The sequence below is a fragment of the Lytechinus variegatus genome, chromosome 16 (genome assembly GCF_018143015.1).
Source record: "Lytechinus variegatus isolate NC3 chromosome 16, Lvar_3.0, whole genome shotgun sequence".
Classification (NCBI taxonomy): domain Eukaryota; kingdom Metazoa; phylum Echinodermata; class Echinoidea; order Temnopleuroida; family Toxopneustidae; genus Lytechinus; species Lytechinus variegatus.
The window spans coordinates 2,507,100-2,579,188 of record NC_054755.1 but is presented as its reverse complement, the minus strand read 5'-3'; the positions used below and the strand labels follow the sequence as shown (position 1 = coordinate 2,579,188).

The following is a 72,089-nucleotide window of genomic DNA, read 5'->3' as shown; positions in this document are numbered from 1 at the left end:
CCTTCTAAAATAAATGTATAAAAGGAGAAAAATGTCCCATATATTATATCTACAATTTGTTTCGTTCTAGTTTTTCCCTCTTCTTCTTTTTACAGGTCATTTGGTGATGTTGATACACGTGGTAAGTAGTACACCTGAGAGTCAAGTGTCTTATATAACATTGAATCTTAATAGTCATCAATGCAGAACTCGCCAAAGGTTTCCTATAAAGATAGTTTCGGAGAATGATACCAAATGGTAATCAGAGCCTATGACACTACCTCGATCAATTGCATGATTGCATGAACTGGTAATATTTATATATATATATATATATATATATATATATATATATATAAAGAATAATAAAATTCATTTGTATAGCGCCATCTATCCAAAAACAGTCTATACCAAGGCGCATTGTTATTATTTTATCATTTACCCCTGCTTTAGCTCGAGCTGCCTTTCAGCGCTCGTATATACAAGGAATTAATCCTGCCTGGTTCCCATTCACCTCACCTGGGTAGAGTGCAGCACATTGTGGATAAATTTCTTGCTGAATTAAGTTAAATACACCATGGCTGGAATTCGAACCCACGACCTTTTGTTTGAAAGGCGAGAGCCAGAACCAACAAACCACGATGCGCGCCCCAAAAAGGAATCTCTGATAACATAATTTTTTCCCTTGGTTCTACTGGTGATTTTATTTCCCCTTTTTTAATAACAAGATCCACCGATTCCAAGATCAACAGAGACTCACCGCAGTATTGGTAACGAAGGTGGAATCCTATACTTGGATAGTTGTGACGTCACAATGGCTATTCCGCCAGGATCATTGGAGGCTGGCTCCTGTCACGATGTATCTCTCGCTCTGATTACTGAGGATCCACCAACAATCAAAGAGGATGAGTTTCTTACAGGTCATGGTGTAGAAATAGATATCCCGAGACTGTTGCTCTACTCAGGAAATCAGCCAATAACTATAACTCTCCCCCATGCCGCATCATCCATGAAGACAAATGAAGAGTTTGCTGACATCATTTGGAAACATACTGAATCGACATCATGTAAGTCGACATTAAATCAATGTCTACGCTTGGATTTCAAAATGAAGTGTTCTTGCCAGAAGGTTTTAAAGTCATTGAATGTGAGTGGGCGGCTTCACCTGGCAGAATTGACAAACGTAAAATACATATATGTCTTTGATTTAATGTTTCAAGTGTACCTTATTGTAGGATGCTATATATTTAGCTGTTTATTCAAAGTCGCGGTGTATTTCATTTTAAGTTATATTTATTATCTGAGGGATGATGCAATCAGCTAGCAAGGTGACAGACTATTAGCATTTTGCAAATATGTACTTGAAATTGAACTTTTTGGTTGATACTTTTCTTGATGATTTTGGAGTATATGTTAAAAAAAATAAACAGATGGACGCTCCAATGTAGCAGCAGCCTCGAACTTCTGACAGGCAAAAACAAAAACAAAAAACAGCAATTTGTCATTGGCCATCACCATATTAGAAAGGATTTTCCCTAACTGAAAAAAAATCAATCAATGAAAAAAAATGATAATGAATTTTGAAAATAAAATAAAAAAAAATCACCAAAGAAAAGAGGTTGTTGTTATTGTTTTATTATCTCCGTTTTCTGAGTCTGAAAGAGAAAATTTTGCTTCCCGCTCCCCATCAGGTAGCTCGTCATGATGTCGAGATTTATGATATTTTTTTCCAATATCGTGACATTAGTTGCGATCGTCTTTGGTCACAATCATGACGGGATTTAGGCCAATCACTTATTTATTATGACGGATATAATTAGTAATCGTTGTCCCTGGTCGTAATCGTTTTAGTAGAATCAGTCAGCTGTATGTTTTAAAGAATAATTTGTTCACACAGCTCATCGCGTGAAGACATCCAATAATGAAAATACTGAATGTATCATCAAAGAAAGAGAAATGGATATCCTCATTTCTGCCGACTCTGTGATCAATGGAAGGATACAGCTATGGGTACCATTCGATATTCACCGTCACGCCACGGGGAAACTGATGGCTTGCACCCCTTTCCTTCCCGTTGATATGGTACAGGGCAATGATGTAACACTACGGATGTACATTCACGAGGACATACCTTACATTGCTGAGGTAAATACAATGTCTCGACTGCGAACTATTTCTAAAAATCACTTAATCGACATGAAATATGAAATAAATTGATGATGTTTGGCATACTTGAAGATAAGGTTCCAGAAGGCTGCGTCTCAACCTAATGGTAAGTTTTGGTTGACAAAAAGATCTCCCCGGTCCGTGATTCTTTTTTATTGGTTGCGCTACCAGCACAATAGGGCGCATGATCTAAATGATTTTTAGAAAATCGCGTCCTGTGGAGCGTTTCATGAAACGAAAAGTCAATTTTCACTGACTGACTACTGTTCCTTGCATCTGACTGACATGAGCAAATTAATCGGTAGAAATCACTATTTCATGAAACACCCCTACCCCATAAACCCTTTTGTAAATGCAATATAAAACAAGAATGGCGTCGATAATGCTGTACGTATCACCCTGTATTGGTGCTTTCGATCGACGCATCAACCCCATCAACCCCATCAACGCATCAACATGAATAATATTCGTTAGGTTTTGGAATCCACCACAATCATAAGCCCCTTACTCTTGCCATAACAGATGACACGATTCTTTCTAGTAATCCAACTTGCACTTACTATGAACAATAATTGTTTTCATTAATGAAATCATTATTACTCTCATTTTTATTATTATAATTACTATTATTTTCATTATAATTGTCATCATCATCGAAGATTATACATGTATGATTTTATCATTATTCTTATAATTATTTTTATATGGTATCATTCTATTTCTTATTGCCATTGTTATTTTTTACTGCTACCGTTGTAATCATTATTTAAAATAGAAAATAAAGGAAGAAGAGGAACAACTGTTAAACCGCCAGGTACATCCTAAAAGATGTTTTGTTCTTGCACCTGAATCAAGCGACCTACAGATAAAATACAATGGAAGAAAGATGGTAAATTACATTCAAGACTTCATTATTCATTATCTCCTTCTATTACATGAAATAATGTACATGAATTAGCAACGCTTAAAGCAATAAATCATTCATAATCTACAACTAGCCTGATATCCCGGAACACAGGTAGATGAATAGAATTTCTTTTCTTTGGACTGGAGACCTACAACTCCAAAAATATTAACAATGAAGTAATTTAAAAAGAAAATTTCAAGGATAAATAAATTTGATGTCTCCCATGATTTATTGTGTATTAGAGAGAGAAAAAAAATGGACAAGAAATTATTGGCTTTCTTTGATGTCTAATTCATTTTATGTGTTTGTTTATTTTGTTTTCATTTTTTCATTAATTTCATTCATACTCGATAGAACCTATAATGTAGCAAAATGAACTTCACACGAAATTAAATTGAAGTCATTGATTTCTATTATCTTTTTTGATTGGAGTCTATTCCAATATATTTTGAATGAATAACACTGGTTTACAAACATATCACGTTGTTTTGTAGAGTGCGTTTTGTACTAAAATATGCTCTAGATCTAAATTATATGAAAAAATGATATACCAGTTAGATTTAATTTTCGTCAATATTTACAATTTTGCCAGTTTCTTTAAACGGATCTTTTATACATGTATACTCCTTGATTTCAAAATTCCAGAGCATCTCTGCTAAAGAGCTATTCAACCAACGGGAGACTCTTGTTTCGATGCCCATTACAACTGAACCCAATACCAGAACGCAAATGATTAACATCTCAATGTCAACCAAAGATAAAGATCCAACGACGAGCATGGCGTTTATGGCGATACGAACAGGTTTATACATCTTTTTACTCCTGCGGCCAACTTACTTATTCCTTATGATTTATAGATTTATCAAACCTTAAAACAAAATCTAAAGAATTTTCATATGGCTCTTTAAAAATTAAAATGTAGTATCATATCACATTTATGATACCGGTTCCTGCATTATTTCAATTTTTTGACAAAGCAGTACATTAATGACTGTGGTATAGTTAACCACTTTTCTTTTAAAGATTTCCCTCATCTTACTTTATTTTTATGTTATAAACAAATTGACCTTGCTCACGATTTGTGTGATATTCTTTAGATTTCTCTACTGACATGCAATCAACACTTGATGAGATAATCACCGCTTCAGACACTGAGAGCAGGTAATAAAATGAAAAACAATTGATAGATGTAGACATTTTAGCACTTCATTTTAAAAAATGTACTAACATGACTGGAAATGAATGAAAAAATATTTAATGCGAAGAAAAGTTAGCATGCAAATTGAAATCGATATCCAGGAACGTACTCAGTAATAACAACTGTTTATACAACCGTGAAACCCACTGTATCTATGATCAGGAAAGAATAAAATAATGTAGACGATTGGTACATTTTATGTGTAGTTGATCAGAAAAATCGATATCAGTGAACATCTGAACTTATTTGATCTTTACTTCAAACTTATATTTTTTAGGAAGAGGGGATTTATAGGCGGATCCAGGGGGCGCCCCCCATTGGCAGGGGAAAAACGAGTGAAAAAAGGGAAAGCCAAAAAGTGTTACCAATAACTTTGACAATCCAATGTACATGTATCATACCATGCTGTTCCTAAATAAAAAGCTTGTCATAACAGTTGGCACACATAATTAATATAAAGCGAAGATGCCTATCATTTTTGGCCGGGGGGCGGGGTCTTAGGGTTAGGTTTACAAAATATATTCAGATTACTCTATAATTGTATTCCCAACATGTCCTACTGGACAATACTTTAGGTTGTGCAGAGTCACGCTGCTACGTGATATTATTGTCATCAATTTGGTACCCACAGGCAAATTGTGGGCAGGGTCATTGTTGCCATGATAATTGTATTCATTTGTCAAATTATATATATATCGCACTGATGGCTGATACGGTGGGTTCGGGGGATACATGACTGTGATCGGCCTCGCGTCCCGCCGAGCATATCTAGTTATACAAGTATATTTATGTTGATTTATAAGAATAAGCTTAGAGGTAACTAATTAGGACTACCCATTCAAGGAAACAAACAAAAATCAACCTCGAGCGGGCGATCGGGGAAAATGTGGGTGAAAAAATCTGCCCCCCCCCCCCATTGGCGAAGGCTGGATCCGGCTGTGGGTTGTTAACCAGTTTTGTGATAAACAACTCAAAGTGGGAGAGTAACTGAATCTGAATCAGGTTATACCAATTGCAAGTGCAAAGAGAATTTGTCGTCAATGTTAAAAGCATAAACTTGGGATTGTCTTTTTATAGATATCTGGATTATTCGAAGCATTTAAATTGCAGGTGAAAAGGTCTACAGGCAAGTACTAGTCGTTCTTAGCGCTAACAGAACACCAATAGGCCTTTCACATCTCTCATATTGTGATGTAAAAAGTTGATACAATATTGGGTATCCTTCGACATCACCGATTGTATCTGTTAGTTCCAACAATGTTTCTTTGCAGAAGGAATAGAGAAATGACAGTCCCAATCTACAATAATATTCTCCATGTGTATCTTTTTTCAACGCAGAGAACAGGACACCGGGATTGAGGATGTCATCACGAAGGAAATGAACACAGATAAGTACTATCATCTAGGAATAGCACTTGGTCTGTCCTACGAAACACTTGACAGCATCCAAGCAAATATCAGAGGACACAAAGTAGAAGCTAGGGTTTATACATCAAACCAACGAGCTGCTATTATCATGATCCGCTACTGGAAACACTTACAGCATTCTGACTCCCAAGCAGATGATCATCTGAGAGAGGTGTGGTCATCTGTGACCAATTCACGAAAGCCCGACGTTCCTGTTAAGCAAGCTAGCAGCTTAGGTTTGCCATTTTGTATGAACGCCGTATCGCTTTATAGTTTAAAATGCAATATCTACTCATTAAAGGGTTTGAAGTACCAAAAAAATAATGTGATAATATAAATGACTCGCGTAGTGAAGGGACACTTTGACTATTATTTTAATCGACATGGAAAAAATATCAAAATAAAAAACATGAAAAGAGAGAATATAGTGTTATAGATTAAAATTCTAAGAATTAAGAACCTAATGTTGTGGAATCATCTCCCATTTTCTATTTGCTATACTACGAAACATAAATCATTTAAACACTGCCTTAAGCCCTTTATGTTGGAAACCTATTACGCGTGTTGCTAGATTTTAAAAAGATGCTGAAATAAATTGTAGACACGATAAGGATACGCTATCTTTTTTGTATAGACGAAGCAATTGGTTCTACTACGGAAGAGAACTCTGTAGACAAGTCATGCGGCGCAAGACCTGTTCGGACAGAAAGTTTCTATGACATTGGGACAAAGGTGAGTAAAATATTTGCGGGTGTTTGAAACAGATTCATCAAAGTCAAATACTTGTGATGTACAGTGTATATGATGTTCCACACTTGAAAGCAAAATAGGGTTTTAACTCATTGACGAGCTGTTAGTGGCCGGATAAGTGTATATATGAGATAATAGCTACTTTGACACTACAGCCCTAAACAGTCTGCTAGTATATGACTTGGACAATCCGCAGAAGACAAGCACCGCTACAAGCCTGGTTACCTTTTTCGAAGAGACTAGAGAGATGCATTTACCCTTGCAGGTGAAATGGTACTCCGTTATTTAGTCCAATGCCTAGATGGCATAATTTCCACTTCGTCTACTAATTATTTTCCACTTTGTAAAACTATAAATTTGGTTCATAGACAGTTTATATAATCATATAGACAAAGTCGTGTACGACCAAGAGGGTATCAACCGAAATAGGTATAGCCTTGTTAAAAAAATGTACATGTATAGCTAGTAGACGAGCATGGATGTAGACGAACTATGATGAGACCATGTTGGATGAACAATAGGAAAGTTGGTGCAGTCAGTCAAAGTGCCAGTTTTCTTCTATATGTTATCTGATTAAAAAAAAGCACACCACCGACAGGTGTACATCCGAGACCACACCACTCGTAGAAGAACACATACACTCTGTACAATGTGATTTAATTGACTGATTTTATCTGGCAAGTCACCACAACATATACAGAAGCATTTTAAAACAAAAGTAAGATGATTCACGAAAACTTGAAAGTATTTTTTTCCAGTGGGGTTCTCGACAGGTATAGAATTATAATAAAAGGTAAAATCATAGTATTTAGACAATGAAAAAAAAATCAGAACTATCAAGATACAGACATGGATTTCTGAAGAAAAATATTTTTTAAAAGAAAAGGAAAGAGAAGAAGAAGAAGGAGGAAAGAGGAGAAGAAGAAGTACACACATCGCCCACGCGCAGACATCTTTAACATATTGATCGTAGGACACCCACTGCCAACATGTTTGTTCTTAGACAGATCGTTCACATCTTCATTAGATTAGATCAATTGTCAAAGAGCGCACACACACCGAGAACATGTTAACATCTTCATTAGATCGACCACTCGTAGAAGAACGCACACATACCGCCCACATGTTAACATCTTCATTAGATCGACCACTCGTAGAAGAACACACACACCGCCCACAAGTTCACATCTTCATTAGATCGACCACTCGTAGAAGAACACACACGCACCGCCCACAAGTTTACATCTTCATTAGATCGACCACTCGTAGAAGAACGCACACACACACCGCCCACATGTTCACATCTTCATTTACTCCTTTACACTCAGCTACACTGATCATCGACAGGCACCTTTTCATTTATAAACGCACATCGCCTCGAACCTACAGTCGCTAATGGACACACCTCACTCCCGTATGCACGAACAACAGTTATGTAGATGGAATAGACACCCACTCGCACACTCACCTACTTTCTCTCTCCTCCCATTACGTTAACTAGCAATGTTACTGAATATCTGTCTGTGTTTACTTCAATTATGGTTCACGTTTGGAAAATGTATCCTTAAAATGAAAGAAGTTCTTGCAGTAGAGTCTCGAGAACACCTGTAATCTCACAGGAAAGTGGTATTGGTGTATGGAATCTTACAAATTTCCTTAAATAAAACACCATTTTCCCCTTTTTAAACAGACCTGTTCTGCTACATTTCAGAAAAATATTCCTGTTTTATGAATTTACAGAATGATTCTGTTATTGCTTTCGGCAAGATCTTTTCTGTAAAATCACGGTTTTTTAACAGTGTTCTGTACAATTTTTTGTACTGTTGAGACTGATTTTATATTTAAATGCCTGTAACAATCTAAAAAGTACTGATTTATTGTTATTATTACTTAACATTTATATGGGAAATATAGTGACAGATTTTATGTCATCTTTCTTTCTCAAGATCCCTTCTGTCCCGAGCATCCTTGAAACAAGAGGTCCTTGGGAGGAGAGATTTCAATTTCAACGAAGTAGAACTCCAAGTATCCGAAGTGACTCATCAAGCAGGTCAGAAGCGCGAAATCAAGATTTTCTTAATGTTTATTTTTACCTTTTCACATGTTAAGCGCAAATGATTTTAATCAGATAGCACTGAGTAAATAATTCAATACGTTGAAGTAATTTAGAACAAAAATATGAATGTATGAGAAACAGTTCCATGGGGAAGGAGGTCTCTTAGGATTTACAGCAAGAAATATTTTACCGTTGTGTGCATTTTTGAAATCCTTCTCATGTAGTATCAGCACGTTGCAAGAGGACCAGGAAATGGGATTTCTAAGAACTCGTAAGTTTGTTGGTTTTGTACTATAGTCATATTATCACTTGTTAAATATCCAAAAGTTTATCCCCCACCCCCCCAAAAAAAAAAAAAAAAAATAAAAACAATGATAATGATACAAAAATAAAAACGAATACGAACATAAACTGAATATTACGAATTAGGCCAGACTTTTGTATAATGACAGTAGAATAAAAATAAAATTAAAGAATTTCTCAAAAAGCAATGCTTGTAGAATTTGGATTCCTCACATTTTAGTGCGTACGAAAAAAGGGTTGACACATTCCTGTTCAAGATCAATTGTAAATCATTTTTAAATAGGATATCTCTTTTATTATTAGAATTTCATGAGCCACAAACCAATAATGATTTAATTATTTTTTACACATTTATTTCAGCTGGTCCTTATTCCAGTATACGCAGAATGGCATCATACTCGAGTCTCATAGGTCTACGTGGCATATGGCCAAGGTATTTATTGTTCTGAACCAAAATATTTGGTTATTTAGTTTGCCTAACTTTATATAAGTGCTGTATATCCTCTCTAACATGATAGGCTTCCCTTCGGAATCAATGAATAGTAACGTATTTCACAATGACTAAATGAGGCTTGAGTGACTCACAGATTGAAAGTGAATTGACTTGGTATATTAGAGACATGTGATTTGGTCTTTAGGATTATAAATGAAAACACGATACCCTAGGGGCAAAAAATCAACTAGCACCTCTAACAATGCCACAGGAGGGCACCTTTTTAGGTGTAATATTCATCTTTCTATTCTGAACGCGGCATTAGGTCCTCTATATCTAGAACAGAGTAGAATTGTGAATGTGTGCCAGTGCGGTAGTTCAGTTGCACGTTTCTAAAGTTGAACCATCTCTTACTTCGGTTTAATCCTTGTTTATTTTTTTCCTTGTTCAGAGTTCCAAGCATTCGGAGATACCATGAACGTGATGAAGGAGAAGGTAGATATCTTTTTATATTCCATTTCAAGAGAGACGAACCTCAGATCATAGTGAAAAACAAAGGAGTTCTTACAAGTTTTGGAACTCATTGCATGCATTATTCATAGGCAATAGTTTAAATAATAATTTCTGAAAATCCCTTATATGTTTACGATGTTTGCATTAAAAATGCGAATATTCGTAACATGCCAGTGAAAATACCTGGTACCTAAAAAGTATTTAAGGACGTTGTAATTTTAATGTGCAGATTGATTGTAGGAATCATAGATTCTTTCCATAGATTTATCATCATGGCCATTTCGAAATCATTCTAATTGCTAAGTTTTAAGTGATAAAAAATTGATTCGATTAAGAGAACGAAAAGTAGAACGTCATCTAACTGGAATGTTAAGAAACATGGACTGTTTTTTTTTCAATGCTCGCTTAACGTTCCCCCTTTTTGGTTGGCGGAAAGTGTCGGTAGGCTCCTGTAGCAGAAAAGGGCATTTGAGTACCAAAGATCAAATTACAATACCTGGTTAAACTCCCTGTCTAATATTAGATTCGTCTTTGTGACGTAATTAAATCAGGGTATAGCTTTCCGGGAATTCGTATTTTTTATGTGTATTACTAATGTCACATTATCACTTGTGAAATATTTTACAGTTTAAAGATATAAATAATGACAATAATAATAATAATGATAGGGGAATCCAGCCTTGGCCATAAAATGTTGTGTTGGGAAGGAGAAAAATAAATTAAACAGAATGGTGAAAGTTTGAAAGAAATTGGACAAGAAATAAGAAAGTTATAGCTGCTTTAACATTGAGATCACTAATACTATGTAGATTTCAAATTGGCAACTCAGTAAGTAAATTATGACAAGGGGCAAGGACTACTTTCTCATAGGCCATGTACTTTACCATCAGGGATTTGTGGTTTTCTCCAAAGTACCCATTCCCCTGGGGCAGTAATCTAAATATAACCCAGGCAGTATATTGTTTTATGTCCTCATGAAAGAAAAATATAATTTGAAATAAAACTTTGGGGGAAAATTACATTATAGCCAAAATATGTATTGGAGTACATGGAGGAATAGTCCTTGCCTTACATCACTATTACATCCCATATGCGGCCAATTTGAAGTCTCCATGGGTATAGTGATTACCAATATTTACAACTTTTAAAAATTCATAAATTTCTTGTTGGTTGTCCAATATTGTTGAAACTTTCACCTATAAACTTGTCTGATTTTTCTTTTCCTTATAAAAACAATTTTTTATTTGGGTTAGATTCCCCTTGAAGATTAAGTAGTCCAAACTATTTGTATAATGACAGTATTGGCGAAATGAATTGATGATATCCCCCAAAAAGCGATGCTTGTAGGGTGTGAATTCCTCAAAGTTTACTGCCAAATAAAGATAGTTTCATCCCCACCAGCTAAAAAACAATAATAATAACGATGATAGAAAGGGCAATGCATATAGAGTGTAAATTTCTGAAACTTAACTGCGAAGGAAATAAAATTGGTTAACAAGCATTTTAAATCCCTTTTTATTGGGATATCTCTTTACTATTTCAAATTTCCAGGTGACAATTATTGTCCAAAAGTCAGTTAGAATGAGTCGAGCTGTGCTATTATTCGTTTGTTGAAGAGTTATTTTGGAGCCACGAACCAATGTCGTTCATCTAATTTTGTACATGTTTATTTCAGCTGATACTTATTCTAGTATACACAGATTGCCATCATACTCGAGTTCCAAAGTTCTACGTGGCGGAAGGTATTCATTGTTCTGATGTAATCTTTTTGGTTAAATTTAGTTGAATTTCCTTTATAAGTGATATACATGTTCTCTGATGTCACTCATTGTATATCACAGTGACTGTTATAGTTAGCTTCCTTGGAATAAATATGGATAGTTACGTATTACACATTGACAAAATGATAATAAAGGTGATCACTTACAAAGAACACCAAGAACAACAAAAATATCAACATAACATAAAAAAAGATAATTACATTGAACATAGACACATTTAACATTTATAACTAAAAAAATAAAATAACGTAAAAAAAACTATGATGGAAATACAGTCAATGAAAGCAATGCAAACATTGATACTGTGTTATATAAAATGTATTGAGTAGAAAAAATGAACATGTTTGTTTCGAATTCAAATCGATAAAAAACATACATCTATCCACATGATAAAAATATTTTTCAAAATGGAAGTAGCTTCGGCAAATAAATTCATTTGGTGAATTAAACACTTTTATTTGATTGTAATTGGTCTTTATTATGCTGCATCTGAACCAATGACAGCACATTTTACAGGGCTTTGTGGTCTGAAGCCGCCATATTTGCACATACGAAGGTCCTATACGTCCGGAATATTGTAGAATTGCATCCATTTACACTTCTGTGTGTGGGGTGCATGTGTGAGCGCATGTGGGTGTGCGTGAGGGAGAGAGCGAGAGTGTGCGGACGTTGCGCGAGTTCGTGCATATGATTTCATTGTTTCTCCTTTAAGTTATATATGATTTATGCTTGTATTAAGTTAGTGAAATAAGTCAAAATATGAAATGTAAAATATTATTTTATGTGTTTTGAAATGTTAAATTGAAATGTTACATTTTTGTTCATGGAATCAGAATTAAACAGTATGAAAAAAAAACAAAAGTGTGTGCCAGTGCAACATGACATGATGGTCGCACATTTCAAAGGGTTAAAAGATGAAATTTCTCACAATGTATTTATAGTTTTACCTTGTGTATTTTTTTCTTCCTTTTTTTCAGACATCCAGATGTTCGGATGCAACATGAACGTGATACAGAAGGTAGATATCGTTTGATATTCTATTTCCAAGATAGACGAACCTTGCTCAGATCAAAATGTAAAGCAAAGTACCTTTTCAGGGGTTCTGGTACTCATATGTAATAAGACATTATTGTAAAACCTCATGCAAGTAGAGACTTAAATGGCATTTGATAGATATTCCTTTTTCATAACTTCTTCAGGTCTTAGCACTAAAACAGAAGATACTCTGCCTCCTACGAAAGGGTACAAAATGTCTTAAAAATTGTAGCAAGCATTTATGGTATGGGCTTTCTATCTCAGTAAATACATTTTTTTAGCGAAATTAGTTTTTTTTTTCATTTTTCCATCTGACAATTTCCTCCAAAAAAGGAACGGCTAATGGTTGACTTTGAATCATAACTATGACGCAATTTATTCGTATACCTACAAGCAGGACTATTTAAGAAAAGTTAATGAATAAAAAAGGAAAGTATGGAATCATGCAATCCCAAGAGCATTCCTTTAAAATTAGATCCTTGATCGGACAGTAAGCATACAATGACAAGTAATCTTTATCAATATTCATTTCAAACACGAGGATACTCCAAGCAAGACATAGTTGAATGGATGGAATCTGGGAAAGTAAAACCAGCGGAGTCAGAACCTGACCAGTCAGCCCCAACGCCTGTAGATGACCAGAAAGGGGTAACAGAACCTGTTCATCGTATCTCGTCAATGAGCGGTCATCATGATGAAGTTCCAGTTCAAGGCTTTGACAGTCAGGTGAATGTCACTGATGATATCGGCATTATTCGGCTTGAGGAATATGGTATTGAAGTTCACGTTCCATCGGGTGAAGCTTACAGCGCAAAAGATATTACTGTGGATATTATCGATGAGGTTCCACCTGAGTTGCTCACAGTACTGAAGGAAACTGGAGCTATCATTACCGTTGGTTTGAAGATGTCACCATCTAATGCATCCTTTGAGAGACCAGTTAAAGTGACAATGCCACATTGTGGTGTGTTCCAAAAACCAGAATCTGCTCAAATCGTCACCTACTATCGCAAAAATGGTAAGGTCTGAACAATTAATTTTTTTCACTACCAAAAATTTCAAAGCAAAGTCATATATTGTTTCATTTCAAATGACATACTGGATATACTGTATGTCTACCTACAAAATCTGATGGTTCTTATTAACACCCCGTCATGATTTATGTTGTGTTGTATCTGATTTATGTGTCTTTGTATTATGTTTAAATGGAAATCAAACAAAGAATCAAATTTCATTGAACTTAATTGCAATTTGGAGTTTTTCTTTTGAGTGGTTTTTATATAGATATGAATTTAATCAATCAGTAGGCTAATCATTTTTACCGTGAGTGAAATATGTGAAACGAAATCTTTATCAAGCTTTAACATGCATTGTCATGATTATTTTAGTTAGTGATGAGAGTTGTTACTCACTCAATATCAGGCCCCTCGCCCCCGAGAACGATGTTTGTCTCGTCTGCGACTATATATGATGTGATATTTGATGTGGAGTGCCACAGAGTTGGATTTTGGGACCACTTCTGTTTTTAATTTATATCAAAGATAAAGTAAATTCTTTTCCAATTCCTTAGTTCATTTCATATGCTAATGACACCAACATTTTACTATCCCACAGAAAGTCAGATGCATTGATATATAGAATGAATTTTGAATTGAAAAATGTTTCTTCGTGGTTCAAATGTAACAAGTTATCTCTAAACATAAGTAAACTGATTTTGTTTATTTTAAGACTTCTCATAGGAATGACGATTTTCCCCAAGATATTTCAAATGCTGATGAGCCCATGATGATATGTATACGTATAAGATATATGATATGAATACTATACAAATAGCTATTTTTTGTGTAAATATCATTACAAAATGCTTCCTCTTGTATTTACCGATTTCTTTCATATTCATATCCAACACAAACCTGTCAAAATATTTACTTAGAAAATCCCAGAATACTATTAGCACATAAAACACTTGGACATCATGGGCCTGACGTATGGAATACATTGCCAGATTCACTCAAACAGTTGAAAAAAGAATTATCTCTTTAAAAGGTATTAAACCATTATTATGAATATTCACAGAGTTAAATGAACAATTGTTCTATCACTCTGTCTAAAGAACACATCATTTCAAATCAGAGGGGAAAATACCAAGAATAGAAATAAAACATACCTTGTGAGGACCAAGCGTTTGTCCACCCCCTCCCATCCCCCGCCATTATGCACCTGCACCCTTACGTTAAGATATGTATGATGAATAATTGTAATTGTTTTGAGGGGATACCTGCAACTTTCTAAGAATCGATGTGTAATAAAACATGCAATTTTGTTCATTGTTGTGCTTGTGAGTTCTATACATAGATTTTCATTATTGTATTTTCTTTGTTAATGTGTTTATGCAAAATATGTTGCAAAAATCAATAAATAAAATAATCTGGTCTTTTTTCCGACGGCGGCGTCAATATTGAAATCGTAACCTAAGGATAACTTGTTGAAATGACATCATAACTTAGAAAGTATATAGACCTTGTTCATGAGACTTAAGCAAAAGAGTGATCTAGTAATATTTTAGTTTCAAATCAAATGACCAAGGTCAAAGGTCATTTAGGGTCAATGAACGTAGACCATGCTTTAGGGATCAATATCGAAATCATAACCAAACGATTAAGTTTTTGAAATTTCATCATAACTTATAAAGTATGTAAACCTAGTGCATGAAACTTGGACATAAAGGTAATAAAGCATTATCAAACATCCTGCTTGAGTTTCAGGTCACATGGCTAAAGTCAAAGGTCATTTAGGATCAATGAACTTTTACCATGTCGGTGGTATTTTCTAAAATTATCATTGTAACTTTGAAACTTTATGGAGCTAGTTCACAAAACTTGGAATCAAACATTTTCCGGCCATGGGCCTCGCAGACGTCTCTGAAATTCGATAAAGTGTCATTCCAGTGGGCATTATCCTATCAAAAAATAAAGGCTTCTATTTTCACAGTAAGTATATTGATTAATAAATTTTGTTTATATTTTTTTCATTTATTAATTTGATTTCATCATATTTGGACGAATAGCTTCAGACAGTTTTACGGCAATCCCTTCAACCAAAAAGGGTCTGCAATGCATCGTGAGACAACGAGACCTAGATATCTACCTAAACCACTTCTCGGAATCCTGGATTGTAGCTCTCTTCAAATGGGCATTCATTGGAAAACGAGTTATTTGCACTCCTTACATTCCGGTGTCAACCCCAAAGAATAAAATGCACATCTTGCGACTGCATGTACGAGACGAAAACTTCCCAGAAGGAAAGGTAGGCCTCTTCTATTTTTCTTTTTCCTATTGCATTCATCATAATTGTTTTCCAACATGTAGTGTGCTTTTTCCATTAAAACTGTAGTTCAATTGCACTTTTCGCTTATCAAATAAATAGCATTGTACTTTCTCCTTTTTTGTCTCGCGTGAACAAAGTTCGGCAGATACCAGTGATCCGCTTTTTCCTGATCTTAGTCCGTTGGTCTGCAACAAAACTAAGAATTTGGTCTCATTTCTGCATCAGTTATGTTCATACTTAGTACGTGATCATTGGGTAGTACCTCATGAAAGCTCAAGAGAATGATAGGGTCAAACGTCATCTAGCTAGGAGTCAAAAGCTAAAAAGATATGGGATCATGCATGTTCATCCTTTTTCGATGTTTTTATTCAACTTACTCTCATTTCTATATTTCTCTACATCAATTTTGATCACACTTGCTTCAATTAGGATCATTGGATGACACAACAAGGGTTCATTTAAGGATGATGGGATCAAAGGTCATCTAGGGGTCAAAAAGTAAAGTTTTTTTTTCTTTAACTTGCTCTCATTTCTTTATTTCTGCATCAATAATGTTCATACTTGGTATGGTCCTTGGGTAGTCCCAAGTGATTCAATGAGGATTAGGAAGACAAATGTCATTTATGGGTAACAATGTCAAATAATATGAGGTCATGTACTTCCATGTTTGAAGTTTTTATGCAACTTGTTCTCATTTCATTTTTCTGCATCAATCTTGAATACAGGTGGTCTGAATGATCACAGGGTAATGCCACGTGCGGAAAGATCATCTAGTTGTCAAATGGTCTAGATTTTGTTCTCCTTATTGCTCTCATTTTTATTTTTCTGCTTCAGTTTTTTTCACATTTAGTACAAATGATAATTGGGTAATGTGTAGTTGAGGATGATGGTGTCAAAGATTATCTAGGGGCAAAATGTCAAGTTTTTGTTCAAACCTCTCTAATTTCTTTATTTCTGCATCAATCATACCCATACATGGTACATATGATCCTTGGGTAATACCACATGTGTGTTTATAAAGAAAGGAAAGAACGCAGTGTATATCAATAAAATGGGGGAAATTTTAACTACAGAAAACAAGAAGTCCTTCTGGAAACTCATAAAGAGCTTAAGACAGTGTCCCTACTGGAGTAGCCTCTCTGAACACTTCAAGAAGTATTGAAGTATTACCGTATAAACTCCGCAAGACTAGGCAAATGTCCTCAACTGCCAGTTCGAGTCTGTATTCACTCAAGAGAACTGTCACAACCTACCTACACATACAGTATAACTTCTTCTTGTCCATCCACATGTATAAAAAAAATTGTGATAACAAGCCAGAAAATTGTAGAATTCTTGAAAGAACTCAAACCACAAAAGGCACCAGGCCCAGATGGAATCCTACCATTAGTTGTAAAGGAATGTGCAGACAATTTTGCTCCAATTTTACAACAGATCTACCAAAAGTCAATAGATACTGGAGAACTTCCGGGGGAAAGGATAAGGGCAAATATCTCTCCCATATTAAAAAAGGAGGATCGCTCAAAGCAAGCAATTATAAACCTGTTTCGTTAACGTCTATTCCATGTAAACTGTAGGAACATATCTACTCAAACATTTTTTATTCACCTTGAGAAGCATGGGATACTAAATAAAGAACAACATGGTTTTCGGAAAGGACACTCTTGTGAAACCCAACTTGCTAAAACTGTCAAAGACCTGGCCAAAACTTAGAATCACCAGAGTCAAGTATAGATGTTATCATAACTGACTTCAGCAAGGCTTTTGACAATTATCGTAAGCTGAACCATTAAGACATAACAGGACCCCTTCAATATGGATTAGAAACTTCCTTACTAAACCATCTCAGTACTAGGAGGAGAAGCATCAGCCTCTGTTCCAGTAAGATCGGGCGTCCCCCAAGGTACAGTTTTAGGGCCTTTGGTAGTCTTACTGTACGTCAACGATCTTCTCAAAGATATAGTCACATGTTCGACTCTTTGCAGATGACTGTATACTTTACCGTGAGATGAAATCACAGGATAATGGGAAAGTTCTACAACAGGACATTAATACTCGGTGTAATTAGGAAGCTACATCGCAAATGAGATTTAACACCGAAGTGTCATGTCATGCACATCACTCATTAACCCCCCCCCTTTAACCACCTATGATATGAATGGGTAACGCCTAAAAGTTGTCACAAGTCACAATTACTTAGGTGTCGATATAATTAGCAATTTAACCCGGTCGGACCCTGTCAGTACTACCTTATTCAAAGCGAACAGGGTTTTAGGCATCCTTCGAAGAAACTTGTATAACTGCCCCCGAAATGTATAAAAAAAACAGCCTATAAAGTTGGAGTACTGTGCTTCTGCGTGGGACCCATACACGAAAGACCAGATCAGTAGACTAGAAGCAGTTCAACGAAGAGCCGCTAGATTCGTAGGTAAAGATCACACGAGAACCAGTACTGTTTCCCAGATGCTGAAGACACTTGAATGGAAATCTCTTGAAGATAAAAATGCTATCTCAAGACATACACTTTTATATAAATCTGTAAATCACAGTGCTTCAGTCATCGTAGGTCTATATCAAACAACTCCTCTCAAAATTCTGTCAGGACACGGAAATCATCGTCAATCTCTTTTTCCCGGCCAACAAAAAAAAAGACTGCTTCAAGTACTCTTTCCTTCCAAGGACCATGGCAGAATGGAATCTGCTACCATCATACGTAAAGCTAAATCGGTCGATGGTTTTAAGACAAGGCTACACAAAATTCAAATGTCTACCTTCAGCCGGAGGCACATCATTAATTCAAATTCATCACTAGGCATACACGCCTGCAGCAATTATATCTAGATGGAAGAGTTTGCCTGCAGTAACAGGAAGAAGGAAGAAGAAAGATGATGGGGTCGAAAGATCATCTAGGGGTCAAAAGATCACATTGCATATTTTAATGATGGCGAAATAAGGGAATACTCGTCAAGCACCTTGCTTATAATATTACTTGCATCATCATTACAAAAATTTAACGTTCGCGTAAATGTCTTCCATCCACACTACCTGTCGAAGTCACAAATAAGTGTAGGCCGATTAAATAGATACTTTAATAATAAATTTATTTGGTTTCTGTTTTTTTCTGAGCTAGCTCAGTCATATACCGAATAAAAGTTCGAATATGAATAGGAGGAAAAATTGTGGGAATTAAATTGGGGGGTAAATTTTCTTTTCTTTTATTGTTATTGATAATTTGTCTTAGATTGAGGAGGGATACAAGGCGGCTACAACTGGAAACTATTTCTTCGTAAGATGGCGCTCTGGGGGAATACACATTACTTGCCCAGAAAGCACCATGAATGGCCAAGCTGAGGTAATCTAGCGAAAGAGGTTTGAAAGTCGAATTGAACTCGATAATATCAACAAAACAACAACAATACCAATAACAATGATGATAATAATAATAATAGTAATAAATGAATAGGGTAAGTGTAGGTAATTGGAGACCGTTAAGCTCATTTGCATAATTAACATGAAGATGGAAAATGACACACACTTAAAAGGTTTTTTTCCTCTTCAGCAACTTCTACTCTATATTTGGTAACAAAATGGTGAACACAAATTAATTGATTAATAAGATAATGAGGACTAATAACGTCATCATCAAAGGTCTCTCATTACCTACATGTGTAGGTAATGAGGGACAGTTACAAATCATGTTATTTGCAAGAAAACTTTAGTAAAAATGGGACTGTCATGCTAAGTTCAAACACTTTTCTTACAGAAATACATGTAGCTAATGATTTTAACATTTTAAAACAATATGAACCAGATGTGGTTGCATTAATAAATGATGCTTTAAATCATAAATTTTCTGAAGTGCTTTAAGAATGACTTTTCTGAAGAAAAAAAAGAAAGGAAAGTAGGCCCATATTTATTATTTCTGCAGTCATTTTTTAGATTCATTACATAAAAGAAAAGATGCTTTAAATGCAATTAATGTTTTTTTTTGCTATTTTATTCCCCACAAGCACAATAAAGCCACCAGCAGGAGGTCTAGGACTTTCCTATGACACCTGCCATTCATAACAAACAGTCGCCATGTTGGTGTCCCCCATTACCTACACTCATAATTGGACTGACCAGTTCATTGTGGCCACAGTATCACCCATACACAACACACAGTGGCCGTTTTTAGTGTTTATGTGGCTAGCCCACTTACAAAACTTCCTATTGGAAGTACTTTTACCAATCACCTCTTCACTATGTGAACACGCTCCAACATTCCTTGAAAAATGAAATTTTACACCAGAGCAAAATTTTAAGATGAAAATTTCATACCTTGACCTATTTCGAAGTTTTTTGCTGCACTAAATGACTACCTGTATCGTAAACAAGCAGAGTGATCTTGCAGAAGTATTGTAGAAACTGTAAATGGCGCTATAACAACATTATAGCCAGGCGCAGGCAGGGCAGGATAGTTTCAGCTTCAGTGGTCTCCAATTACCTACGGTCTCCAATTACCTACACTTACCCTAGTTTGTATATCGCCAATCATTATGTGTCTCTATGCCCCTTCAAATCAATTAGATATTATTAACCCGGATTTATAGACTCCAGATTTTTACAACACACAAGCATTTAATTTATTAATTCCTGCCAGGTACCCATTTACCTCACTTGGGTTGAGTGCAGTAAGAATGTGGATGTGCATAACATCATATAATTAATTGAATGGTGGACTTCGGTCGTTCTTAGAATCATTCGCCGAGTTCTCTACTTCTTTGAAGGATGGATAGGACAGCCACCCCGAGAGGCTATCCTATCGGGGGGGGGGGGGGCACTCGAATTTGGAAAGGGTGGGGATATGTGGCATCATAATCTGCAGTAGCGTACCTAGGATTTTCCACAGGGGGGGGGGGTAAAACCGTCCGCCGAAAAATTTGACAAGCAAAGAAAAAGGTCTTCAATCGTACCAGAAAAAAATTTGACAAGCAAAAAAAAAGGTCTTCAAGCTCGTCGGGGGGGGGGGCAAAAAAAGTTATTCAAGCTCGTCAGGGGGAGAAAAGGTTTTCAAGCTCGTCAGGGGGGGGGCAGGGATACGTCCTTTGCATGGGTTGTGACTCGTCAAGGGGGCAGACTGCCCCCCCCCCGCGTAGGAACGCCAGTAATAATCTGAAACCATGCCCTTAGGCGCTGAAGTTATTGTGAAAACAGGGGCTTAAAAACGAGATGGCCGTCTACAAATGATTATTTGTCATGATTACCAAAGTGCTTAGAATATCTACATTTTAGGTCAGATCGAATATCAAAATTTTCATCTGGCGCGCTTCGCGCTTCCATCAATAATATGGTTTAGATAGATACTCATCCTGTTCATGGTCACAAATAGTGCTTATATAAACCCCTCAAAAAAAGTTCCGCAACTCAAGATTGAGTGCTAATAAATTTCTTAGTTTGCCATCATCATATGTAAAAGTGGTATCATTAGAAAGTATGATTATTCCTCTTTACGATCATGTGTCATTCGTATTGCTAGTGTTATCATGAAATACACAGACATGATAAATATGCAGCAATGTAAAAAATGAAATGTTGCAAAATTCGTTGCCATGTCATGTTTGAGTTCTGCATCTCAAACTGCAAGTATGAGTGCTAATAAATTTCTTAATGTGCCATCATCATGAGTAAAAGGGATATCTTTAGAAAGCATGACTATTCTTCCTTACAATCATGTGTCATTTGTTATGCTAGTGTTATCATGAAATACACAGACATGATAATACGCAGCAATATTAGACATGAAATGTTGCAAAATGTGTCGTTTGCAATAGCGAATTTCCAATTGTTTCGATGATGGACCGAGTGCATTCACTGTCACCTGCATGGTGGAAATTCTATAGAAATGGAGACTCTTGTTAGAAATCAATTCATTTTGCAACATTTCACTTCTGACTTATCTCGATGTTCAGGGTGAATGCATATTCAATGATTACATAATCACAGCAAATGGCATGTCATTGTAAAGAAGAATAATTTAACTTTCCAATGATACCAGTTTCATCTTTTATACTTCATTAACCAAAAAGATATCATCCCCCAAAACTGAGTTGCAAAACTTTTTTGAGGGGTTTAGAATGTCCAGTTTTTGGGGTCGGAATATCAAAAATTTTCCGCTCACACTTCGTGCTCGCATCGAATGATTATTTAGACGCCAATCCTATTCATGAATTGATTATCAATATTTCTCAGCATTTCCGAATTTTGGTCAGAATATCAAAATTTTCAGCTCGTGGTTTGCGCTCGCATCAATATTGTTTAAATAGATATCCATCCAGCTCATGCATACAAAATTGATCCGAATGTTCAATTTTCAGGTTTAAGAACATACCCCCCAAATATCTCTCGCTTCGCATTCACGTTATTTTTACTAATGGTTCTGACTCTCGCCCCTTCAAATCCTAGTCATGGCGTGTTTTCCTTCTGCAAAAAAATTATCCACACTGAGCTGCACTCGACCCGGGATCAGGATAGGTAAATGGGTACCGGCAGGAAGTAATTCATCAAAAAGCCATGCGCACCAGAATCGGTAGACTAGCTTAGCTGGGTAACATAGGAGTACCTTGAGCACCTAGGAACACAGCAAAAACTGTGGTGTTAACCGGTGTACATAGAGGACCACACCAGTTATTTCACACCGGGGTTAAATTGGTGGTGTTAGTTCTACACCTATAGGTGTTATTACAACACCTATGGTTGTTACATTATTTTACACTCTTTGGTGTTATGTTTAATCTCTAGGGTGTTATTTTAACACCTCAGGGTGTGGTCCTCTATTAACACCAATTGGTGTCAGTTTTAACAACACAGTTCTTACAGTGAAGGTGCGCTATACAAATCCTATATTATTTATCATTATTTCTTTGGACTTAAAAATTAAATAAATCTTCCTTAACTTGAAAGTATGAATAAAGCTTAGATGTTAATAAACCCGTTAGTCTTTAGTAAGGACTACACCTTCAAAAACAACATGAACAAAAATCAGCATTTAACTTCCGATCGGGAAAATATGGATGAAAATATCCCCCCACCTTGCTGAAAGCTAGAACTGCCCTGGTATTAAAATTACTGCTCTCGCTTACATAACTCTAGTATAGCCTTCTCTGATGAGAAATTTAACTTAACTGAAGCTTCGAAGTGCTTAAAGTTATATGCTTTCTGGTCGCATTTATTCTTTTTAAAATGTGGTATTACATCATATTCATGGATATGTTTTTTGTCTAGCATGCATAGCAGACCGAGACTAGGCGCCGCTTTTCCGACGGCGGAGACGTCAACATTGGAATCTTAACCCATAAGGTTAAGTTTTTGAAATGACATTACCTAAAAAAGTATAAAGACCTACATGTAGTTCATGACACTTGGAATTAAGTTTCAGGTCACTTGACGACGGTCAAGTCAAAGGTCATTTAGGGTTTATGAACTAGACCATAATGGGGTATCAAAAACGAATCTTAACTGAAGGTTAAATTTTTGAAATGACATCATAACTTAGCAAATATAAAGACCTAGTTCATGAAACTTGGACAAAATGGTAACCAAGTATCACTAAACATCTTTTTTTTAGTTTGCGGTCACATGACGAAAGTCAAAGGTCATTTAGAGTCAATGAACTTTTACAATCTTGGGGGTATTTGTTGAATTTCCATCGTTACTGAATGTTTATGGATCTGATTCATAAAACCGTGCGAGTTCCTGGTCACACGACCAAGGTCAAATGTAATAAACTTTATCTGTGTTGGGGAAAATTGTTTAATTGCCATCAGAACTTTGGAAGTTTATAAAATGTGGACATAGGGGTAATCAAGTATCATTGCTCATCTCGCACAAATCTTAGGTCACTTGATCAAGGTCAAATGTCATTAAGGGTCAATGAACGTCCAGAGGCGCTCCACATGTTTTATGAACACACATTAGAAGAGTAGTCTTCAATTGCCCCTTTTTTGTGATTATGAAATAAGATAAATCATCATGCATCTAAAGCACCTTTTTTGCCTGGCGGGGAGGGGGTGTGCGCTATTTTTCGAAAAGGACATCGACGCCAAATTAGGTCGGGCCCCCTGCTGCAAAATGCTCGATTATGGAAACACGCCTGCTCATGATCATGCTCATGATCAAAGTCAAATGTAATTTAGGGTCGATGAACATAATATTTTATTACGATATAAATAATGTGTTTGTGATTGATTCTATTGTTGTTTTCAAAATTCCAGCACTGCTATATTTAATCGCGTAAAGCATGCGAGAGGCGCTCCACTTTTTTATTCTGGCATTTGATTTTTGCATTTGAAGAGGATGGCAAATTGTGAATTTCCTCATTCGTATAGTTATTAGAAACACCTACGAATTCCAGATATTTTCTACATAGAATCAGTATGTTTAAATAGGTAATTGTTTTCTCTTTCATTCTAGACCATAGATGAAAGTAAGTTTACCTATTTGTCTGAGCACAAAGTGCCGTTCATTGTTGACACTCGAAACTCAGAAGATGATGACGTGATATTACAGTTCATCATAACACAGTGCACAATAGAGAAGATCGTTGTGAAAATGTACCTGCAAGGTAAAAAATATTATGTGTTTTTTATTAATCTCATCGTTTGATAGCGGATACAGTTAAAAAATGATTTTATTCTAACACTTCATGTATTTAGTTTAGTTCAGCAAATGATTTATACATTTCAAAGGATTCTAGAAAGTGAGTAATAGAGAATGATTTTTCTGAAAGCAATCTACCTGAAGAATTAATTTACTCCAAGATTATCCTTAAAGGCAATGATTGAACAATAATGAGTGACTGTCTGTTTTAAGATGTATGTCTATTCAAGGCGGTTTGATAACTTATTCTTAGTGTATCTTAATTTTATTCATTATTTTTTTCTTAATTATGATCGTTATCATATTCTTATTTTCAATATTACTTCCATTGTGATTGTACTTATTGTTGCAATACAATTCAATTATTTTCATTATCATTTTTATAACTATCATTGATGATAATGCTATTATTTATTTTTATTTTATTTTTATGTTATTATTTTCTCATCCTTTTCTCATCTGTTACCTTTATTATTATTAGCTTTCTTCTTATTGCAACGTCTCATTTTGGTCGTCTTTCGTTATTCCCTTAATGATCAATGAAAAATTCATCAAATATAATTATGATGTATGTCAACTTAATATTTTCATTTAAAAGTATTAACGCCTTTTGACTAATGGGCAATGCAATAAAAATGATCAACATTTTGGTACGTCGGACCTCTAGTTTTCTCAAGTCTTACTCCACTTTATAAACTGACCGAGCCATGGTCCTTTGAGAACAATACAGACTGTCAAAAGAATTAATCAGAGACAGAAAGTTTCATGAAGGTCTCACATATTAGGGGGTCGGACGTATATATTTTATGGCATTGCCCTAATATCAATTCCACTAGACGAGACAACTCAAGAACAAACTTTCGCCCCATCTCCGAAACCGGTCACACCCATATCACCCGGTATTCAGCCTAGTACTCCAGAAGGAGCGACCAGTGAATTTCGTAATTCGGACCAACGGTAAAATTTACTTTGTCATATATGAATTGGACAAATTTTGCATTCATTGGTTTTGGTCCCCGAACAAAATCATTCAAATATCGTTGGTTTGGGTATAGAGGAAAGTAATGTACTTATTTAACCAATATGCTCCAAGTGGAATCACTAGCAAACCTAAAATATTCATTATAATTGTTAATTGTATCCATTATCATCTGAAGTAACCACCCCCCCCCCTCCGTAAGAAGTTTTCTCATTTGCAACGGGGTCGGATTCTAGAACATGGTAAATCTATTGACAAAAAAACCCGTCAAATTACATGAACAGCTGAGAGGTCTTTGTCGAAATTGGAGAACAGGGACAGCAGATTGTTTTGAGCTTCGGAGCTGACGAAACACTGATATTATGTCGTTTGTCCATGCAGAGTCACCAATGAAACTGCTGATTTTATTCACCAATTTTATGCTAAGACTGGTTTGTCATGAAGGTCTTTTGATAATATACAGTGCGTATCAAAAAAAAAAGTTTACACTTTGAAAAAGCCCTGGGAATTTAAAAATATACAACATGTGGGTATTTTCTTCCACATACAATCCTGGGTTTGGGTCTCATCTATCCAATGAAAGTAAAAGTTTTGACAGAATGTTACACTTAAGTGAGCACTGTCCATTTTTGTAAAGCTAGCAGAAATCTGTTTGCGCAGAAATGCCAGTTTGTACGCTGTGTCACGGGGGAAATGGTGAAATCAAACTTACCCTGTGAAACATTTCTCATACATTTCCCTTGCACTTTTAGTCAATTGAAATAAAACGGATATATTCAAGCATTTTCTAAAAATTTTGCCACCCAAATTGAAATTTTAACACTTAGTATACACAACTTTTACCCTTTTTGTGCCCGCTGGATCTGAGGACATAACTGAATCTGAACCAAAGTTTATATCAGACATCTCTAGCATTTTTTCACTAAGGTTTTATCATTTAAAGTGGGTTTACATTTCATTTTTTATTTAATAATTTTTTCTCCACACTTTTCCCAAGCTTGACAATGAATAACAAAATGAAAATCAAGCCTAAGCCATTTCATGTAAATCACAGCTCAGTGTAAAGCAAATATCGTCCCGATGGTCTCGGTGTGTGGGGGAGTGGGGTGGGGCGCAACGCACTCCTCGAAGTGGTTTGGGCAAAGAAACAAGTTAAATAAGTAAAAGATATTTTCAAATCAATTTTTTCTAGCTAAATTCCATGTGTTATTCATGATTAAGGTCTACTTTTATTCGCCTAACTATTTCAAAGTTCTGCGCAAATAATTTTTCACTAACTTTTCAAAAGTAAGTGTTGCACACTCAAGCAGAAATATTTTTCGACAGTTTTATCGTCATTTGCTTAAATGGACCTGTACCAATGTTGAAATGTGGAAAAATCTTCAGGATATTACAAATGTATAATTTTACAGGATTTTTTCTAAGTGTAAACTTTTTTTTTAATTTCGCACTGTATTATTTATGTTTAGAAAGTGTCTGCGTAATTGCAAGAAACTAAAGACTACCGTACGGCGGGGTAGTAGATGCCCTTTTGAAATTGTCAAAACCACCTTGCAAATTTGCAAATTTTATCAATGATGTACGTCATGTTCTTAAATATTTTATATGTCATGCAGTTTAACTTTTTTAAACTTTACAATATCATAGAATTTTATTTGACCAGTTCCTTTCAGGAAATGATGGCCGGACGCGATGTACTAAGTGATGCCATTTTGCTCGATCTTTCGAATAGAATTAATTGCAGCATTTATCCAGTCAATGACTTTGCTGTAGATCTTGGCTTTGATGATGCCACAGCAACTTCTGCAGAGCAAATGTCAATACAGTCTATGAATTCGCAGAGGAGATACAAAATTATTCTTGACAAGTTTGTCTTGAATAATGGAAGGGGTGCTCAGAAACTCATAGATGCATTCAAAGATAAGAAAAAACAGCTCCTTGTAGACCTTATAAAAGAAGGTAAGCCTGTAAGATTTGCAACTAGAGTAAAGAAAAATCCTGTACGTTTATCCCAAACTAAAAAGCTTGATTTTCAGAGGAAATCAAAATCGTGGGTTCCCTAACAGTAACTAATACAATAATAATGATAATATTGATGCACCAATAATATAGCACCATCTATATAAATAATCTGTTATCCGGGCTTTAGCTCGAGCTGCCTTCGAGCGCTCAATGCATTTAAGGAATTAATCCTGCCGGGTACCCATTTAACTCACCTGGGTTGAGTGCAGCACATTGTTGGAAAATTTTATTATTAGAGGAATACATTCCTTGGCTTGGATTCGAACCGATGACCCTGTGACTGAAAGACAAGAGTCAGAACCACGAGACAACGACGTTCTGTTTATAGCCTCCCTTTTTCTCATAGAAATCTCTTATTCTCCTTTTTGTATAAACCATTTTTTACACGTGAAGTGAAACGCTAAACATATGCTCTGAGATGTAATGATAATATACACTATATTAATGCATTTCTAAAGCTTTGTTTAAGAGGAATGTATTCCTCTAATAATAAAATGTGAATGATACTAACATTCCAATACTAGAAAGTTGTGTTGGTGATTGAAGGGTTAGTTTTAATCGTTAAGAATTCAAATCTGGCCTTTTTCAGCCGTTCAAAGTCATATTTGACATCCAGATAATGCTATTTTGTTAGTCCATAAGGCTCTCTGAGCCCTTGTTTTACACGTGAAGTTATTGAGGATTGGAAGGCTACAGACAAAGATTATGAAACTTTCAGCATATATTCCGTGTTTTGAGAAGGGGTTATCAATACAAAAATATGAAGATATTTGATTTTGATTGGGCTTATCATCAATACAAACTTTGAAATCGGTATGTATTATTATATTTGTGGTGATAACCTTTCTTTTTAGGCTAGTCAAATTTTGCAGCCCCTGGTCCCCCTTCCTTTCGAGAGAGATTTCCGGCCTTGTATTATATTATAAAGTTATCCAATAACTCACATCTTTATTTTGTATCTTTAACACCAAACACCTTAACCACTTTGGGACATTCACATTCATATAATTCTCAGGATTCACCTAAACTAACTAGCATTAATGTATTCACGACAATGGTGCTGACGCTAACTTTGATGATTATGGTGGTTGTGAAGATGGTGATGATGATGATGATGATGATGATGGTGATAATGATGAAGATGATGGTGATGATGATGATGATGATAATTGTGATAAAAGATGGTGGTGAGGATAATGGTAATGCATTAAATGAGTACCCATTCGAAAATCTAATTGATTATCTCTAGCACCCTAAAGCAACGATCATACATGAATAGCATTTGAGGAGTTAATAATTCACTCCTGATGTAGTTATAGGCTACAATTTTAATCAGTTTGCTCTTTTTAAGCCATCCTCAGAGAATTTACGTTAAGTCCTAAAAAATATTAAGTTGAAACGTCCTTTTGTTCTTTATTTGTAGCCGTGGCAAAACAAGGTGTACAGAAAGAATCTGGAACTATCTAGGAATATGCACTTGTCGGAGATCAGAATGTACAAGAGCAGGTAAATAATATTTTTCTTGGGCTCAAAGTGTGATTTAAATGTCTGCATTATTTATTTTGTAAACCACCCCCTTCCGAAGATGGTTCATGGGATATCATGTTTTCGGGTCGGTCCTGTTTCCTTTTTTGTAATAAAGAATCGTTTAACGGATCACCTTCATTCATATGAGCCAAGTATGTATAGGAATGACAATCATCTAGATTTCGGGAAATGTACGAAACTGCTCAATCGGAGGTTAATATTAACATTCGTTCTCGTGATAATTGAAGAACTGTTTGAGGGATTAACTTCTAACATAATCATGTTAATACATTTGAGGGATGAGAATGGATGGAGAGAGAGAGAAAGATAGAGAGGAGGGCATAATCTTTATCATCTTTTATTGGGGGGAAGGGATCTTGAGCTCTGAACAACCCCGCTCCCTTAGAAAAATAAACAAATGAAATTTTCTACAAAGAACATGAAATTGTCTTCCCTAAACGAATATATTTTACATGTATTGAAATAATATAGTACCTCTTTCGCTCTAAAATGAAATCTTTTACAATTCATATAAAAAATCATTCCTCGGTCGCTACATTTTCTCGGAAATAATATCCATATCAGAATACATTAAATGTCCTATTTAAGTGCTAGTGTGGTCCCCTTCAGTCATGCGAAACAACTTTTTCTTTCAAAGTAATCTCCACTGTTAAAACCACATGTTCAAGGATGAATAAAATTTTGTACCGCAGGACAATAAGGAGAAAATAGAACATTTCAAATTTCATATAATAGAATACAAATGAAATAGTGAGTATGTAATGTAATCAGCCTTCTCTTTTGCATATTGAAATGCATATATCTGTCTTGCGAAATAAAGCGAAACTTATAGTATATTTTTGTTCATTTTGATAAAATTTTCGTCGTTATGCTTGTTGGATTTGTCATTTTATACTCCCTCACATGACGCTGGAAAAATGCGTAGGCCATGCTTCCCCTGAACGTACAAATTCCGTCTATTCAAAGCACGACTCAAGTATATATAGTTTGAGAAGAGGTGTCCGTCTTTCTTAAGTTGGAGGATCTGATTGAAAAAAATATTTGCTCAAATTTTTTGTCGACTTTTTTTCTTGTATATTTCAGCCCTTCTAGTGTTAGTAACGTGGAAGATTTGTATATCGTGAAACTAGCGAAGCTGCTTCAACCTCTGATTTTGGGGGTGATCTACACGTCGCTCTAAATATTGATTACATCATGGCAGAGATGATCAGGATGGAACATACCAACCTAGTACAGCAGTATGTAAATCTTCTGGAGAAATAGAAACTTGCATCACCGAGGACCATTAATGAATTGAATAACACCCTCATAGAAATAGATGCAGGAGGACTCGTAGATAAGTGCGCATAGACAAAGATACGTATGAAACGAAGAGAGAGGGATGTGTGTGTCGGGGTGCATGTACTATTGCATGCGGAATGTGATGACAATAATTTATGCAATAATGTGTCTATACAGGTCCCTCTGTGAAGAAAATTCTGCCTAATGGAAATACATTACATAAGCTCCAATTCCATGTGCTACCTTGAATAAATTATATTCATCTATATGAAAACTTGGTAATTGTACAAATGCTGGTTGTCACCAATTACTCGGCAGCAGAGTGACGAATATTTTGTTCTTATCCTAAAATTGAAATGACTGATTTTATTGAGGCACATTTTTACAAGAGTACTTCTTACGTATGTGTTTTCGAAATTAGCTGTTTTTTCTTTCAATGTGATAATAATACTAGATATTGATTGTGTTTGAGAAAAATTGTGCCGTTTAACGTGAAGTTTGTGTGTATCAAGTATCGACGTGAAATCTTATGAGTAAATGAAGTACAATACTTTGAAATATATCATTTGTTTCCATGACCAGTATAAACATCCGAAAAGCCTAATAGAGCTTCAAAAAATATCCCTCGAGTCATATGGAAGTATGCAGAAAACTCTATTCCTTGTCAGTGTTCAATGAAATAATGTTCTGCAAGAGTGTAATCCGGACGAAATTACTATAGGCCTTACACCTACAGTCGGTGTAAATTTAATGTACTATAATTTCGAGCAATTGCTCTCTTATGTTTGTATGACATCTTATGATTATCAACTGTGTTCGAAATAAGAGAATTCGAACAAGAAAATAACATTTTTTTCTATTTTAGCGTCCGAAGTAGCATATATTGTACAGTATTACTTCGTACTTCAGTTGACAGAAGTCTTTTTTGGGTTTTTGTCTTTATTTGTAATGAGTTGAGTACCATGATACCAAAGGCTATAGATCCAGAAACTGTCGGGCGATAACACATTTTCATGTTCTAGATGCCTTTTTTTGCGTGTGATCTTTTGCCTTCTGATAACATTCCAAGCTGCATATATTACTTAAGCAAATTACTCGACTACCCCCCCCCCCCAGCATCCCAATTAGCTTCTTCATTAGTTTAATATATTCAATTAATTCAATACTGCATTGGTCGTTCAATATTCTATATTTTTTTATGTTTATGTCTGTTATATTGTAAATACTCTTCATTAATGCACTTTGTACCTTCCGAAGAAAAGGCGCTATAAAAATTTATTCATTACTGTTGTTACTATATCGTTCCATTTTTTTTATTTATATTCATGTTTTAATATGTTTATGTGGTACTAATTTTTTGTGACTCTTTGATACAAGGCACGATACCATATATTTCAGCCACTGACTGGATCAAATTACATAAAGGAGTTTTGTGTGTGAGTGAAATTATACTAAGTCGCATTAAACCAAATGTTGCATAAATAGACAGGACTGAAGAATGCATATAGTGAAATCAAATGCTAAAACATAAAATCATATGCGGAAGGTCAGGGATGCAATTTATATAACCGTTTTCCTTCTCGTGTTCCTATTAAGCTTACCCTTGTACATGATTTAGATTTTCATCGAATATAATTGTTGCTCGTTCTTTTCACTTTTGTAAAGTAAGATGTATTCAAACCGACGTGAGACAAAATATTACACAAGCTTATTGTTCACTCTTTTCTCGTGTTCTTAATATAAGCCTTGTAACAGTTACTTTGTTCATATTTTCGCAAAAATGCGTACATTATTATGCTATAGTCTTGATGAAGATATATTATTTATATGTTATGTAAAATCTGACATCAATTTTTTGCTACAATTGTCGCAACTTTTTGCGTTAGCGTCTTATATAATCATTATGTTAGACGACAGTGAAAGTCAATCTGCATCCAGTGGTTAACTGTAGGTGTATTTTGAATATAACATTGCATACCACCCTCATACAGTGGTGCTATAAAGCTAGTGAACTCAACCAGAAAATGAACATAATAAAATTATTCAAATTCTTCCGTGTTATAGATATTTAATTGTGAAGCAATATTACACTCAATAAGCGCTCCGTTGAATTGAGTTCAAGAAAAGACTGTTGCTTTTTATCAGTTCATAATGTATGCATATTATATTCCTGATTTTCAGACTTCATATAATTATGAAGTATGAAATCATTAAGAAAAATACACCTCAATTGTTACGAGTATGCAATTCATACTTGTTGAATTGTAGATTATGTTCGAACTTGTACATGTTTTGAAATGCTGAATTTGTATTGAATTACCATTCTGTTTATATAATATTGTATTAGGTTGTGATTCACACACGCTTTAATAATGTTTGAAAGAGTTGTATATAATGATGCTACTCTTCTCTGTCTTTCATAAGTAATGAAATGAGTTTTCCTGTTTATCAGTAAGGAACTCATTTTACGTCGCCACTCCCTAGTGAGTATGAATAAAGAATATTTTTGTCCTTGCATGTATCTGCTCATGTAAATTATGTTCACTAATCTGATGTATAGTTATGTTCTTATGTATCATGAAAGTCACAGAGTTATCTGATTGTAATTTTGTATCTGTAATTCAATTGTACATATATTTAGGTAGAAATCAAGGTTTCATTGGAGAGCAAAATCCCTTCAATAATGCTGTTTGTCAGATGTTATTAGACCATTTTATTGAATATATATATATATATATAACTGTATATATGTCAACAATTTTTGTATCACACTAGAGCATTGGGCCACATAAGTCTTCTCTCTTTGTTACAGGTAGCCTTATGTATTTCATAAATATACATTTAATATAAATATATATTTTTGTTGTTTTTTCAGTTGAACGGCTGCACATAGGCCTATATTCATGAATATGTAAATACCTATTATCATGATTGAAATTGAAAGCTGGATATCCCGCTGGTCGTTATCATGTTTGCCAATGCAATTTATCAGTGACGATATTTCCATTTCCACTCATATTGTATGAATTATATATGACCTATGAAACTTGTATCCTTAATCCTATACTTGCACCGAAAATATGCTCTAATACACGCATGCCAGTTGGCCGCCTGTCCAATCATCATATAGTATAATTATTGCAGCAGAGGTAATTCGTATGCATTGGATACATGAATTATGTGAAAGATGGTATATTTATTTGACATATACATCTCAAAGCAACCGTTTTGAATTATGTTATAATATATTCATTAGTAAATTCATTTGTTAAATCCTATTACCAATATTCATTGAATCTAGATCACAATTTAGTTATTTATGTCTTATTTCAATATCGTATATTTTATCAACTATTGTATGTGTATTATCAATCATTTTTGTAAATTGTACGCAATTCAGCCGCAAGGCATAAATTAACAGAAATAATGTAAAGTGAAATCAAATGCTAAAAAATCATATTCAGGTCAGGGATTCAAATTTATTATAACCATTTTCCTTTTCGTGTTCCTATTCAGTTCGTCCTTATACATGTTTTAGATTTTTACTGAATATGATTGTTACTCGATCGTTCTTTTCACTTTGAAAAATAAGATGTTTTTAAACCGACGCGAGACAAAATGTTACACAAGTTTTTCTTTACTCTTCTATAAGCCTATCGGCTTTCATGGGCAATCCTGTCAAGGTATACACTACTGTTTATATTTTCATGTACTTGTTCACAGTTACCTGACAAATAAAATCAATCAATCAATCAACAATTTCTCATGTTTTTAACATAAGCCTTGTAACAGTTACTTTCTTCATATTATTTTGCAAAGAAAAATGAAGTGCATTATTTGATAATAATAGCTATAGTCTTGATGAATATATATAATTTATGCTTGTATAGTATTGTATGTATTTTTAAGAGCAATAAGATTTGTTATCTAAAATCTGACATCAGTTTTTGGCTACAATTATCGCACTTTTTTGCGTTAGCGTCATATATAATCATTAGACAAGTTAGACGACAGTTAAAGTCAATCTGTATCCAGTGGTTAACTGTAAGTGTATTTTGTATAAAACATTGCATACCACCCTCATGAAGTGGTGCTAAGAACATGAAGAAGCTAGTGAACTCTACCAGAAGATGAACATAATAAAATTATTCAAATTCTGCCGTGTTAGATATCTAATTGTGAAGTCGGGTGACAAAATATTACACTCAATAAAGTTTGTTCTCTGGGCTCTCCGAACTAGTGTTGTTGTCTAATGAACACTCAGCATAATGAGTGTAATTTTCTTTCTCGTGTTCCTATTCAGTTCGCCCTTAGCTATAGAAGGAAAGGGGGTTAAAGTTTACTGAGTATTTTGAATTGTTAGATTGCTATAAAATAATGCCAGGGAAATGGAAAGTTTTCTTTTTACAACAAGACTACCATCATCTTGTAAAAGAACCTGAGGATTTCCCTTCTCTTTTCTGTGAATCTGCATTTAGACAAATTCAGAATATATCGACAAAGCAATTTTATCGCACTTTTTTAAACATTAATAACTCTGAAACCTCCAAGGTGTTTACTCACTTTAATCAACTTTACAACATCGATAGGCAACAGACTTCCAAATTGTTCACTCTTCCATTACGAATCACTATTGACACCAGACTTCGAATCACACACTATAAAATTTTAAATAACTTAATACCTACAAATGAATGGCTCACAAAAATAGGAAAGAAGACCAATGCATTATGTTCTTTTTGTAATGCGACACCCGAGACATTAGATCATTTGTTTTTTGTATGCCCTAAAATAGCATCCTTTTGGAATGCGTTGCGTACGAGAGTGACTGACTTTAGTCCTAATTATTTCCTTTCACGAGAAACTGTTTTATTTGGATTACTAGAACCACTTACTCCATCCACCTTAGCATTTAATTTTCTAATTTTACTTGGTAAACAATTCATTTTGCGATGTAAATACCAAGAGACTCTCCCTAGTTTAAAACAATTTAATTATTATCTTTTATCTTATAAAGTTACCGAAGAAATTATTGCAAAAAAGAAAAACAAACTCAGTAAACACAATGTAAAATGGCAAAACATAAACAAGTATTTTTCCATTGCATAAATTGTAACCACTGTAGATTCATATTTTGTGTTATCCTTTTTTGTGACTTTGTTTTATCTTCTGTTCATGTTGTAGTGGTGCTTCCGGTCATGTTAATACATGAAAATGTCATAATTTTTTTTTTTGTTGTTGTTGCGCTATACCCCGGCGATGCCGCCAGGTCGACTCTGGACCGTTAGGTATGGCCGTACCCTCCCTTTTTCTGTTAATGGATCGTCCTGTCGGCAGCGCTGGGGTACAATTTTCTTGTAAATTAAGATTATGTTGTATGTACTTATACAATGTTCTTTTTTATTGAAGTGCAACGATATGTTTTGTATATTTTGATTATTTTTTATGACGAATAAAAACTGCAAAGATAAAAAAAAAATAATGAGTGTAATTCCTGTTTTAAAAAAACATATAATAATAAACAGTGAAATCGTTTAGAAAAATACACCTCAATTTATTTTTATGATTATGTATTTTGAATTCATACTTTTTGAAATATAGATTATGTTCGAACCTTTACATATTTTAAATGTTGAGAGAATAAAGACGAGAAAAATATTTTGCGTTGTTGGGATTTGATGACAATGCAATGGTAGATCCATCTGTGTTGATGTCAACCTAAATAAATTTCATACAACTGTGTAAAAAGAAGGTTGTAAAATGTCGGTCGTCACTTATTACTCGGCTACAGATCGACAAATAATATAAGTAAAAAATATTGTTCTTGTCCTCTAATTGAATTGGCTTGAGTTAATTTTTTGCTTGTGAGAAGTTAGTCGTCCTATTCAAACTTAGATAATGTTAGAATTTCAAACGTTGATAAATGAATAAATAATTTAACTTTCGATTTTCGAAATAACAACTATCAACATACTGACAATGAATAATGCGTTGATTACTTGTTTATATTATCAATATACACCTAGGACCCAGGCAGGTCTTTCAGAATTTGAAAGCATATCTCCTTTGTAAGCATGACAAAACATATTTCTCTTTTCAGACCAGGACAAAATGAATATACTTTGGATAAAAAGGATACTTAATTCGACTAATTATTTAACACTGATCTTCTGAAATCCTTTGATTCTTAATTTCGTCTTTCATGTGAAATTACTTAATTTTAATTTCAATAAGAATTTGATATTATTCCCACGCGTCCGAAGTTGCATGCTATTACTTCGGAATTCATTTTGCACAAAAAGTCTCTTTTTGTTTTTGTATTAAATGCAATAAATTGATCACAAGGCATAGATTCGGACAATGCCAGGAAGTTTTCGGGCCATTTTGTATATATTAAATTTCTGTTACTAAAAATCATATACTAGTAGTTGGGAATATGGCATGTTACATGAAAAAATAGATCTACTAGGCTCACACTTTGTGTATAAACGAATAATGTGTGATGTTACATTCATTTCTTAACATATTCTATGTGACAATACTCGTCATTTTATCAATTAAGATATCATTTTATTATTTCTAATCCATTTTAGGATGAGTTTTGCGGATAATTCTGATATGTGAATAGTTTAATATATATATTATGTGTGATACAATGTTGAAAATTAATGAAATCATGTATTTTTTAAAGTTTCGATTGTGATATTGAATCCCCATAGTTGTACATATGTTTAGGTATAGATAATTAATGTGTCATTGAGATGATAATTTTGCTCGACTTTACACCATATACCTGTAGGTCTGTTTTTATGAATAAATATTGCATATATGTATTTATATAGGTATGCCTACATTTTGTATCACATTAAGGTTCGTACACCTTGTTCCATGTTTGCCCAAAGTGTGTGTGTAATATATATATATCTATATCAGCCCATTATTAAGTCATATACATGTATTTATATTTTCTTTTTCATACCAGAAAACAAAATACGCTTGTCCCTTAAATCATTCACATTAAGTCGAATTTAATGGAACAAAATGTTCTTTACTTCACTTTTACATCATTCTTTTATCTTTCAACATATACATGAAAATCTTTTAATATATATAACAAAGCGTTTCAAGATCAAAGTACTTGACTTGAGATACTGAGATACACAATGTAAGAGATGTGAAGCCAGAATGAATTGAAAATGTATTTAAGGAGTGCGTTCTTTGTGGTTTAAATGTGAAAACATGAAACTTGGAGTTGAGTTGCAGAGATGAAGGTTCAATTAACTGTACATTTGTACATAATTTGTATTATCATCATAGAAGTTCATTTTTTCGAACATAGACTTTTTATCACAAGTCTGCACAAAATGATGAATTAAAGTAGACATCGTTAGTGTGTTTCATAAGCTTTTCAAAAGATAACATAGCCCAAATTGATACCATATTCACCGTATATTGAAAATAGTCAACTTGAATACTCTGTGAATGATCATTGTCCAACCCTTTATGAAATACAGACCAAGGTTGGAATATTTCATTAATATTTTTGTTTCTGTTTGAGAGTGATCAGCACATGAAGTTAAACGTCTAGCACTATGTACATCTTATATGTTATTAATTAGATGAACATTAAGTATTGGCTATGAATATGTGTTCGGATAACAACGCGCCTCGGAATAGAATATTTCTAGATAGATGGCGCTGTACAAATGCCTATTATTATTATTATTACAATGTTAAATTGTTCTTGTAAATGCTTTTCATATAACAAAGCTTACAACCGATGCTATTTTATATGTTATAAAAGTGAATGATTAATCTAAATACGCTTCTATTTTTATGCTCTGGATTGAGATTATTGGTATTTTGGTTATATATGTTTTTGCTTCATATGTAGTCCATAATGGTGTATAGGTTGGTAAATCATGTCGATTTTGTTGTAAGATCAACGGAGATGCGATCTACTATTAAAATAACATGATAAAGACTTAAATGCTAAATAGTAAATTAAACATACGCAGTAAATGGAACTTTTTTCAATGTATTCAAACAACCTTAAAATTATGCAAGGAGTCAATATTTAACACTTTTGGTATAACTACAATCAAGTAATATTTCCTGATTGTAATTGCATGATATTGCAAATAAAGCTGGAATTACACATTGTGAACATTTTTTTCACGAGAACCAATCAATGTACAGTAATATGATCAACGAACATGTTCTAATATATGAATGATTGGTTTGAAGTCAGTGAACATATACTAAATTCATATTTTTATATTCTGTATAAATTTTGCGCCGAGTTTTTACTTACATAAATATTATTGTGTGTTGAAAACATGTTTTCAATTTAGTATCTCACTGAAATAGTCTTACAAATAAAAGCTTCCATATCAATACGGCGAAGGACCAAATTCATGTATGGATTTCATAACAGTCTTCAACTTGTGTAGATTTATTTTCCACCTTTTACCTTTGTGTAGGGTTTGTTTGGTTTGTTTTGTGTTTTTCTTTTTGATCTTGTGTTTTATTGTGGGCAAATAAGTTTCTTATATTTTACTTTGTCAACTATATTTTGTCTAATTTCTTTGTGGGAGGTTATCTTGACAAACTCTACTTTGGGGTTTTTATAATTTCCCTATTTCCTCTGTTTAAATGTTGACTTATTGTATACATTGGTTTACATTTGCTCAATTATGTATTTTATGAATTTTTATATTGTGATTTTTATTTGGAAATAAATGAATTGAACTGAACTGAACAATTGCCTATTGTTGTTCTCGTATTTTGTATTTTTGCTTATAATATGTATATTTATATATGTATATAATCTTGTGAAGGAAGTCCGAGAAAACGATTTTATAAACAAAAAGTTTGATTAACTTTTTTTTGTAACACAACTAGTCATTTTGTCAATCAAGGTGTCATTTATCATAACTTCTCCATTTTGAAGGATAACTCTGAAATGTGAATATTTTAACGTATATGTTTTTATATGTGATACAATTGTTGAAAATGAATGAAATCACATGCACATTTCTGCAATTGTACATAGATTTAGATTACGTAGAGTTAGTTATAAATGAATATTGTGTACGCCTACATTTTGTATCACATTGCTTTGATTTATGCTTTTACGTCTCTTAACATAAATGTTGTTTCATATTTTCAAATCCTTGAATATATATGAATAGAATTTCAAATGAGCAGCTGGAAAGGAAAATACATCAATATCATAGAATATATGCATATGTGTGTCCACAAAAAGTGGTATTGTATGAATATTAAATGCAACACGGAAGTAAATATCTATTCTTCCAATGATGTCACGTCATATCTCGATATTCCGTCTTCATGAAAATTGTATGAACATATATCAAACTAGTGTCATTCTTCCCATATTCATTTTTACATGCTTCTCATTTTTAGGTGAAATTTTAGTTGTGATAGTTAGATGTGATATTTCAATGTTGAATCTGGTTTTTTTTTAGTACAGATTGAACAATAATTTTGTCTGTGAATGTCAATTATGCTCAATATTTAACTTTGTATTGTTTTATATGTACACTGACCAAAATTACAATCTCATGGTAAGAAGTGTCTTTGCGTACTTTTATTATGTCTGTATGCTATGTTGCCTGCCTATTGTTTATTTCTATGTAATGTATTTTCATAATCATTCGAAACTCAACAACACCTTCAGCTCCCTGTAATCTCAAGTATACATGTTAATGTGTTTGAAGAAAATTCAACCAAATAAAAATCAAATGAGCAATCGGTCAAGCACGAAACCTGCTCATGACTACGGTCTGCATTGACAAATTATCTTTGTAAAAATTAAAGAAATATTTGTCCATTTATTTTCCTGTATTTTAGAATAAGGCGTTTATATAACAAAATGTATTTTCCTGTAGTGCTATATAATTTTATATACTGTAATGTAACTGAATGCAGAAATAAATTCTCTTAAAAGAAACAAAAATGCAGTACGTGTTTGTCATGCAAAGGATTGGACCATCTTGGATGTTCAAGGGAAATTCATGATACTGTTATGTTGGGATGGGATCGGTGATTATTGGAGGGGAGCGTAATAAGGAAACTTTGCAGAAAGATTAACAGTTCAAAATCACAAAGTATTTATCATCAATATTCAGCTACAGTTCGAAGTACATGAAGATTCATAGTGCATCAGGATACGATGAATATAAAATGATTTACAAGTATCAGATTGAGATTCGAAGTGAAGTCTTGAAGTCAGTCAGTCTATCTGGATGAGTGTAGGTCTAGTATTCTATGGTTGGTATTCTATTCTCTAATAATCAAGAAGTCTTATTGATATCATTAGTTTTGGGGGTGTAACTATTAAAGGTGGGAGTGATCTAAACTTGTTCTGATTGGTCTACAGGTAACTGTCTATCAAACTTTCTCTGGTATAAGGGGTGTGGTGATGCTCTGTGAAAGTGACTGGGGCTGGAGTGTGAGTCATACTTCTTCCATGAAGTTAGCTGACGTCACTGAGGGTTGGTATTTTTATGGTCAAGGCTTAGCAGTTAAATGGTATTGGGGGTTTGGATTCTGAAATGATATTGGGAGAGTTTGTAAACAAGTGAGGGTGAATGACTGAAAGGATAACAGGAAGTTAAATACATACTACACAACAATACCTTTGTTAAACCTTTTTACTAAAGAATTATACGTATGAGATAATGCATGCAATTTTGTTATAACCAGTTCCTCTCAGAAATTCATTCAAAATCACTCAAAATCCACACTCTCATTCTGTTGAAGCATCAACTTTCCTACTCCAAGTTACCTTTACTTGTACAAAAACAGTTCTAACTTCCTGCATCAGGCTGTATTGATCAGGGGCCCATAACACAAAGCTTAGCAATGATCGTAGAACATTTTTTTCTATGATTGATTCCATTGACCACAATGAATAATCAATTGTGAAAATCAAGAGTACGATTAATCGTTAACCTTTGTGCTACCGGACCCTGGTCTCCAATTTCGTGCTAAACTAATACTATGTTCAAGCAAGACTTTTCACTATCAAAAAGTCAAATACAGCCACTTGCCAACTTTGTAACAAGGAAAATGAACATGCAGATCATTTTGTGGCCCCCTGAGTCATTTCCTCATACCAAAGATAAGAACTTGCAAAACTAAAAGGAAGATATATGCAAGAGGAAATATACCTGTATGACCCTTTTAAGAACATTGATTATTCTACATGTAAACTAGGACGCCTACAAATAGCTGTAGAAAACAAAGAAAAATACTATAATCACAGCAGAGTTTTTTATTTACAATACTGTAATTCTTATTTAATCATTTTCAGTTTAGGTCAGCCTCAACTGGTTCTGTACAAAAGAATGAGGCAATAAACATATATATATATATTTGTTGAAAAAATACAAGTAAAAAAGTATGAAGGGACATGTAATTCTCTTTAATATTGCACAAAGAATCCTGCAATACTCTTAGTTTCTCTAGTAATGGCTTGGATCAATTCGTATTTACAAAATATTAGATGATAGCAATAATAGCAAAGTTACAGGCACATATAATATGAATCGTACACAAGCCCAATTCATTCCCAAGAACCGTAAATTTGAAAATGAATTTCATTTTTTTCAAAGAACCATAAAATTGAAATTTGATTCTGATATAAAAATTCTCTCATATTTTTCAGCTCATGGAATTTCGAGTATATAAAATTCAGATTAGTGTGATGTTATCAAAATAAATTTCAGACATTCATGTAAATTATATGAAGATTTTCGACAGAACTTAAACAGATTGAGTGGCGTTCTCATAACAATGATTAACTTAACCCGAAATCAATTCAAGACCCTTTTTTCACGTTGTTTTATTAACCCCACATCACAACATCCTACCCTATGATACTCTCTGGTAATACTGCTAAACCTTGGATAAGGAAATGCTTGCCGTTCCCTCACAAGATTTGGTGACATCAAATGAATATTCGTTCACATCAAAGAATGAATAATAAGAGAACACTTTGGATTTTTATGAATTATTGGCACATTGTCTAATGTCATGAATATTGAAGGAGGAGGATGAAGTGTTGACTGTAATAACTAATAATCTTATTTGTACTAAAGTTTAACCCAGGATTGATTATTATACCATACAGTTAGACTCACATTTACTCAAAAGTGCGTATGTCAAAATTCATCTCATATATCATAGTGTTTCTTTCTTCGATAGGATTTAACTTAACCATCTGTATTGCATTCAATGCGGATATTGACCTAAAAAAAGCCTTTATCTTAAATCTTAATAACAAGTTTCATTGATCCTGAAAAAAAGTTTCATCTTTAATGCTACCTAAAGATAAAGCCTCTTATGTCAGCAAAGAAGGCAGAAAAGAATCAATAACTATCGCTTGCACAGGGTGGGTCTTCATTAACAAGATATTATAAACTTTGCCCATGTAGCTTCAAAAATTATACAGCATGTTGACTGGTGTGTTGGCTCAGTTGGTAGAGCGTCAGTCTCGCAACTGGGAGGTCGGGAGTTCAAACCCCGGCCGCGTCAGAGCAAAAGACGTTAAAAGATGGAAGTTGCTGCTACCCTGTTTGGCATTCAACAATTAAAGGGAAAGAGCCTCGTCGATCTGGCACTGCACAGCGGCTGCCAGGCCCACGATTTATTGGGCAAAGCAAATTTTCAGAGTATTTCATTTCTTGTGTATATTTCGAACAATGAAATAAAAATATGGATTTTCCTGTACATTTAATTGAGAATAGTATTATATTTTGAACCTAGAAGTGCAATTGTGATTAAATAGGGGGAGAAACATGGAAACAGAGAGAGAGAGAGAGAAATCTCTAGAGGATGATTTATATATACCAACTTCCATGACAATTCCTACGTAATGTAAGGTTCATGCCTGAACTACCAATTATTAATACACAACGCTCATACCGTTCAGAGTAAAGTTCTTACAGCAACATTGAGCAATAGCCGTTGGTAATTATGCAGAACTATCTCCCGGGGGGGGGGGGCACTTCCATTCACGAGTGGATACCATGCGCGACCATGGGGTCTCGAAAAGCACCCTAAACACGTAATTTCCATATTCTGAAAATGCACCCCTTAACAAGTATTGGCGTGTGAAACCATATACCCTTAATTAGTATTGGAAACAAAGCGATACTCTTGGCAAATGTTCCCTGAAATATTCCCTAAACAAGTACAGGAATGTTTTATTGTTACGGGTCCTTCGGTCGTCGGCTTTGCCTTATTTGGTTTAGTACGACCCCACCGTCTACCCCTCGCGCAAATAGGACTCTAAACACGTAGTGTTGGGGCAAAAAGGACATCCTTTATAAAACATTTTAATTTTGTTTTATCATCCCCTCAAATTCGACCCTAAACACGTAATTTTCCTACCGAAATAGACACCCTTTTTCATTATTTTTGTGTTTTTGACGCCCTTAATTATCACGTTACATACGTAACGTGCCCTATCGTGAAAAGGACATCCTTTTTACGTGTTTTTTGGTCGCGCATGGTATCCACTCGTCAATGTAACTGCCCCTCCCCCCCCCCCCCGGGAACTATCTATAACAATCGTCATTGTCTAACCACTTTGATGTCGCCCTTACATCCGAGTCACTCGTAGCCGTTGATAGTAATGTTCCAGTATGGTGTTGGGCACTGGGCACAGGTCATTAGTATAACTACCGCAGTTATCTGTCTCATCCCACTTTGATATTGCCCTTATTCCGATTACTGCTGTTGAAAGTAATATTCACTGAGTCATATTGAGCACCAGCTGTAGGTCATTACAAGTAACTATCGACCACCATCATCAGTGTCATACCACTTTGATACATTGTTCACAGCAGTTGATAGTAATGTTCTCCCAGTGATGTTGAGCACTAGCTGTAGGTCATTATAAATAACTATTGACCAGTGACCACCATCATCAGTGTTTGAAATCTCCCTTACATCGTTCACAGCAGTTGATAGTTTTCATAGCGGGTATGGTAACGATGTGTCATGTTGACCTTTGGCACCCGAAGATCGAGAATGGCCTGCTGGGATATCTGTTCTAGTTTGATGCTGGGCTGCTTGTTTAAGACAATCTGTATTCAAATCAATGACCAGAAGAGAAGGTATTAAAATCCTACGATCATTTTGTCAATCGAGACTGATGAAAATCAGTACAACGTACCTTACTTTTTTACTATAATATATAGTTCCAAAGGTTTATTGATCTAGAAAGAGAATGGGGTTTATTGCTCCAAAGTTTTGTTTGTTCCAAAAGAAAATAAATTTTGTTTAAGTCCAAAGAAAAAAAATTGAGGTGAACTTATTATTACCTAAGTTTTGATAGTCCGACGAATTATTTGAACCTTACTTCATTTTTGGCCTACTGAACATTTGAAATAATGAATTAATATCTCATTTTCGGATTGCCCAATTAACCTGTTTATCAAACCCATTCCATTTTCTGAATAACAAATGTTTCAATAAACGAACCTTCAGATTAATATAGGTAAGAACAAGGAGAGCCTTGAGCACCTAACAAGGGGAATATGTGCGCTATAAACATATCCTATAAAATTTTTTGTCATATTGTACCTTCAAAGTATTCAAACATCTAGAATAACAAACCTCCAGATCAACAAATCTGTAAACAAAGTTAAGCACACTTACATCCTTGGCTAACAGCTTAGCCTCCGTCCAATCCACAAACTCATATCCCTTTAGACCTCCTGACCCCTGTTGGTGACCTTTGACATCGCCAAGAAGTATGTAAGAGATTGTTGATGAGAGCTGTTCATTGACTCCCTAGGTAGATACCATGTGAGACCATGGGGTCTCGAAAAGCACCCTAAACAAGTATTTTCCATACTCTCAAAATGCACCCCTTAAAGTATTGGCGTGTGAAACCCGACCCTTAACAAGTATTGGAAACAAAACGGTACCCTTGGCAAGTATTCTCTGAAATGAACCCCTAAACAAGTACAGCGATATACGTCACGGACTTAGGTCGGCTTTATTGGGTTCAGTACGTACGACCCCACGTCCCACACCTCGCGCAGATCGGACTCTTAAACACATAGTGTTGACTGTTGGGGCAAAAAGTACATCCTTAATTCATCTTGAAAGAGACATCCTTTCTACGTGTTTTTTGGTCACGCATGGTATCAACTCGTAGATGCAAGTACCCCCCCCCCCCTGGGGCAACCTCTGTCATTGATCTTTATTACCAAACAATGAATCCTTTGACTTGATATCTATTCTAATAAATATGGGATAGCTTGAACCCAGATCAGTAGGGGTACTCCGGTGGTCTAGTGGTTATGACACTGATCTAATAATCAAGAGGTCATGGGTTCAAATTCCATCTGGTCTGCCTATGACTTATTTCATAGGCAGGCATCACAAAGCAGGTGCTTTGCTACCCTTGTATTGTTGGAGAAACCGAAATAACTTATCATTTAACTGAATAGCATTCTTTCATTATATGAGTGGTATCGGGTAAATTAGAGGGCTGGGATTGTTATCCCCCCTTCTCTTTGTTTTTAATAAAATTTCATATTGTTCAAATCTTTTTGCTACCCAAAATGTATTACAAGACCTGACTCCTAACAGAATGCGAAATTAATTTAATCGTTTTTAATTGTGAATTTATCAATTGTCAAATCTTTATTTAAAAATATATTTAAAATACATAAGGAATAGTGAATGTGTGACATGATCAACAAATGCATTTGCATAACACTTATGAATATTGTTGCAACACTTGTATTTTTTTGTAGTAATTCAAATAAAATTCACCAATTTTTGTGCTTGTTGTGTCTCTTCTTTTTAATCAAAATTATTTGAGGTCGGCTTGGTGTTTGAAAAAAAATCATGTGGTAATGAATTCCGAGTCTCTGAACGTATAAACAGATTAATTCCAAAAGTTTGTTTAACCACTGCATGATCAGTATTGTTTTTCAGCTAAGATAAAACAAAATTTCGACAATCGTACCAATGTATAGTGTATTGCCATTTCATATTTTTATTGTTTTTAGCTCTACTACCATTATACAAAAATGTTCTCTGCCGGCTAAATCAACTAGGGATATTGACACATGACAAAGTTTTTCCTAATACTCTCTTTCTTCTTCATTTTTCATCATATTTTCCATGTGTTTTTATGCATATACTGTGTATTACCATACTTGAAAAATGATGGGGGCAGTTACCCCCTCCTGCCACCCATACTTTATATTATCATACTTGAAAAATGATGGGCATGCAGCTACCCTCTCCTGCCCCCCCCCCCCCATGTGCCATGCACTTCTGGTCCAAGGATGCAAAGTGATAAATGATGGTATGTTATGGATATTGTTGAAATGAAAGACTGTGACCATGGCTTGTAGTTGTCATACAGATTTATTATACAGTATACCAATAAAGCATGCTGTATGTAGCCCATATGGCTATTTTGCATGCATTAATTTATACACGAGCCAACAATGAGATCTGCATGTGTGTTTCACCATACAAAGATAAATAGACCTCTCTCAATTTAATAGGAAGAATTTTGTCCATGGTTTAATGAACAACAAACATGTACAAATGATTAATATTGAATGATTACCCACACAATTTAAAGCTACTTTTAGAACAGTTATGATGCTAGTAAAGTTACACCATGAAATAGGCATGGTTACGCAAGTAGGATCAACTCCAGACTGACCACATCATGTATTACATATTTCTAACATAAGATTGGTCAGTTGGAGTTGGTTTCATTGCAATAGCATTTATTTTGGATGTTTCATGAAATTATTTTATAGAAGTCTGACTTTTCCAATAACTTCAACTACTTGATATAGACTGTTGAAATTTATATAGGTCTAAAAATGTTTTTCACACATTCAAACAAAGAAGATTATTTAAATGATAATAATGATGAAAATAATAATAATAATGATAACAATAATATAATAATAGTAATGATGATGATAATGATAATAATGATAATAACAATAATGATAATGATAAAAGTAATAAGTGATGATAATAATAACAATAATAAAAACCGACAATAATGAGATGGAGTGACTAGCTCACAAACTTCATTGGCACAAAATGGATTGCATCAGCACAAGACAAGCACCTTTTGGCACTTACTTGGGGAGGCCTGAATGTGCCTGATGATGATGATATGATTGAAAAGAAAAAAAAATGTGAGCGCTATTAAAGTTTTTTGCTATTTTACATTCACATTTCTGTTACGAAAGAATTTAAATTGTTTGCGATTGAAACCACAAAATTTTGAAGAACATTTCTTTGTCTATCTTCAAACAATATGATTCATTTCATGTATTTTCCTTTTTGTGTTATTTAATTTCATCTGTAAATTCCACTTTCATTTGATATAAAGGACATATACATGTTTATCTTTTATTGTCTTTGTGATATTTTTGTAATGGGGAATATATTTTGTATACTTGTTGTATAATGATGTTGGTATTTTTGTAATGATTCATTCGTTTGTACTTGGGTAATATCCATCTACGTACATGTATTGTATATCTGGTTTATTTGGTTTTGCATCAGATGTTTGTCTTTGTTTGAAAATATGTATTTTCCACTATTTTGAATATTAATTCTGAAAGAGTACATGTAATGGAATCTGAATGTAATTAGGCCTTTATAATTGTATGAACTGTCTCATTGATTTACAGATGATTGGTTTCTATTAAAATTCATAAATAAAACATAATTTGTTTTAATATTAATATCCAATGCCTGATAACCTTACAAAATATTTATATCCTACTTATTAGTCAACCTTTTTCAATACATTTTCAAAGAATGCAAAAAGGATGTCATAGAGCAGTCAGGAATTATCTGCTGGAAACTTGAGATGGCGCTATTCATATAAAAGTAGCTGATAGATTGGAAATGTTGCACGCACAAAGAGTTCCTTGATTATTGGTGTACATATACATACATTTGTGCTCAAAAGTTAATGAACCCCACCCCGGACCCCACCACAAAGCGCACTCTTTCATGTAATGTTCAGCATGCCCAGAAAAACAAACTTTATTTAATGTTTAATATTTTATCACTTGACTTCACAATTACACAGTAAACATGCTGTTTAAAATTTTTATACAACGCTGTTTACTATATGAACCTTACAGTAATTGTTGAAACAGTTTAAACAAGTGATTAAAAATCTTAAACAACAAAGTTTAATTTTCAATATCTAATCTTCAATAAATTATACATGATTGTTTAAACTGTTAAACAACTACTGTAAGGTTCATGTAGTAAACAGCGTTGTATACAATCTTATACCCCTTTCATAAACCCAATTATGCGGCTAATAGCAGCATAATTTGGTCGTAAAATTGGAGGACCAGAGTTATCCGCATTATTTTGATGCTGCTATTATCCGCACAATAGCAGCATCGGGACAAGATTTCCAAATAATGCGGATAATTTCCATGGTGCGGTCACAAGGGTATTATACCCTTTTCATAAACCCATCCCATCCTCCAATTAGCCGCCTGAGAGTAATGCGGATAATTCAATAAAAATTGCGTTCCCAAACTCCGAAAATAATCCGCACTATTTTTACGACCGCCCGTCCTGAAAAAGGCGGATAATCGTCATGACAACTGAACACGCCCCCTCCGATGCGATGGTGTTGGGAAAGGGTGACCTTGTGACCGCACCATGGAAATTATCCACATTATTTGAAATTGCGTTCATAAACTCAAAATCTTGTCCCGATGCTGCTATTACGTAGATAATAGCAGCATAACAGATAACTCTGGTCCTCCTCCGATTTTACGACCAAATTATGCTGCTATTAGCCGCATAATTGGGTTTATGAAAGGGGTATTAAAACAGTGTTTTTACTGTATAGATATATAAAACTAAAGGGTCATTTTGCCTCCGACGAAGATTCTGCTAGGATCGAAAGCTTAGGCCCCTTTTGACTCTCTAATATATAAAACTTAGCAGAATTTGAACACTTTAAATAATTATGTTCATTTTCTGGTGGGGTCCACAAACTTTTTGAACATGACTGTACATGTATATGTGTATGTATATCAATGGTACTTGGACTAAATTGTGAAAAGTATAATTTCTCCAAGGAATATTAATCATAAATAATTTTAATGTAATTGTTATTTGCTCTTCATGTTATTTTTCCTGTTCATATGCTCTGTGATTTCTTTCTTCTTCTCTATTTCAAGTACTAATATTCAAAATGTCTTGATTTTGTGATGTATCAAACTATGCTTATACATAATTTCCCAATGTCATACTGCCTGATCATTATGGTACGATTCTGATTTAGCTGGTGATTTTAATATGTGTAATTTCCATTAGATTAATTCAACATTTTATTTAAAAAATTATTTATATCTTTTATGGTATTTTAAGATCTGCTGAAAATACAGACATTTTAAAGATATAGACTGTTGATTGTGAATTGCCAATTTGTCTGCTGCCAACTTGTCCACTCAGACCATGTGGATAGTGTATTAACTGATAGTAGATTGAGTGATGAAATTGGCATAAGACAAATTCAAAATATAGGGGAGACCGGGGTTAGTTGGAACATGGGGTAAGTTGAAACATTGTGGTTTTCTTTAGAGCCTGTAAAGTGAGTTTATGCAGTGCTGCCCTCGGTTTATTGCTATTAATAATACAACATTGTTGAAGTATTATTGCAATAAATTGAGGGCAGTATTGCATAAATTTGTTTTACAGGCGGTGAAGAAAGTTGCAGTGTTTCAACTTACCCCATGTTCCAACTAACCCCGGTCTCCCCTACACAGCAAAACCTGTGGTGTTAACCGGTGTACATAGAGGACCACACCAGTTATTTTACACCGGTGTTAAATTGGTGGTGTTAGTTTTACACCTATAGGTGTTATTACAACACCTATTTTTGTTACATTTACACTCTTTGGTGTTATGTTCAATCTCTATGGTGTTATTTTAACACCTCAGGGTGTGGTCCTCTATTAACACCAATCGGTGTCAGTTTTAACAGCACAGTTTTTACAGTGTACCATTTATTGTATTCTGGGGGTTAGATGTATATTGCGTGCAGGCAAGCCAGGACCTAATGACCGAGGCAAGGATATAACTTATCACTTCTACATGTAGCTGTTGTTCTGATGTATTACTTGTAAGAGTTATAAAAAAAACTTGAATTATTATGGTTATTACTACTACAGTATTATATTCATTTCCATTCTTTGCCCACTCAAATGCATGCTTTTCATATTTGTGTGGTTGTTATAAATGAAGTCTGCCTTGTTGAATGTCTGGTTCAGTGAACTGGTGTAAATCCTGGGTTGTCATAAAAATTGCAAGCAAGTTGTTTGGGACACTGATTAAAGCTTAATCAGTGGTAGTTGTTCATGAGGGCAAAAGATTTACACTTCTTCTGGAACAACATATTACTAAATAGCACAATGTTGCAAAGGGCAACGTATTACTTGGGTTAAAGTCTGTATTCAAGGGTATGCTGAGAACAAACTAGTTATGTCTAGTCTCTTTGTGGGATTTTTAATATTTGTATGTATGTATATTGTGTAGTACAACTGTGCAAACAGTAGTCTGTTATTAAAGAAAAAACCCATTAGGGCGATTCCATGCTAGAAAAATGAGCTATTTTCACTACATTTTCCAACCTATTGTCCAAACAAAGAACTTCAATTATTTTCGTGGTTATAATAATGTAATGCTGGGCAGACATATGAAAACATGACAACCAACAAAAATATGCTCTCCATGGGTGTATTAGAGGTGAAAATGTTGCGTGTCGTGCAGGATACTTCTGAGTCCCTTATACGACACACAACATTTTCGCACTTAATTCAGCCATAATGAAATATTTTTATTTGGTAATCATTTTTTCACATGACTACCCACTATAACATTATTATTGACCAAAAATAATTTTTCATTGCTCAGGCAATCAGCTAAAGAGACTAGATATTGTTGACGAAATGTCCCGTACGACACATATGGAATCGCCCATTAGGTGATAATATACATGTACATGTATATCTTTTTTGCAGCCATTAATTAGTGCAACCATTATTTTTTTTATGTAATTTGTGTATCTTTGGGACCCATTCATTGTCACTCATCTAATTCTACCAACTCAATAAAAATCACAGATTTATTTATAGATGCGATCCCTTGTCAAAGGCCATGCTTCATGTCTTTACAGATTATTAAACAATGACAGTGATTCCAACTGTGTTTGTTTTAGGAAAAATGTAGTAAAAATGTATTTGTATTCTTAAAAAATTATTAAATTTTCAGTAAATGTTTCCATACACTATTTTTGTTACGAATTGAAATGCTCAATATCATTTGTTTTGCCTGTCGACTTAAAGGGGATATGTGCATATATGCTGAATAAAAAAAATTAAGCTACACGTAGGTAAACAGTGGAAATTTGATTAAAAAATACATGAAAAACAACAGTTGCTGATAAAAATGTGCATTTTTGTGAAATAGACCTCTCTGAGACATGTCACAATATAGTCACAAAGTGAGCAATAAAAGATTTACAAAGCCTTCATGATCTCTTTGTTGATAGAGCCATATCTTTTTGAAATATTTTTTCTACTTTTTTCACTCCTGGTCCAATTTCTTTGAAGCTTTCACCATTCTGTTCTCATTTTTTTCTATTGTAAATCACATCATTGTATCAAGTTGGGTTTTACATATTTTTTAAAATAAAATTTGATTAAAAAAAACCTTGGTACTGATGATAGTTTATGGAATCTTTTCTAAACTATTGTTTAAGATGCTTCTTTCAGATTTCTTGTAGGTGAAAACAAATTATTAGTCTCTTCCAGTTTGTATACTACTTGATATTATGATTATAATAAGATCATAGAGCTCTATGGTCAGATGTTCTGATGGGTAGGAAAGCATGAATCAATGTGGTAAGGATTAGATTTATCTTGCCTGAATTTTGCAAGCTTTTAATAATGTGAAAAGTGAAGATTATGCCATGATTTAGACCAAGTATTAGTGTCACACTTGGTTTTCTATAACAAAAACACAAATTTAGAACAGAGTTTGAAGTTCAACAGTTTATTTCCAATTGGTCCAATGCCAATTCGTCCAATTACTATCTCATATGTCTACCATCATTTCATCCATTATCCACATGGTCTAACTGCTATTACGTCCACACACTATTTTGTCTAATTATAACCAGTTGGTCCAATTTCCATTTAGTCCATACAATTTGGTCTAATTGGACTAAATGTTAATAAGGCAAAATGAATTAAAATAATGTGGATATTAGACCAACTAGTTATGTGACGAAATGGTCATAGATGAACTGGTAATTAGAAAAGTGATGATTGGACAAAATGAGTATTGGACCAAGGGCCTGTTTCATGAAGGATTTTGCCATCATGGCAACTACCATGGCAACAGAGCTCAGCAGCCAATCAAAATCAAGGTTACCATGGTTACAGTTGTAACTCTTTATGAAACAGCCCCTGATGGTAGATAGACAAAATGTTGATGGACGAAAATAGTGTGAAAATTAAATGAAGATAGACAGTGTACTGAGTGGACGAGTTGGCAATAGACAAATTGGCAATTTACCGTTCAACATACAGGCTTACGTGTGTAATGACCTCTGTATATTGATTAGAGGGATTTCTTCTTTCTTTTAAAGATATGTATTCCGTAACTGTTTGTACCATTAAAGACAACTATCCATTTCCATCTTTGTGCCTGATTGAAACCATACCAAAAAATAATATCTCTTTCAGTTTTATAAGTTTGCACCTTTTTTTTCTTGGAGTTAATGGGGTAAAATTTCTTAAGAAAATTCTTGATAAGCTTATTACGAAGCTGTTCATTGTATTTCAATCTATTGTAGTAATTCACCTAGAAATCTACATGTGTTTATATTGAAATATTATTTTGAAACGTTTCTTGGTATAATCACAGCCAGGGGAATCACAGTATATTATTATAGATTTTATTATGTTTTATTACAATCTGCTGTGTCATGATACGAGTAACTTTAAGTATTGTTTGTTTATTAATGGACCTGGCACAAAAAAAAAAGATAATCGCACACCTGTCATAAATTCTGAAAGGGTATTTACACTCAATATATATGTTTCTAACCGCATTACTATTTGGAATATGAGATGATGATAATGTGTCATTGCCTGAATTATATGACGCCCTTATAATAACAAGATATTGTAGGTTTGAAAGGGACTTTGCTTATACCAAGAAAGTTGATTTCATGACTATATACAATTTGTTTTTGTACTTTATTATTTTATTTTTACAGTGAGAATTATTCTATGAATTGTCAACTTTTATATCAGCATAGTGAATGATTGTGGACTTTTGGAAATGTTGGTATTTTCCTTTCTGTATTTCCTCAAACTTTGCATGGCTATTCATGTCCAGGAGCATTATTATGCTGGATTTGCTTAGAGTGTAATATGCTGTTTTTATTATCAAATATCAATCATGAATCATAAATAAATTTCACATGGTGATCATTGTACCATAAAAAGTATTATGACAATATCATTTATTAATGTCGGTTAAGATTATTTCATTTTATAGATGAAATCCTTAATTACTATCCTCCAACCCTGTCATAGGATTGGAGAGGGAAAGACGTATTGTACCTACAGTAATACATAATAAAAAAAAATAGTTTTAAGTAATCCAGAGTACACTGAAATTGTAAAACAACTCTCATGACAAAAACTATTTGGTGAACAGTATTTGATAAAAGCAATGGTAATTCTTTTATGACCTGAAGAATTAATATTCATCAACCCTTCATTAGCATACTTTTTCTGATTTTCAAGGTATTGAACTTCCCTTTCATTACTACTCCCTTAGACTATACAATCATTTTTCACAATATTCGATGCTTTGGTTAATATGTGTCTACCCCAAAAGACCCCCCCCCCCAAAAAAAGAAATAATAAAATGGTCTAAAGCAGCCAACCTATTGGTTACAATGTACAATAATTTGTTTTGGTCATTATGTTGACCATTCCCCACTCAGGTTCGATACATATTCACCATCATATGGTTATTTTGACCAATTATTTTGAGAGTATATCTAAAAGAGACTGTTTTTTATCATGGTGGGTAGAAATTGTATTGCCAAAATGAATTTGACCAGCTTATGATTATCTGCACAATAAATTAAGATCCCTTCTTATTTTAGATTTTTAAAAAATGTTTTACATGTTCTAATACGAACCACCAATTTACAATGAGGTTACAATGATAATAACTGTTTTAGTTTTCTTGTAACTTTCAATAAATTCATCTTATAGTAATATTCAGTTGACAGAGTTCTTGTGTTTCCATCAGTGTTTGTGCTAGCATTATTGATTGATTTCATGTGGGGGCATTGTGGTCTAGTGGTTAAGACTCTCGTCTTTCAATCTGAAGGACATGGGTTCGATTCCAATCCATGGCGTGTCTTCCTTCAGCAAGAACCTTACCTACATTAGGCTGCTCTCAACCCAGGTGAGGTAAATGGATACCAGCCCCTACCAGGATGAAGTAATTACTCAAAAAAGCTGTGCGCACTCCAACTGGTAGACTATCTTAGCCGGGGTAATATAGTTGCGCCTTGAGCACCTAGCAAAGTGGATGTGTGCGTCATACAAATCCTATGTTATTTATTTATCTATTTCCATTCAGGTAGTATTTACTATGCCCCCGCAGACGAAGTCTGGAGTTGGCATTAACAGATTAAGCGTTGCCCCTGTCTGCCTGTCCGTCCCTATGTTTCCTCGCAATTGGATCAATCGTAACTCTTTGTAAGACGGGGCCCAGATGTACCTGAACTCTGATCTGCAAGGTCTAGAAACTTACATGATGATTAACGTATGTGGTTACATCCACATTTTCACGTTCTTGAGTCTTGTACGCCACTGTGTGCTTTCATAAGCCCAAATCATAGTTATTTGAGGAAGACACGAGTGTTGGCTTCATGTTGATGTATTCTGATAATGCTGCTTTTTGTCTCTCTTGGATTTGAGGACACTTAGGAAAATGAAAACTTGACAGTGCTTAGATTGCACACAAATGTCAATAATTATCACAGATTATATATTTTCATCTTTCCTGGGGAAATTGTTGACAGGCATTTGTCACAATCATAATGAACAAGGCACTAATTGCTGATGTGTGGGAATGAGATTTTGTTTAAAACAAAATCCTTTCTTGAGGATTGTATGAGCCTACATATTTCTTTCTCATTCTTTACTTTTGCCGGAACTGATGACATTTATTAATGAACAAGGCGCTTATTGCAGCGCTAACAGAAGGAAATGTTGAGATCCATTCTTAATGATGAGGCAAAAGGTGTCATCCAGGAGGAAAGAGGGAAATGATCTAGTTGACAATACACTCCTTAAAATGGTTTTAATTGGTGTTTCGAATGAATCAACTACACTTTGCTATCAGGTATTGACTTCAAATCGTTGACCAGGATTGGGAACAAAGCTCTGTAAACAGGGGTTCTTGAGTTGACGATGAAGAAATTCGTATAAAGCAGGAAGTGACAGGTTCGACCTAGATGGGAAGACAAAATCGCTTTATTTTTTTTTATTTTTCTGAAGCAACTTCATAAATATCATTGAAAAGTAGATCAACTTTTGATTGCCATTTTCTTCCTCTAATTTAATACAATCTTTGTCAATGGTATCTAATCATGTACGTCTAAAGTCAGTCAGATCATATCTTTTTATCATAGCATGGAGGAGAAGTACAAATTATGGTATAGAGTGAAATAATGTTAACTAAACAACTCTATATTGTGGAGTTTCCCTAAACCTTATTGAGGAATAAACCACTATTCTGATCTGCCAATACCTGTATAGCGTGTCACAGTTTGGAATTATTCCTCATAAATGTATTCCCAAATCGTCATGCATTTGGCCTTCCTATACAAAAAGATATGATTTTCCAAAGTTCATCTGCTGCTAATACATGCCATTGTAATGTTTACATTTATAAGGTACGGTTGCATGTCTTTGGACTTTGGAACTTTGTCAATTTCAAACTACAGAGTGAGTCACAAAATGTTCCATAAGTTTGAATTTATCTAGTCTGAAGTACGAACATTTACGGGTCCACCCTAGAAAAATGTTGGTTTGCATGGAAAAAAAGACAAATCAAACCAGCTTTACAATGAAATGGTCAAAAAATCGGATGTAAACAGGGAAAGCTATGACATTTTAAACTTTTTCTGATATTTTTTTGCACAACTCGGGGAGAGCATATGATAGAGTTGATGATGTCCCCATTCCTTTTTATTATTTGAATAATACAATATTTCAATTTTACGGATGGATAATAAGGACCAATTTGAATAAACCACAAAATGTTAAAACAATGGTAATTCCGGGGAAGAATTAAACTTTGTTTTGACATGACAATGGAAAACAATAAAGTATTACATGTTTCATCTAATAAAATACAAGGCAGTCCCCTCATATACCAACCAACATGCGATATAATTGTTTTGTGAAATTAAATGCAACTTTTAAATGTCATATAATTATAACTGTACTATTTCTGATTTTGATGAAAATTTCATAGTTTATGCTTGTTTAGGTTTCCTCATTTTAATCAAATCATCTTTTTGTTGAGTAGACCTGTCCTTTAATCATTGATTTATTGATGTATCCTGGGTCTCCTCCCTGCACCCGTTTGGTTCCATGACATTTGCTCCGACGACAATTGCTCTGATGGAAAATCTGCACTGTAAGCCGAAAATAAAACCTATAACCTCCGAAGGTAAATACACCCTAATCCTATTCTTTTTCATAATTCGGAACCAAAAAATCTATTACAATCCTAACTCTTCCTTGTGGGATATTAAGACTGGAGCAAACGTCTTGTCGCCCCTATTTTGGCACCATTTTCATGAAGGATTTTTGCATGCATGAATCACTGTCAGATGCTCCAAAATACTGAGTGAAAAACTGGAAAAATATGAGATCATGTGCACACAGAAAGACACCTACCCATATACCCACCGGCTCACACATCACTAAGCACAAACACACACCAACATAAACCCTCCGACACCCACGCATACACACGCTTCCTGAACACTTCATAAAGCAGTGTTTACAATTCCATTTTCCCCCTTATTACATTTGTTATGTTTTTTGTTGATCAATAATGAACAACTGTCCTATTGTTAAACCTAACTTCGGCATGACTTGCCTGATTTGGAAGAAGCTACTTATGTTGAGTCCTGGAATGATGTCCATGCACACAAGTTATAATTTTTTCAAACTGTGATTTTTCACTCAGCAATTTAGTTCAATGAGATTTTACAATCTTAATATTGTCTCGCAGTAAGTCATGCATGCAAAGACTTCCATGATAATGGTACAAAAACATTTGCAGGGAGAAAAACTATATCAAGATATGGCAATAAATCAAGGATTAAATGATCAGACCTCAGTTTAAACTGATGGGACATTTTTCTGACTCACTCTGTATGCAGAATATCTCTGACGGCACTCCTCGGTTGGGAGGACATGAATACATATTTTTTTAATACTAGGGAAAAATTCATGACTTCATCAAATATTACTGCTCGCAGGAAGATTTGCTAGCCTTCGTACCTTTTTGGGCGTCAGTGAGAAGAGCAGAGCGCACGGGATTATTATAGGATCTAGATTCTGATACCACATGGAGACAATTTCTTCAAATCGGATATTCGCTTTTGGAACCCTGGACCTCGGATAGAATACTAGATATACAATATAAAATGAAAATGCATCAAGATATAATGAAAACTTATGTAGATCTCTTTTACCATTATGGACGGGAGAGTTTTTAGACCATTATGCACTCTCCGTAGAAATCGGAGATTCTTATTTTTAGCTCATAACAAAGGCGTGAATCATAATCTTTTTAGTCTTCTCGACGGACATTGCATTAGGAATACGGTACCGGTAATACATTTCATTGTGTTGAGAAGAGTACGGTGAACGCATTCGATGGAATCTGGAATCAGAAAATGTGACCGTCCTTGTTTAACATAATTACGTCTATGTATTTCGTTTGGATGATGTATAATACAAGTACCATTGGGAACAGAGAGGGGTTTATTTTCTAGTGTTATTTGAACATTCTCCTCGGAAGACAGAAGGCATTTACTGACCCTGAACCATATCTTACAAGGAACAGACATCTTTTAAATACAACGATCACCGATATTTGTGAACTCAGACCTTCTCCAGATCCTGCCATTTTGACGACATTAGATCTAAACAAAATTGAACCGTTACAGGCATGGAGTTAAAACTAGAGTATTCATATTATAGTCATCATGGACACCAGATAATATTAGTCCTGGGGCGATGTCATGTTCATGAAGTATTTCTTTCACCATATCCCTCGAGATTGAAGTCTTGATATCTTGTCAAGTCTTACACCTACATCTTAAAAAAGAATTGCTGAGAGGAATTCCTCATGTCATGAACAAGACATTTATCTAAGCTGTGACGGCAGATGATTTGAAGACCGGATCTATTTTTTATATCGAGGCAATTGGTGCCGACAGGAAAAGAGAGAGCTGTTACTTATTGGAAACTTCATCAATATCCTACAATATTCCAATATCCCTTGGTTATCAGGTCATACACCTACTATCATTGATCCGGACTGATCCGGATTGATTACAAAGTAATAATGAATAAAGCGCTTATCAGAGCTATAGGAAGGGGATGTTATGAAAACAGTATCCTCGAGGATGAAGAAATTTGAGAGAAAATGTCGTTCTTAATGGGGCGACACTCATCCAGATCGCTTTAAATTGTAGTTTGCATGAAACAACTTCATATATATGTATACTTCATAATTATATCAACTGATGCTTCTCAGCCTACATCTCTACATTGATCGGAATTGATTACAATCGTGAACAAGACGCTTATTCCGGCAGTGAAGGAGTTAGATGTTGCGATCCATTATTGAAGATGAGGCCATAGGTGTCAACTAAGACGAATGAGAAAGTGGATCCATAGTTGACAATACACTCCTCCAAATGGTTTCAACAGGTTGTTTTGCTTGAAAGGACTACACTTTGCTATTAGGTACATGTATGTTAGGTGTACATCTCCAATCGTTGACCAGGATTGGGAACCTAATGAACAACGCGCTTATCACAGCTGTAAGGGAAGGATATCATTGAGGACATACCTAATTATTTCTTTTATAGCAATAGTTATATTGACCAACATTGATCACATCATGAGCAAGGGGCTTATTGCAGCAGTGAAGGAAGGGGATGTTGTGAAGACAAGATCCATTCTTGAGGATGAGGCAATTGATATAATCCAGGAAGAGGTAGAAGATACAGATGGGAAGACAATCCTCCACATCGCTTCAGAAGAAGGGCACATCGAGTTGGTGAAATACATCTTTGACGTAACGGATGAGTTTATTAAGCAGAGCGGGAATGGTGGCAATCGTCCTCAAGATGAGTCTCAGAGTCGTCTTCTGAATCTCGCTCAATATCTGGATATCAATGAGAGTGATAATGGTTTTACACCTCTCTACCTTGCCTCAAAGTTTGGTCATTTAGATGTGGTTGAGTGTTTAGTCATACATGGAGCAGATGTGAACAAAATAACATCAGATGGCGATACACCCCTTTGTATTTCATCAACTAATAGTCATAATGATGTGGTTGACTTTCTCGTAAGTTCAGGGGCAGATGTAAACAGGGTGGGGAAGGGTGGATCGACACCTCTACATTGTGCATCAGACAAGGGACAAGCAGGCATTGTGAAATATCTCATTTGTCAGGGAGCCAAGCTAAATTCTGTCGATGGTGATGGCCGTACACCTCTTCATTTTGCTTCAAAGAATGATCATGTTGATCTTGTACGAAACCTTATCGATGCAGGGGCAAATCTAAATGCAGAGAATGTGGTTTGGCAAACACCTGTACATCTTGCTTCACATGAAGGTCATTTTGAAGTAGTTAAATTCCTAGTGACTACAGGAGCAGATATCAATAAACCAGATGAGGATGGATGGACACCTCTCTATGTGGCGTCTGAGAATGGTCATCTTGATATTGTTGAATGTCTGGTGAAAGCAGGAGCAGATGTCAATAAATCGGCAGAATATGGATGGACCCCTCTTCAAGTAGCGTCAGAAAACAATCACATAGATATTGTAAAATATCTCATTGCTGAGGGTGCAAATATCAACGCAGAAAATGATAAGGGGAATTCACCCGTGTATCTAGCTTCTATGAACGGTCATTTAGAAATCCTTGAATGTCTGGTCAAAGCAGGAGCAGATGTCAATAAATCGGCAGAATATGGATGGACCCCTCTTCATGTGGCGTCATATTATAACCACATAAATATTGTAAAATATATCATTGCTGAGGGTGCAAACATCAACGTAGAACTTAATGATAGGACGACATCCGTCTCTCTGTCTTGTCAGAACGGTCATCTTGATATCGTTGAATATCTGGTGAAAGCAGGAGCAGATGTCAATATATCAGATGAGGATGGATTGACACCTCTCTATGTGGCGTCTGAGAACGGTCATCACGATATTGTTGAATGTCTGGTCAAAGCAGGAGCAGATGTCAATAAATCGACTGTGGATGGACGGACACCACTTCATGTGGCGTCACAGAATAATCATATAGATATTGTAAAATATCTCATTGCTGAGGGCGCAAACATCAACGCAGAAAATGATGAGGGGATGTCACCTTTATATCTGGCTTCACTGAAAGGTCATCTTGATATCGTTGAATATCTGGTGAATGCAGGAGCAGATGTCAATATATCAGATGAGGATGGATGGACACCTCTCTATGTGGCGTCTGAGAATGGTCATCTTGATATTGTTGAATGTCTGGTGAAAGCAGGAGCAGATGTCAATAAATCGGCAGAATATGGATGGACCCCTCTTCAAGTAGCGTCAGAAAACAATCACATAGATATTGTAAAATATCTCATTGCTGAGGGTGCAAATATCAACGCAGAAAATGATAAGGGGAATTCACCCGTGTATCTAGCTTCTATGAACGGTCATTTAGAAATCCTTGAATGTCTGGTCAAAGCAGGAGCAGATGTCAATAAATCGGCAGAGTATGGATGGACCCCTCTTCATGTGGCGTCATATTATAACCACATAAATATTGTAAAATATATCATTGCTGAGGGTGCAAACATCAACGTAGAACTTAATGATCAGACGACATCCGTCTCTATGGCTTGTCAGAACGGTCATCTTGATATCGTTGAATATCTGGTGAAAGCAGGAGCAGATGTCAATATATCAGATGAGGATGGATGGACACCTCTCTATGTGGCGTCTAAGAACGGTCATCTTGATATTGTTGAATGTCTGGTCAATGCAGGAGCAGATGTCAATAAATCGACTGTGGATGGACGGACACCACTTCATGTGGCGTCACAGAATAATCACATAGATATTGTCAAATATCTCATTGCTGAGGAAGTAATCCTGAACGTAAGAGATAAGGAAGGCTTCACACCCTTATTTCTGGCTTCATTAAATGGTCACCTTGGAGTTGTTAAATGCTTAGTGAATGAAGGAGCAGATGTAAACCAAAGAGGAAAGTATCGTCGGACAGCTCTCGACGAGGCCTCACATAAAGGACATATAAACATAGTGAAATACCTCATTTCTAAAAGAGCTAAGGTCAATGGAGTAGAGAGCAATAACCCTTCACCAATACATTACGCATCGTATGGAGGTCACGTCGATGTTGTAAAATACCTCATCACCAAGGTAGAAAATCTGAACTCAGTAGATAGAAACAGACGGACACCACTCTATCTCGGTTCACAGAACGGTCATCTTGATGTTGTTGAATGTCTGGTGACCGCAGGAGCAGATATCAATAAATCGACTGAGGATGGACGGACACCACTTCATGTGGCGTCAGAGAATAATCACATAGATATTGTAAAATATCTCATTGCTGAGGGTGCAAACATCAACGCAGAAAATGATAAGGGAAGGTCACCTGTATATCTGGCTTCTACGAACGGTCATCTTGATATCGTTCAATGTCTGGTGAATGCAGGAGCAGATGTCAATAAATCGACGAAGGATGGATCGACACCTCTTCAAGTAGCGTCAGAAAACAATTACATAGATATCGTGAAATATCTCATTGCTGAGGGTGCAAACATCAACGCAGAAAATGAAAAGGGGATGTCACCCGTGTATCTAGCTTCTATTAACGGTCATCTTGATATCGTTCAATATCTGGTGAATGCAGGAGCAGATGTCAATAAATCGACTGAAAAGGGGATGTCACCCATGTATCTAGCTTCTATTAACGGTAATCTTGATATCGTTCAATGTCTGGTGACCGCAGGAGCAGATATCAATAAATCAGGTGAGGATGGACGGACACCACTTCATGTAACGTCACAGAATAATCACGTAGATATTGTAAAATATCTCATTGCTGAGGGTGCAAACATCGACGCAGAAAATGATAAGGGGGGGTCACCTGTATATACAGCTTCTATTAACGGTCATCTTCATGTCGTTGAATGTCTGGTGAATGCAGGAGCAGATGTCAATAAATCGATGAAGGATGGATCTACACCTCTTCAAGTAGCGTCAGAAAACAATTACATAGATATCGTGAAATATCTCATTGCTGAGGGTGCAAACATCAACGCAGAAAATGAAAAGGGGATGTCACCCGTGTATCTAGCTTCTATTAACGGTCATCTTGATATCGTTCAATATCTGGTGAATGCAGGAGCAGATGTCAATAAACCGACAGAGAGTGGATCGACGCCTCTTCATTTGGCGTCACAAAATGATCACGTTGATATTGTGAAATATATTATTGCTAATGGCGCAAACATCGACGCAGAAGATGATATGGGGATGTCACCTGTATATCTGTCTTGTCAGAACGGTCATCTTGATATCGTTGAATGTCTGGTGAATGCAGGAGCAGATGTCAATAATTCGACTGTGGATGGACGGACACCACTTCATGTAACGTCACAGAATAATCATATAGATATCGTGAAATATCTCATTGCTGAGGGCGCAAACATCAACGCAGAAAATGATGAGGGGATGTCACCTTTATATCTGGCTTCACTGAAAGGTCATCTTGATATCGTTGAATGTCTGGTGAATGCAGGAGCAGATGTAAAGAAAGCAGCAGACGTCAATGCAGGGGAAAATACGATGTCACCCGTGTACATGGCTTCTATGAACGGTCATCTTGATATCGCTGAATGTCTGGTCAAAGCAGGAGCAGATGTCAATAAATCTGCAGAATATGGATGGACCCCTCTTCATGTGGCGTCAAAGGATAATCATATAGATGTTGTAAAATATCTCATTGCTGAGGGTGCAAATATCAACGCAGAAAATGATGAGGGGAATTCACCCGTGTATCTAGCTTCTATGAACGGTCATTTAGAAATCCTTGAATGTCTGGTCAAAGCAGGAGCAGATGTCAATAAATCAGATCAGAATGGATGGAAACCCCTTCATGTTGCGGCACAGAATAATCACATAGATATTGTAAAATATCTCATTGCTGAGGGTGCAATCCTGAATGTAAGTGATAAGGACGGCTTTACACCTTTGTATCTTGTTTCATATGAAGGTCATTTTGAAGTTGTTAAAGGTCTAGTGACTGCAGGAGCAGATGTCAATAAATCAGGTAAAGATGGATCGACACCTCTTCATGTAACGTCACAGAATAATCACATAGATATTGTAAAATATCTCATTGTTGAGGGAGCAAACGTCAACGCAGAAGATAACAATGGGGTCTCGCCTGTATATGTAGCTGCACAAGAAGGTCATTTTGATATCGTTGAATGTCTGGTGAATGTAGCTGCTGCGGTGAATAAAGCCACAAAGGATGGAAGAACAGCAGTTCATACTGCCTCCCAGAGAGGCTATCTAAGCATTATTCAATGTTTGATTACGCATGGGGCAGATATAGAGGAGCGTGATAATAACGGCTGGACAGCTTCTCATTTTGCTGCGGGGAACGGTCACTTAGAATGCTTGAAAAATCTCTTGAGGGACAGCACTACCGATAAAGCTGAAGATAGTCATCACGCACTTGGTGCTAGGATGCAGGTAGGTATGCGTATCCACGTTGCCACACCCAACTAACTTTAAAGTTGATCATTACACTTCATGCACGAGATAAAAGTCTTAAAACCTTTATCACGCTGAATTTACTTGTTCCATCTGGTAAGTTAAAAAAATCTAAAAAGTATCAGGCAAAGAGATTGAATTCTAAGGGTGAACAGCTAAACAAATCCCGAAAGTCAAGGGAAGAATTTCATCATTAATCTGATGACAATTATTTGGAATAAACACTGTACTGTGGAATATTTACTCAATGGAAAGTGGTGATCCTGTAACAAAGCGACAGTCGAAAGGTATTGACAGTCGAGCTTATTCCTAGAAATAAAGAAAATCAAGCATAGGCTTCTCTTCCAACATATCCAACCAGACGATTGTTTTATATAAAACTGAAGACAAATAAATATGGTATGATATGCAATACTTAATCGAAGATTAGCCTTGAGTTGAGGTCATTACTAAACAGCAAATAATACATCTGCACAAAATGTGATAAGATTTCGTACCCGATTTGCAGAAATAAATAAAAGCAATATGTTACCCATTAAGTATATATTTCATATCTATAGACGTTAAATGGAGTCACACCACTAATGGTTGCCGCGCGGGAGGGACATGACGAGTGTGTTCGTATGTTGCTTGATGACAACGCAGACATAGAAACAACAGATAATGAAGGATGGACAGTCCTCCATTATGCAGCAGCAAGGTAATCTACATTATAGAGAGGATATCAAACTGATGTAAAGGTGTTTAATCTGCTTCTGATATGGATGTAGTATTGATTTGTTTTAACTAATTACAATTTCGACTGGATATCACCGACATGCTATTACTCTTAACTTTTGTTTTCACTCTTCGTCAAAACTTGGAGAATAGATTACGTTACCGTAGAGTCAAATTAAGTCGTCGAGGTAAAATCGTTATAGCAAGTACCCACTCAAAATGCATCGATCAAATCAGATCCATTATAAAAGTGATTTATAAGTTTTAGTTTGTGAAAGATTTTGGATATACAATTTTCCCGATGTTAATTTTTCATTTATCAAAAAAGTGGGAATGAAGCAGTTGTGAATGATCTACTGGATCAGAAAAACCTACTGAGTTCAAGACGTTCAAGAAGAGGTCATTCACCTTTAGATGTTGCATTGCGATCAGGAAAGGCTGGAGCTGCAGGGTTTCTTCTTGACAAGGTAATACATATACAGATTTTGGTTAATCACTGTTTGACAAGTGCCTCAGGATTTTAACTGTGGTACACAGAGGGAAATTTGATAATTTATTGGCAATAAAAATATACGTGAACTTTTGGCAAACCGCATGCCCAGGCCAAATGTTTATTTAAAAAGAGAAAGAAAGTTTTCTAATACGTCTAGTTCATGGTGATATGTAATTTCAAAGACTCCTTTGGCTTTCTCACAACCATTGTTTAGACCTGTGATTTTTAGTGTCCTGTTTTCTTATATCACTAATATACCCTCGATTATTTTAGTTTGACATTTTGTTAATTGTTCAATGCACATGACTTGAGCATGATGAGTTTTGTTTATTATCTACTTGCACTATTTCTTCAGGGCTATAAGACGCGCCAGGATTCTACATTTCCAAACACTGGTACATTGATAATTGTGTCATGGCTGGAAACATACATTTTTATTCTTCTGCTGTTTAACAGGATGAATCAGTTATACACCAGAGCGACAGTGAAGGATTTACACCTCTTCACCTTGCTATTGAAAGTGGATTAACATCAATCGTCGAAGAGTTGATTTCTTTAGGTGCTGATTTAAACCAGGCATCAAACGATGGCCAGACACCTTTACATACTGCTATCAGACTATGTAACTGTAAGAAGAGACAGGTTGAAATGACAGAAGCTTTGGACCAGGTAGCGTATTCGTTTTCCACATAATTATGAAATATGTTACTGGAAAAATTTGGTTATGATTTGTGCGTACATGGTTTAAGAAGTTTATACATGTACATATAAGTGTATGACCAGTTAAAATGGTCGAAAGCTTGGAAATAAAGGAATTGAACCAATTGCTGCGTCCTCTTTCTTTCTGTCTGTCACGCATATAATTATCAATTATCTTAAGATGCTGCACTACATAAATGTGTGGCCAAAGCAAATTCACGTTATTCACACACACCCACACACACACACACACACACATATATATATATATATGTATATATATATATATATATATATATATATATATATATATATATATATATATATTGGGATGGTAAAGATTTGTTATTATTAGTGAACAAAAAATCCCTAGTGAAATTTCGAGTGAATAAAAGATAAGCCATTTCCTAGATTTCTTTTAAAGGGGAAGTTCACCCTGACAAAAAGTTTATTGTAAAAATTGCAGATAAAAATAATAAAAAATATTGACGAAGGTTTTAGAAAAATTCATCAAATAATTAAAAAGTTATTAGAATTCCAATTATTCGATTTGTGACGTCATATGCGAGCAGCCATCCTACATAGCGAATGGTAAAAAATCAATGAAATGTCATTTTCTCATAAAATTGACAATGATTTTCACTGTACCTTTTGTATATCAATAGACAAATCATTTGACACCCGATCATGAATAGATTAAATCATCAGCAACCATATAAAATTTGAAATTCATGCATTTTATATTACATAACACATGGGGCAGCTACTCGTTTATGACGTCACAAATCCAAAACTTTGAACTAATAACTTTCTTATTCTTTGACGGATTTTCCTGAAATCTTCACCAATATTTTTACTATTTTTTTCTGCTATTTTTACAACAAAGTTTTCTTCAGGGTGAACTTCCCCTTTAAATGAATATTCACCTTTTTTGTCAAAATAGATACAGCAAGAAAGCGATGACATCGTATCCCCATCAGAGGCATTGATACAATTCCTAATAAATAAGGGATCTAAGAATGACATCAAGGATAACGACGGGTATTTTCCAGCACAGTACGCCAAGGATGAGCACATAAAGCAAATTGCTTTCCATAGGTGAGGGAAGTAATACGTTACCCATGCACTTCAGGCACCCCCCCCCCCAAAAAAAAAAAGTCCCCAAAAAGAGGAGAAAGGAAAAGCGAAGGGAGGAAAAGGAAGAAAGGTAGCTTTGATGGTTGTTCTTTTTATTCTTTATATTTCCAAAAAATAGAAACTCCTTGACTCTTGCTCTCAATTTATATGTATGAATTTTGCTTCCGCGCTGCGCGCCGTTAAATGACACTATTGCAGTTCTCCTCTGTTTCCCTCACCCTTGCTCTAACCCTGTTTTTCCACCTCAGCTATATGTGTTTCTTGCCAGTTAAAGTTCAAATGTATACATTAGGGCATGGAATTAGAGTAAGGTTAGGCCGAAGTATATATCTTCTTTTTTTCAAATTGATCGCGCAACTTCTGGTAAAATCTTTAATTTCTGCCGTCACCTCCATATAGGCAACTTCTCCCGCTCATTAAAACAACCATAATTTTGGGGCAAACAGGTTCCTAATTTAAAAAGAGGGAGGTATAAAATTGGTGTTGTATTAGATTCTTATAAAAACTCAATATTTTTTTATCAAATTCTTTTAATCTTCATGTCATTTCTGCACATTCATTTCCTGTCCTGTTTTGTGCCCTATGAAATTGTGAATGACACTTATGATTCTTTATCATCCAAAATGAAGTGCTTCAGGATAAGTCAAAGAAATAATTATACACCATCCTTTGTGTATATAATTTCAATAAATCACAGAAGTTTCATTTTTGCGCGCTATTTTCCATGCAATTAAGTTCAATAATCTTAGAAAATCAATTGAATTACAGCCGATGGGGTATTAGACATATCTGCATTTGATGAAACGTCCGCTCTTTGAAATGTTAGAGTTTCATTGCTCTGCGCGGGGAGGAATTTCTTCCTCCCGCATACACTCTTCTCCTCTGTACTGCGAGTTAAAGATATGCACTGTCGTTAATTTGTTTGTAATCATTTCTAATCTTTCCAAGGGAAGCATTCAATATAACTTATCTTGTGACCCTTTTCTTTGGAAAAAAATGATAAAACGCTTTAGCTTCCGCGCTTTGCGCGTGGTAATTATTATCTTAATTTCCTTCATTTTATCCCTTTTTTGTGCATTCACAATCACTTTTGAAAACAAGGCTCAAAATCACAATATAGTCAACTGAATTGGAGCTAATATAGATACTAGAGATAAGAGAGATGGCCCCTTTTCATTTTAATTTATAAAACACCGAAACTTCGCGCGGGAGGGGAAAATCCCCCCCCCCTGCACCCACCCCCTAGGGAGCGCGCTTCGCGCGCTCTGTAAGTTTTGGCTTGATTTGCGTGCATTTACCCCCCCCCCCCTCGAAAATGAAATCCTGGCTACGCGGTTAATGCACTTCCAAAATTATGCATCACAAAAAATATAGCGTCTTCATCAGAATAATCATCTCCGAATTTTCGCCTGTGGAAATTCATTGTCTTTTTTTTTCTTTTTGTTCGCTCACTAGCCCATCTTCGTTTTTATTCAGAATTACCTTGAATCATGAATACAGGTGAAGTTAGTTTTATCTAAGTGCTAATGTGATTGAATGGCCTATGCCATTAGAATTGACAAATTTTCACAATTAAGAAAAAAATCCCTTTGAAATATATAATAGCATGAAACAAGTACTTCTTGCTGACATTTTTTGTTCTATAAAAACAACAGCCAATCCAAGCTAAGGAATAACCTACATAAGATTTTTTTTAAAATCAATATTCGGTCTCGGCCCTTGTAAAATAAATGTATAAAAACAGAAAAATGTCCCATATATTGGTCGATATCTACATTTGTTTCATTCTAGTTTTTCCCTCTTCTTTTTTCCAGGTCATTTGGAGATGTTGATACACGCGGTAAGTAGTTCGCCCGAGAGTCAAGTGTCTTATATAACATTGAATCTTAATAGCCATCAATGCAGAACTCGCCAAAGGTTTCCTATAAAAATAGTTTCGGAGAATGATACCAAATGGAAATCAGAGCCTATGACAATACCTTTTTCTTTTTTTTATTTTTATTTTCTTTTTTTTATTATTTATTCGGCAAATAAAATTCGAAAATACATTTCAGTGTAAACAATACAAAATAAGAAATACCAACCATTGGAATGCCAGGGACAGAAAAAGTTAACTTAATTACTGTGGCATAAAACCTCCTGTCCCAATTTCAATGGTTGATTTACAATATATTTATATTAATAACTTAACAATAATAAAATACTCATAATTGTAAAGGGGTGTATAGCATGCGATTAATGAAATATATCAATGCATATCAATTTGTTTGCGCTCCTTTTTTGCAGTGCGTAGCGTGTTAAATTATTTCCCTATGGAGAATAATAGAAAATACGCCGTTTTTGACGGATTTGCTAAGATATCTCCCAAACGCGTCAACAAGGTGATCTATCAAAACAGAATAGAATAGAGCAGATTCTCACCTTGAACATGATATGATTTTCATTTAATTTTAGTCAAATTAAGTTCTGTCACTTTTGAGGTTTTTGGAACCTTTCTTGATGATTTTGGAAATCCATTTGTACATGAGCCAATGGGCAAGTGAGGGAAACGAAACGTTTGGTGCGACTTCACATTGTTGTAAAACTATATACGTCACAATAGACCCTATCAAAAAAAAGACATTTTGCAGAAAATGCTGTAGATTGCGAATACCTAAGAATTATTTTGATTGGATAAAAAAAACCTCTGTCACTTTTCACATTTGCAAAAGCTTTTGCAATAATTGGTCACTATAGTTTGGCGGGTTCAGCCGATGGCATTGTGTGTACACAGTACACACGCATAGCTAGGCAACGCAGCGCGTGAAGAATTTTGCACGTTTTCATTATTCGTACAGCGACGACTTGAGTGTATGTTGGATAGGACCGTACCATTTTTGACCGGGGGGTGTGCCAATGAATGCAAGTGATCAAGAAGAGTTACAAAACTGAAGGGAGTGAGAAAACAAGGAAAGTGAGAGGGAAATTTATGAAAACAAGTAATGCGAGGAAAAATGACAAGAAAAGGAGAAGTGAAAACACGCAGCTGAGTGAGCTCACGATATGTAAGTTGAACACCCCTGCACCGCAATGTAGCAGCCCGCCACTATACACGTAGACTGCCTGCACGATGCGAAGACAGCGGCGCCCGGGGGGGGGGGCACTCGACCAAAAAAGTGGTGGGGGTGTGCCGCGGGCGAGACAAAAAACGGGGGCCTTGGAGCGGGCTTATTGTAAAAAGGAGGGTCCTTGGAACGGGCTTCGGAACGACAAATGTTTGTGAAAACGGGGGTCCTTGGAACGGATCGCCAGCGTGTGAGCGCGTATGCATCCCTACGGAACGGTCATGCGTGCATGATGCAGCTAGCGCGGCCTCCGCCGGGTGCGCGTTTCCGTTTTACACCCTGGCGAAGGCATTTTCCGGAAAAGTAGCCAAAAAGCGACTAGTGAAGAGTCTACACACGTCGCTGGTTGCATGCAGCGTGCGACACAGGCGAGTCCACCACCGCATGCAATTTGCACAGTTACTCATCAGAGTTCCTCGGCACTTCCTACAGAGAGAGTGGCAGTCAGGAGTGAAATCCGAACATGCTTTTGCAGTCGCGTTGTTTATGACAGTTTTTCTTTTTCTAAAAATAAATTATTAACTAAATGAATGGAATGACAGACAAAATCAAAATAAACAGACTTATAATGGAAAGACAAACTGAAGTTTGATGGATTGATACACTTAAGCTGCCGAAAGATAAATATAGAAGACTGATAAATAGATAGAGACAAGATAGACAGATAGATAGATATAGATAGATAGAAAGAGAGAGAGAGAGGTGGATAGATAGAGAGAGAGAGAGAGAGAAAGGGGAGAGATGGATGGATATAGAAAATAGAGAGAGGGGGAGAGACAGAGAGGTCGATATATAGAGGGAGAGGGGGAGAGAGAGAGAAGGATAGATAGAGAGAGAGGGAGAGATGTAGATAGAAATATGGACGGACAAAGAGAAAGAGAGAAAAAGACAGACAGATGCTAGAGAAGGAGAGAGGCAGAGAATTTGAGAGACAGATAGATAGATGTTAGATAGCAGGCGCGCCGGAACACTTTCAGTTTGGGGGGGGCAAAATCCCGAAGGGGGCACAATATTTTTGACAGTGTGAGTTACCGAAGCGATCGAGCGGGAAAGGCTGTGGGACCCCCCCCCCCCCCCTCGGTAAGGACTTTGTGTAAAAATGAAGTAGAAAAGTTGCATTTCTAAGAGCAATCAAAAATAAATTTCTTGAGAATTAAACAGTCTTGGAGTTCTTTTTGCTCCTTCTGTTTCCTCCCTTCTGACCCAGACTGGTGTTTCTTCATGATCAGGGTCGCAGTTCCAGCAAATGACGAGCCTTAGTGCAAACGAAATTGTTTCAAACCAATGTAATATAGGCCTTTTAAAGACTTTAAGATGACAAACATGACCGTACGCAGCCGGGGGCCGCCGATCGAGAGGGCAAAATTCACAAAATTCACCAAAAGTG

General features: G+C 35.2%; 3 protein-coding genes and 1 long non-coding RNA gene across 4 annotated transcripts; all 4 read left to right on the top strand.

Moving 5' to 3' along the window:
* The first annotated feature begins 712 nt into the window (after positions 1–712).
* LOC121430174 lies at positions 713–6,035 on the top strand. Its single transcript, XM_041627452.1, has 6 exons — positions 713–1,046; positions 1,877–2,124; positions 2,921–3,034; positions 3,698–3,854; positions 4,150–4,213; positions 5,589–6,035. The coding sequence occupies exons 1-6, from the start codon at positions 794–796 to the stop codon at positions 5,992–5,994; spliced, it is 1,242 nt and encodes a 413-aa protein (XP_041483386.1). The 5' UTR covers positions 713–793; the 3' UTR covers positions 5,995–6,035.
* Positions 6,036–13,073: 7,038 nt separating this feature from the next.
* On the top strand, positions 13,074–25,110 carry LOC121430164. The gene is made up of 5 exons (XM_041627441.1): positions 13,074–13,546; positions 15,596–15,834; positions 19,097–19,207; positions 24,307–24,457; positions 25,091–25,110. The coding sequence occupies exons 1-5, from the start codon at positions 13,099–13,101 to the stop codon at positions 25,108–25,110; spliced, it is 969 nt and encodes a 322-aa protein (XP_041483375.1). The 5' UTR covers positions 13,074–13,098.
* Positions 25,111–25,343: 233 nt separating this feature from the next.
* Positions 25,344–30,448, top strand: LOC121429439. Its single transcript, XR_005971933.1, has 4 exons — positions 25,344–25,449; positions 27,135–27,430; positions 28,917–28,999; positions 30,125–30,448. It is a non-coding gene; the product is annotated as an uncharacterized LOC121429439 (long non-coding RNA).
* Positions 30,449–59,647: 29,199 nt separating this feature from the next.
* Positions 59,648–67,563, top strand: LOC121430163 (serine/threonine-protein phosphatase 6 regulatory ankyrin repeat subunit A-like). The gene is made up of 7 exons (XM_041627440.1): positions 59,648–61,021; positions 61,127–62,491; positions 62,582–64,531; positions 65,113–65,252; positions 65,598–65,736; positions 66,219–66,431; positions 67,405–67,563. Exons 1-7 carry the CDS (start codon positions 59,648–59,650, stop codon positions 67,561–67,563), a joined length of 5,340 nt encoding a protein of 1,779 aa, XP_041483374.1.
* Positions 67,564–72,089: the final 4,526 nt, after the last annotated feature.

Excerpts from the sequence above, each read along its gene's own strand:
- LOC121430163 (XM_041627440.1), top strand. The coding sequence starts at position 59,648 with ATGAGCAAGGGGCTTATTGCAGCAGTGAAGGAAGGGGATGTTGTGAAG. Across the intron at positions 62,492-62,581 it reads TGGTGAATGCAGGAGCAGAT|GGTGCAAACATCAACGCAGA; the intron begins GTCAATAAATCG and ends CTCATTGCTGAG. Across the intron at positions 65,737-66,218 it reads CAGGGTTTCTTCTTGACAAG|GATGAATCAGTTATACACCA; the intron begins GTAATACATATA and ends GCTGTTTAACAG.
- LOC121430164 (XM_041627441.1), top strand. The coding sequence starts at position 13,099 with ATGGAATCTGGGAAAGTAAAACCAGCGGAGTCAGAACCTGACCAGTCA. Across the intron at positions 13,547-15,595 it reads CACCTACTATCGCAAAAATG|CTTCAGACAGTTTTACGGCA; the intron begins GTAAGGTCTGAA and ends TTGGACGAATAG. Across the intron at positions 15,835-19,096 it reads AAAACTTCCCAGAAGGAAAG|ATTGAGGAGGGATACAAGGC; the intron begins GTAGGCCTCTTC and ends AATTTGTCTTAG.
- LOC121430174 (XM_041627452.1), top strand. The coding sequence starts at position 794 with ATGGCTATTCCGCCAGGATCATTGGAGGCTGGCTCCTGTCACGATGTA. Across the intron at positions 3,035-3,697 it reads AATACAATGGAAGAAAGATG|AGCATCTCTGCTAAAGAGCT; the intron begins GTAAATTACATT and ends TCAAAATTCCAG. Across the intron at positions 4,214-5,588 it reads GCTTCAGACACTGAGAGCAG|AGAACAGGACACCGGGATTG; the intron begins GTAATAAAATGA and ends TTTTCAACGCAG.